The following is a 70,418-nucleotide window of genomic DNA, read 5'->3' on the forward strand; positions in this document are numbered from 1 at the left end:
GATCATAAAAAACTCCAACCCCTCCGAGATTCACCTTGAAGGGTTTGAGGGAGGGTGTTGGCAATTGAAACATAAAAATGAATATAATAATATCCCACATCGGTGTACACAAATAGCTTAATCCACTATATAAGTCTCATGGGCCTCTCCTCCTATCACCAATTGGTTTTAGGATGGAACCCATGAATTTCTATCACATATAAATAAAAATGCAATAACTAATTTGAAACATTGCATTATACAAACCTAATTCAATTGCAATTAAAAAAAAATATGATGATAAATAAGAATAGTAGAAAATAATCAAGAACGATATGGAATAATTCAGTAGACCACAATACGCCTCCATTCTTCATCTAGTTAGATTAATTCCATCTCATCAATGTAAAGGTGCATACTTAAATATGTCGTAATCTATCCACAACTATTGCATAGTAAGATATCAATAATATCATAAGGTTGCAGTTGTTTGATTTGATATCTAATATTCCCTCTTCCCATAAAAATATATGCAATTTCCATTTTCATTCATCCTACAAAAATATGTGCATTCTATTTTTAGAAAGTTATACTCCCTCCGTCCCACTTTAGGAGTCCCGGTTTACCATTTTTGGATGTTTCACTTTAGGAGTCTCGGTTAAAATATTCCATAAATGGTAATAGGTCCCTGTTAAACAAAGTGAGATGGAATTGCTTATAGATTGCAATACGAGGAGAGAGAGAATTCACTCAAAGTAGTGAAGAACTTAATTTCTATATTGTAAGCTTAATCTTTTCTCTCATACATACTAAGATATCTATAGGCAGTACATATTTATAGACTCACTATGTCGGTTCACTCACCTTGACCGACTTAAGTAGCAAAACAAAAGATGAGGTTTTGTTCCACTTTTCAAGAAACCGTACTGTGACTATTACAACACAAATTCAAAATAAAATTGTCTTCTTCCTTCATGCTTCTAGAAAATTGATAGATGGCACTTAGTTGGCTCTTGGCATGACAATGTTGACTTTTTATATATTTGAATTTAGCTCTCAAATTCCTCCCTTAAACTCAAATCTCTTCCATCTTTCATCCCGATCTTCGTCTTGTTGATAAGCAATTCCGCTGGTAAAGCCTTCGTAAATATATCTGCTGCTTGATCACGACTCGCCACATGACTCATTCGTATATCTTTATTCTTGACATGTTCTCGAAGAAAATGGAATCGAACGTCTATATGTTTACTTCACTCGTGATGCACTAGATTCTTTGCTAACTCAATTGCTGATTTATTATCGATTCGGATTTCTGTTGCATCATGTTGCTGGAGTTTGAGCTCATGTAACAAATTTCTCAACCAAATTGCATGTCCAAGACACCATGATGCTGCTACATACTCTGCTTCACATGTTGACAATGTCACAATTGGTTGCTTCTTGGAGGCCCAAGTAAAAGTTGTATCTCCAAGATAGAACACATAGCTTGAAGTGCTTTTCCGGTCATCTACATCTCCGCACCAATCACTATCAGAGTAGCCCATTAATTTGTACTCATTTGACTCTGAATAAAACAATCAGTGTGTCTATGTTCCTTTGATGTATCGCAGAATTCTCTTGATTGCCTTCCAATGTGAGTACTTTGGTTCTTCCATGAATCGACTCACTACACCGACACTATATAAAATGTCAGGTCTTGTACATGACAAATATCTCAAGCTTCTAACTAAGCTTCGGTATTTGTTGGCATCTACCTGATCTCCTCCCTCAAACTTGGAAAGTTTTGCACCGAGCTCAATTGGTGTTGATACAGGGTTGCAATCACCCATCTTATTTTTCTTCAGTATATTTTTCGCATATGCTTCTTGGGATAAAAATATTCCCGTTTTATCTTGTCTAACTTGCAGCCTAAGAAAGTATTTCATCAACCCCAAGTCTGTCATCTCGAATTCTCGAGCCATGACTTCTTTGAATTCTTTTACCATCGTCTCATTGTTCCCCATGAAAATAAGATCATCAACGTATAAAGCAACATATAACAAGTTACCCTATTTTTCTTTCACATAAAGTGCATGCTCATATGGACATTAGAAGAACCTGTTTTTCTTGAGATATGTGTCAATTCGGGTATTCCATGCTCGTGGTGCTTGTTTCAGTCCGTAGAGCGCCTTCATTAATTTTAGCACTTTTGTCTCATTTCCGACTTTCATATACCCGGGTGGTTGCTCCACATATACTTCCTTTCCAAGCACTCCATTTAGAAATGCTGATTTCACGTCCATTTGATATATTGACCACTTGTATTGAGCCGCAAGTGATATTAGAAGTCGTATTGTCTCCATTCTTGCAACTGGGGCAAAGACTTCATCATAATCGATCCCAGCCTTCTGTCGAGACCCTTTTGCAACGAGTCTCGCCTTGTATCTTTCAATCTTGCCTTCAACATTCATTTTTTTTGTATACCCATTTAACTCCTATCGGTTGATGATTCTCCGGCAATTCTACCAGTTCCCAAGTGTTTTTCTTTCAATAGCAGCAATTTCTTCATCCATTGCAGCTCGCCATCTTTTATTTCTCACAGCTTCTTCAAAAATAATATCCTCAGAATCTGCTAGCAGCCATATTAGATGTACTTCAGCTGTTGTATCATAGAGATCTTGCAAACTTCTCATTCTTGGTTGCCTTGGCTCTTCTTCATCTTCTATTGTTGAGTGATTCGTCCGCATGATCATTGGTGTAGAGGTTGATGGTTCTGTTTCTACCATATTTTTGTTGTTCCAATCCTACATACTTTCTTCATTTATATGCACATCTCTGCTTACAGTTACCTTCTTCTCATTTGGATCAAATAGTCTGAAGCCCTTCGTCTTTTCATCATACCCAATGAACACATAACTTTTGCTTTTATCATCTAACTTGCTTCTTCTTTGATTCGGTACATGTGCATAGGCTACACTACCGAATATCTTGAGATGTGACACTGTCGGTTTTATCCCGCTCCATGCTTCCTGAGGTGTCAGATCCATCAGCTTTGCATGAGGACATCGATTTTGCACATACACAACATATTGCACTGCTTCCGCCCAGAATTCTTTTGGCATGTTTTTGGTTTTCAACATTGACCGAACCATGTCGAGAATGGTTCGATTCTTCCTTTCTGCTACACCATTTTTTTGAGGCGAGTAGGGCGCTGTTAGATATCTTTTTATTCATTGTTCTTCATAAAATTTGGTGAAGGCGGTTTACATGTATTCACCACCTCTATCTGACCGCAACGCCTTAATATTGTTGCCCGTTCTCTTTTCAACCATCATCTTGTACTTCTTGAAAGTTTCGAATGCTTCAGATTTCTCTTTAAGAAAGTACACCCACGTCTTCCTTGTGCAGTCGTCGATAAAAGTGATGAAATACCTCTTTCCTCCAAATGACTCGGGTGTGATTGGACCACATATGTCTGTATGTATCATCTCGAGAATATTCTTCGCATAATATTCCGCCTTCTTAGGAAACGAGCTTCTTGCTTGTTTGCCGAGTACACATCCTTCACAGAATGATCTCTAGTAATTTATATCAGATAGCCCATGGACCATACCATTTTTTGCAAGTTTTCTGATGCCGTCTTGGTTCAAATGCCTGAGCCGTAAGTGCCATAGTGAGGCTTAGTTTGTCACGTCTATTTTCAAACATTTTTCTTGAACATTTCCCAAATTGAGTTTGTACATTCGATTCTTGGCCATTTCGACACGTGCAATTAAGTAGCCTCTTTTATCCTTCAAATGTATCACTTGATCTTTCATGAATACTGAGTAGCCCTTCTCCATTAATTGTCCTATGCTCAGAATATTGCTTTTCATAATCGGCACATAATACACATTTTTAATAGTACTTTCTTCACCATTATGCAAGAAATTGATTTTACCTCGGCCTTTTACTTCGATCTTTGAGGCATCACCAAATGATACATGCCCATCTTTAATTTCTTCCATCTCCGTGAACAGATGTTTGCGCCCACACATGTGATTGCGGGCACCGGTGTCAAGATACCACACCGTGTCTGCATCAATATTAGGAACGGTGTCATCATATGCCATCATAAGGACGCCATCTTCTTTTTCCTCCTCTTCAGCCACGAGATTCATGTTCTCTTCTTCTTATCTCGGAGATCTACAATCTCTTGCATAGTGTCCATGTTTGCCTCAAATGTAACAATCAACGTTGGGACGGTATGAACGGCCGCCTCTCCCACGACCTCGATCACCTCTTCCACCACGACCTCTTCTTCCACCACGCCAATTTTGAGCTTGATTTGGTTGCCGTCTTTCATCGTGGTTGTTCTCTTTCTCATAGCCTCTTCCATAACCAACATCGCAACCTCCAAAGTTTCCTCTTACTTGGTGATCTTGTTGCACATACATGGCTTCTTCATTGATTGTCGCCTTGGCTTGCAACGCCTCATCGAGTGATTCTTGTTTCTTATTTTTCTTTCTTTGTTCATGTGCCTCCAGGGATCCAGCTAAATCATCAACGGTCATCTCCTCTAGATTTTTTGATTCTTCAATTGCACACACCACGTTCTCAAAATCCTCGGTTAATGATCGTAGAATCTTTTCTACGACCCTGACATCGGTTAGATTTTCACCGTTGCGTTTGAGTTGATTTACCACCGTTTGGACACGAGTGATATAATCAGAAACTCCTTCTGTCTCTTTCATCTTCATGGCCTCCAATTCACCTCGCAAGGTTTGGAGTCGTACTTGTTTGACTCGGTCAGCGCCTTTGAAAACTTTCTGCAATGTCTCTCATGCCTCTTTGGATGTCGTGGCACCGACAATTTTTTCAAAGCCGGACTCATCCACGGCTTGAAACATGAGATACAGAGCGGTCTTGTCTTTCATACGCTTCTCCCTCCATGCCCTTGTCTAAGCCGCAGACATGGCTTCGATTTCAGCTTGACTCGGTTCTTCATAACCGGTCATGACTAACTCCCGCACATCTTGCGCGCCAAGAAGTGCTTGCATTTGAATGCTCCAATTGTCATAGTTCGTCTTGGTAAGACGAGGCAGTGGCATATGCCCCACTGACGCCATGCTAGTGCTTGCCATCGGCTCTGATGCCACTTTGTTAAAAAAAGTGAGATGGAATTGCTTATAGATTGCAATACGAGGAGAGAGAGAATTCAGTCAAAGTGGTGGAGAACTTAATTTCTATATTGTAAGCTTAATCTTTTCTCTCATACATACTAAGATATCTATAGGCAGTACATATTTATAGACTCACTATGTCGGTTTACTCACCTTGACCGACTTAAGTAACAAAACAAAAGATGGGGTTTTGTTCCACTTTTCAAGAAACCGTACTGTGACTATTACAACACAAATTCAAAATAAAATTGTCTTCTTCCTTCATGCTTCTAGAAAATTGATAGATGGAACTTAGTTGACTCTTGGCACTTTTTATATATTTGAGTTTAGCTCTCAGTTCCACATTCCACTAATTTTTTTCCACTCACATTTTATTATAAAACCAATATATAAAAGTAGGACCCAGATTCCACTATCTTTTTTCACCAATTTTCCTTTGCATTTCTTAAAACCTGTGCCGAACTCAAATGTGACTCCTAAAGTGGGACAAAGGGAGTATCAATTTAATAATGTAGGTCCTACTATCCACTAACACTACTTTAACTACCATTCTCATCCTCTCTCTTATTTTACTATACCATCCTCTTTCTCTCTCTTACTTTACCAAATTTTTCTTAATTTCCGTGCCGTCCCAAATGCACATATTTTTTGGGACGGAGGGAGTATTTTTTAATTAACAATTGCTTATATGTGTAGGATAGTGTACTATACTCCACCCATCAAATGTCTCATTTCACTTTTACCATATTTGGTAAGTGGGCTCTACATTCCACTAACTCATTCCACTCACATTATATTATAAAACCAATATATAAAAGTAGGTCCTACATTCCACCAACTTTTCTACCCACTTTATTTCATAAAGTTTTAAACAATTTCTTAAAACTCATGTCGGTCAAATATAGAGCATTTAATGGCGGACGGAGGGAGTAGTTAGTGGAGAAAAATATAGGTGTCCCATTTTCCATTTTAGTCCATCCGCGAATAGAAGTCTTGATTCACTTTTACCATAAATGATAATAGGATTTCATCTTCCACTAACTCATTCCACTCACACTTCGTTTAAAACTTATACTATACAAGTGACCCTTATTCCACTAACTTTTTTCCACTAATTTTTCTTAACATTTCTTATAATCAGTGCCACCAAAAAATGGAACTCCTAATGGCGGATGGAGGGAGTAGAATATTAAAGTTGAGAAAAATGTAGAGTACATTTTTTCTCTCTCTCTCTCTTAATTGATTTTTCTCCACTTTAACTGTTTATTGCGACCTCTGTTCTATAATAGGAATCACATTTGATGTGGACATAGATTTTAAGAAATGTAAATAATAATGGTGGAAAAGTTAGTGGAATATGAGGTCCATTTTTTATATTGATTTTATAATAAAATGAGAGTGAAGTGAGTTAGTGGAATGTAAGACTAAAGATGCCCAAGGTTTTCGGTTCCAGCGGTTAACCGTGGAACCGTAACCGCCGGTTCCGGTTCCGAACCGGAATCGTGACTTTTTTCTTGAACCGGAACCTCAATATTTTGAACCGCGGGCCGGTTCCGGTTCCAAATTTTACGAACCGAAACAGTGCCGAAACCGTCGGTTCCAAACCGGAACCGTGAAAAACCGTTGGAAAACTATGAAATCTAGCCGGAACCGTGAAAAACCGTAAAAAACCACCGGAACCGGAGCCAGAACCGCCGGTTTTCGAACCGAAACCGGAACCGTGAAATAGCCTCACGGTTCGGTTCCGGTTCCACATTTCTCGAAACCGGAACCGGCAGTTCCGGTAGTTTACAAACCGTGGGCATGTCTTTGTAAGACCTACTTACCATTTATGATACAAGTGAAATTTGACTCTTATTGTGATATGGGCTGAAATGACAAAATGTGACTCTTGTTGTGGGACGAAGGAAATACTATTTTATCAAAACAAGTGCACAAAATAAGCGTCTCTGTTAACATGGAATGTTAACATGGAATGGAGTTGACATGGACGGAGTACAAGAATTCAATGGTAAAAATAAGTTTGTAAAAAATTACGAGATGAAAATGCAAATAGTTATAGAATAAATAGCTTAATTAGCAAAAAGTTGGGCGTTGACTTTACAAACTCGAATAAGCTATGTATTCCTTAATATTATCACATTTTGTCCAAAGTAGATGCTGAAAAAGAGGTATATCCGACTCCCTTCATTATTAGTAATGATAAATTTAAAATCTACATTTATAGATGGGATAATAGCCAATTGAAATTCGCAATTTGGTCAAAATTTGATCAATTTATAAAAAATAAAAATGTACTACTATAATATTAAATCACAAAATATTAATTTTTTCTTAATTTTCTCATCAAATTATGTCTTTTCAAAATGTTATTATTCCATTAAAATAAATAATTTTTTCACTTCTTTTCATTCTCTTTTCTCAACTACGTTAATAAAAAATGCCGTTTTGAGCGTCACAGAAGACGTTTTATACACGGATGACACAATTGTGAATAATTGAAACTTCATAATTTATAATTCCGATTTCAAATCTTTTGGGATCGACCAGAATTTGATCAAACACCGTAATTTAAATGGCTATTATCAATTTATAAATAAATAAAAAAAGAATAGAAATTACAGCGTGAAGCATTGTTGGGTAGAGCCGGCTTTTGGACAGAGTATTTGTAGGCGGTTTTTACAATATATCACAGTTGACATCTCTTATATATATTCATGCTTTTATTGCAATACATGCAAGAAACACACAGCCATATCTAAACCTCAAAACTCTTCATTTTGACATGGCAAACACACCAATTTCTCCTCCATGGAAGGCTCTTTTATATATATGCATGGCTCTATTCTCTATGGTCATTAGCTGTAGAGGAAACTCCTCTAATCACAAGGTATATATAATATTATACTCCATCCGTCCCACAATAAGAATCATATTTTGCCATTTCAGTCCGTCTCCTAATAAGAGTGCTATTTCACTTTTACCGTAAATGCTAAGTAGACCCTATATCACCAACTTAATTCACTTATATTTTATTATAAAACTAATATATATATAAGAGTGATGCTCATATTACACTAACTTATTCAATCCACTTTTCTTTACATTTGTTAGAACCCGTGCCATAATTAAATAGGACGCCTATTGCGGGACGGAGGGAGTATGTTTCATTCAAACAAATTTGAGTTTGTTTCATCAATTTGTTTTACCAAGCTAGTATATGGATTTGTTAAAGGTGTACGTGGTATACATGGGAGATCTCCCTAAAGGTGGCATCTCTGCTTCGGCACATCACGTGAGCCTTCTACAGGCTACTCTGGGGAGGTTGATAGATTAATTTCATGCATAATTGGAAAATAAAAATAATTTAATTTGTTTCTATATAATTAATATATTTCTGAATTCAGCAAAAGGGCGTCGGAGTCTTTGCTCCACAGCTACAAGAGAAGCTTCAGTGGCTTTGTGGCGAAGCTAAGTGAGGATGAGAAGAACAAAATTGCTAGTAAGTTTTATTTTCTACACGAACTGGGAGGCTATTAATTAAGAGGTGCGGAGTTGTAATGACCTCAATTTCAGGCTTGGAGGAAGTGGTGTCTGTGTTTCCTAGCACCAAAAAGCAGGTGCTCACGACGCGATCGTGGGATTTCATGGGCTTTCCTGTGAACTCGGAAAGATCTCAGACAGAGAGTGATGTCATTGTCGGAATGCTGGACACTGGAATCTGGCCCGAGTCCCAGAGTTTCAACGACACCGGCTTTGGTCCCGCGCCCGCCAAGTGGAAGGGCACTTGCCAATCCTCATCTAACTTCACTTGCAACAAGTCAGTATTTCTCAGTTTACTTTTTCAATATGATGTGCTTGTTTCATTCGGCACATACACTACTAAAAACTTACAATATCTTTTAGGATACAAAATTTGAGATACAATTATTAGCTTTTGAATTTTTTTTTTAAAAATAACTTATTTAGAATATAAAAGAAAGCATTTCTAAGTTATGGAAAATTATCTTAATCTTTTACTTTCTTAAGACTCTTTTATTTGTGTCTGTTAATTTTAGTTTGCACATCAATACATTAAGGACACTTTATGAAGGGTTGATAGTATAAGTAGACACAAATTAATATTCTTAATAGCATTAAAAAAATCTCCTTAGCCGTTATTTTTTTTCTAACAATATTTGCATTGAAACCCCTTCTGGTCCCGCAGCAACAAAATAGTGATATTGGCTCTACTATAAATGAATGGATAAGGCACTTAAATTTTAAGTGAGTGGGTGACCATTTCTAACAATTTGTCATTCATATTTCAAAAATTGTAAACCCTAAAAATGAACCTAAGAATTGTGGCTACCATTCTATGCAGTAAAATCATAGGAGCAAAGTACTACCACAGCGATGGGAGCATCAGCCCACCGGATTTCCCATCGCCGAGGGATTCAGAAGGCCACGGAACGCACACGTCGTCCACGGCAGCCGGAGGGTTGGTCTCCGGGGCCAACATGTACGGCTTGGCAGCCGGAACAGCGCGCGGAGGAGTTCCATCCGCGCGCATTGCAGTCTACAAGATCTGCTGGTTCGACGGATGCTCCGATGCAGACATTCTCGCCGCATTCGACGACGCCATTGCCGACGGAGTCGATATTATATCCATCTCCGTCGGTGGCTTCTTCGCCGTCGACTACTTCGAAGATACCATTGCCATTGGCGCTTTCCACGCCATGAAACACGGTGTTCTGACCTCGAACTCTGCGGGGAACTCGGGGCCGGAACCTGAGAGCATCGTCAACTTCTCGCCGTGGTCGCTTTCGGTTGCAGCCAGCACCATTGATAGGAAGTTCCTCACCAAGGTCTTGTTGGGAAACAACGCTACTTATGAGGTAAATTACCAATTCAAAATTGATCGACTAATTTAAAGCACCATTTTGCCATTTTGAAATGTTCAAAATTTAAACATCCATTTACCTTATTCACTTTTGATACGCGGACTCCATATTATACTTCACCCACATTCCATTGTAAAATTGATACTAAAAATGAGACCTACATTCCACTAACTTTTTCTATTCAGGGCGTCGCGGTAAACACATTCACCCTACCAGAGGAGAGTTACAATTTAGTCTATGGAGGAAATGTGCCCAATACTAGTGCAGGTGTTGATGGATCCATATCAAGGTATCATATATATCATGGATATGATGATTAAATCCACTTCACTTAAACTACAATAAACCTGAAAATTCAGTGATTATTGAAGAGAAACAAAGATAGAGATATTTTTTAATGGAAAATCATAATGTCATGTGTGATTTGCTACATAATTGATGCAGATATTGCGAAGCAGGCACGTTGGACCAAACACTAGTAAAAGACGCCATTGTTCTTTGCGATGAGCTTAATGATGCAGATGGACCGGCAGCTGCAGGCGCCACCGGAGCTATAATGAACAGCGATATCTTCAACGACACCGCCTTCGCATTCCCTCTGCCGGCATCATACTTGTCATTACTAGATGGCGCTCAAGTTTACGGTTACATCAACAAAACTAGGTTTTCCTATTCTCATAATTTTTTCTTTTGCTTCCATTTTTTATTTAATTATATTACTCTTTGTTCTTGGCATATATAGTAATCCCACAGCAACCATCTTCAAGAGCACTGAATTCAATCAAACAGCTCCATTTGTTGTTTCCTTTTCTTCAAGAGGCCCAAATCCCATCACAAGGGACATTCTTAAGGTGGAGTAGTTAATTACCTATCTTCATATACACCTACTAATTAATTAATGATCTTAGAGTTTTCATCATTTTGTTTCTTCTGCAGCCTGATCTTACCGCACCAGGAGTCGATATTCTAGCGGCGTGGTCGGGGGCTACCACGGTCACTGGCATCCCCGGAGATGATAGAGTTGTAGCGTACAACATCATCTCCGGAACATCCATGTCTTGCCCCCATGCCTCCGCTGCCGCCGCCTACGTCAAATCCTTCAACCCTACATGGTCCCCTGCCGCCATCAAGTCCGCCCTAATGACCACCGGTAACTATCAATCCTTTCTGTTCCCATTATACTCCGAGTTTCTATTTTAGTCTGTCCCTTATTATTTGACTCAATATTTTTGGCAATTGACCCCACACTAAATTAAAGTGTTTCTCAATTTTCTATTTTAGTCTGTCCCTTATTATTTGTATCACTATTTTTGACAATTTACCCTGTACTGCACTAAATTAAAGTGTTTTAATTTAAATGAACTAACACAATACTTGGTATGGTGCTCAAGCCGCCGTGATGACGGTGAACGAAAATTCGGATGGGGAGTTCGCGTACGGGTCGGGCCACATCGACCCTCTGAAGGCGAAATCCCCGGGTCTGGTGTATGACCTCGGAGAGGCCGACTACGTGAAGTTGCTCTGCGGGCAAGGCTACAGCAACAAAAACTTGCAGCTCGTAACTGGTGACAACGTAACCTGCACGGCAGCCAACAACGGCACAGCCTACGACCTCAACTACCCGTCCTTCACACTGAGCGACCCCGTCACAGCCGTCTTCCACAGGACTGTTACGAACGTGGGGTCCGCGACGTCCACGTACAAGGCGGTGGTGGCTGCGCCGTCGGAGCTGAGCGTGAGTGTGCAGCCGAGCAGTCTGACGTTCGAGTCGGTGGGGGAGAAGCAGAGCTTTGTTGTGACAGTGAGCGCCGCCATTGCGAGTGAAATGGTGTCAGGGTCGTTGGTGTGGGATGATGGAACCTACCAAGTCAGGAGCCCTATTGTTGCTTACAGTACTGATGCTTTCTGATCCTTTTTTTATTTTAATAAATTGAGATTATGTTGTTATTATTATTCTGGTTTAATTTTGCTGGTGAGTTTCAATAAGCTTAAGGGCGAGTGTATTTCAATTGTTTGGTGAAGCATTTTTATTTAAGTCCATATAATTATGGCATTTGTATCCTGCATAACTAAACATTTATGTTTTATATGTTAACTCTTATTTTAATTTGTTCTGATAAATAGTACTCTCTCCGTTCCGCAATAATTTCTTTTTAAAATGGAGATTAAGAAAGAGATGCATACTATATTAAATAAATGGATAATAAAGTAGAAGACAGTGAAAAGTAGAGGATAACCGAGAGTGAAAATAAAGTTTTTTGAGATCTTTTGAATTAAGATATAAATAGAAAATCAATTACTTTAGAGCAAGTTTATATATATTATAGGAAACTTTGTAACTTTATTAGCTTATAAGTTGAGTAGATATGTAATATTCATAGAATCATATTACCAATTAAGTAAAATATATAGACAAGTTATTATCGAGTTCATAATCCGAAATTAGTTATATTGAGCTTGTGCATGAGTTAAACCAAATGAGTTGGGGTGATATTTTATCGAGTTAATCTAATTTAGAGTTCTAGTTTTGTTTTTAGGTTAATTAGGAGTATTCTTTTCTGAAGCATAAGTTTTTGGAAACATGACAAATTAAACTTAGTATATTAGCCAAGTAGCCGCCCATCTAATTTAGTTTAGAAAGAAGACATAAGAAAGCTTTTATCTATTGATGAAAAGACCATATATATCCCACTTTCATTACAAGGCCGGCTCTCATTTGTCAGCCGTTTCGTTAACATCAGTGTTTTGAGTTCTCGAAGTCACTCATTCAAGTAAATAATTGGCTTATAGCTGCATCTCTAATTCCAAAATCCTCTACATTTCCATGGCAACTTTAGCTTTATGCATGGCCGTTGTAACGGTTGCTCTGTTCTCGCTAGTTATGGCAAATTCTCAACATCTAAAGGCAAAACAAGTTGCTACTATTACATTTTGTATTGGTTTCTGATATTGATAAATATACATTTTAAAGGTTGTTTCGATTTATAGGTGTACATATGGGCGATCGACCAAAGGGAGGCGATTTCTCTGCTACAACGCAGCACAAGAGCTTGCTACATGCCACTTTGGGCAGGTTTTTCAATCTCACTTGTTACTCAAGAATCAGTTGTTTCTTGCTTAATTTCTAAGAGCTTCTCTTTTAATGTGCGATGTGATTTGTTAGTGCCGAGCCGTGGCTCTATAGTTACACGAGAAGCTTCAATGGGTTTGTCGCCAAGCTCACCGAGGAAGACAAAAACAAGATTGCTAGTAATTTCAAAGAGCTTCTCTCCTTGTTAGAGAAATAATTTCAAAATTAATCAATCTATCAAAGTAAAAATTAAGTTAGTAATCCTATTACTCAAAGTAAACACTAATTCTTGATGTTTACATACTTGGAAGGTGTGGTCTCTGTGTTACCCAACATGAAAAAGCAACTGCACACGACGCGGTCGTGGGACTTCATGGGATTTCCTCTAAATGCACAAAGAGCACAGTCTGAGAGTGACATCATTATCGGAATGCTGGACTCCGGCATATGGCCGGAGTCCCACAGTTTCGACGACCAAGGCTTCGGCCCGCCACCCACCAAATGGAAGGGTAGCTGCCAATCCTCATCCAACTTCACTTGCAACAAGTAAGATAGTTTCTGTCTGTATATACAATCAAAACTGTCCTAACAACTTCATTGATATTAATGAATTTTTTTTTAATTGAGAATTATATTTTGTTCAAAACTCATCCAACTTAAGTTTTGCAGCAAAGTTATAGGAGCAAAGTATTATCACAGTGAAGGGTCTATGGCTCCACCAAATACTCCATCTCCAAGAGATTATGGAGGGCATGGAACACACACAACATCTATAGCAGCCAGCTGCTCAGTTCCCTGGGCGAATCTGTATGTCTTAGCAGCTGGAACAGCTCGCGGAGGAGTGCCCTCTGCGCGCATTGCTGTGTACAAGATCTGCTGGCACGGTGGATGTTCGGATGTAGACATTCTTGCTGCATTTGATGATGCGATTGCTGATGGAGTCGACATTATCTCCATATCAGTACCATGTTGATTACTTGTGATTCAATAGCAATTGGTGCATTCCACGCCATGAGAAATGGGATACTTACATCGAATGCTGTTGGTAATTCCGGTCCCAACCGTAAATCCATCATCAATTTCTCGCCCTGGTCCCTTTCCGTCGCAGCTAGCACCATTGACCGGAAGTTCCTAACTAGAGTCAAGTTGGGTAACAACAAGACTTATGAGGTGATGTGTTGTTCTATGTTTTTCTTTGGTAAGTGTGACTTTAAAGACCTTAGATATTGACCACTCTACCACTACGCCGTAACATAACATATACAGAGTTGTTCCATGTTTGTACTACAAGTTACTTGTAGTATAATTTAATTATGAGGATTTTATAGCATGTTGTGTGATGTTATTTCTAGGGAGTATCGGTGAACACGTTCACCTTAGAGAAGGACTACCCGATAGTCTATGGAGGAAATGTGGCTAACACTAGCGGAGGATATAACATCACAGAATCAAGGTATGGTGTATGGTTTGAAACAGAACGTAAGTTTTGATACATTGTGACTGAGACACATGTGTCATGTGATGTGTTGATTTTAGGTACTGCCTACCAAATTCTTTGGACCCTGAATTAGCTAACGGTACAATTGTCCTTGCGATGGGCTGAGTGATGGTGAGCCTGTGGTGGCGGTTGGTGCAGCCGGAGCTATAATGCGCGAGGATCAGTTAAGAGAAGTGGCCCTCTCTTATCCTCTGCCTGCCTCTTACTTGGGATTATTTGATGGTGGTGAAGTATGTGATTATATCAACACAACTAGGTGTTTTTTTTGTACCCATTCTTGTTTAACTTTATTGAGATTGTAGGTTTTTCTCTCATTGTTTTGGGCATGCAGGAGTTCAACAGCAACCATTTTTAGGAGTGATCAAGTCAATGATACACTGGCTCTATATGTTGTCTCATTTTCCTCAAGGGGTCCCAATCCCTTCACCAAGGACATCCTCAAGGTGGCATACATATATAGTACTCCTACTAAGTTAAGTTATTCCATTTCTTGAATTGGGACCCAACTTATTCTTGAAATGTTTCCTAGCCTGATCTTACTGCACCCGGAGTCGACATTCTTGCAGCATGGTCCGAAGCTAGTACCGCCTTAGGATATCCTGAAGATACAAGGGTAGTAGCATACAACATCGTGTCTGGAACATCCATGTCGTGCCCCCATGCTTCTGGTGCGGTAGCTTACGTCAAATTATTCAATCCCACATGGTCCCCTGCTGCCATCAAATCCGCTCTAATGACCACAGGTGTTTGTTCTGCACTAGTCTGCTTTAGTTTTTGGAACACTTCTCAAAATGCTTAATACTAATCGAAATATGGGGTTGCACTTAATTACTCCCCCGTCCTTGAAAATTTGTCATATATTTTCATTTTCATTTCACCCACAAAGTCTGTCACATTTCACTTTTTACTATTTTTGGTAGTTGACCCCACATTCCATTAACTCATCTCCACTCACATTTTATTATAAAACTAATATTTAAAAGTAGAATTCACATTCCACTAACTTTATCAACTCACTTCCATTACATTTCTTAGAATCCTTGCCCGATCAAAATGTGACAAAATTTAAGGGACGAACGGAGTATATATTGCTGGTATATTTTCTAATTAAGCATGGTTTGAACCCCATCACTCAAAATTGACATTTTCTAACTAAATTTTGGATTTCATCCTGTCATTCAAAAGTATACATCTCTACGCAACAAAAAAACTTGCTAATATGTCACTAAAAAAATTAGCAAAATTTCTGCACTTAACAAGGGTTAGTGACAGATTAAGTATGGACAGATCTGTCACTAAAAAATTTAATTGATGGATTTGTCTACCACTAAAGTTACTAACCCACCTATTGACGGAAACATTGGTAAGTTCGTATTAGTGACGGACTAATCTGTCACTAATTAGTGATTGACGCTTTTTAGTCATTTATCCGACACTAGTTATTGAGCTATCTGTTGTCGTCACTAATTCCGTCACTAATTAGCGATAATGGCTTGACAGCTTTTCCGATGAGTGTGGAGAGAAACGGGGAAGCGGAGTTCGCGTATGGCTCCGGCCACATCAACCCTCTGAAGGCTAAATCACCCGGTCTAGTTTACGACATGGGGGAGGCGGACTACGTCATGTTCTTATGCGGCCAAAGCTATAGCAACAAAAAACCTGCAGCTTGTCACTGGCGACAACTCAACCTGCACTGCAGCAAGCAATGGCACAGTCTACGACCTCAACTATCCGTATTTCTCGGTGTCCAGTGTCTCGGAGAGTTCATGATACGAACGGGAGGTCCAAGGCCAGGGCTGACCCGACCACGACTCCCCTTAAGCTGCCCGGAAGGCCCGTCACGAGATCTATGAGACAAAAGCTTCGGGAGGGCGTTTCAAGCTTCATCGGGAGAGCAATGGAGGAGGCAGACGGAACGCCCGGTCGGGCGAATCCACCCTTCCAAAACTCCCGATCGGGCTTTTGTGCGCTGAGTGTCGTCCACATTCCAGAGAGTTCGCCCGGTCGGGCGAACTCACCCTCCCAAAACGCCCGACCGAGCATTTGACAAAGCCGCGGCGAGTCCAGAGAATTCGCCCGACCGGGTGATTTCACATGTCCAAAACGCCCGGCCGGGCGATTCAACTTTTGTAGCCGAATTTCTTATGTTTTAACCCTTTGTCTTGGGTCCAACCCTAGGTATAAATACCATTTTGTAAGACTTTGGTTGGCAGACTTTGATGAATGAAATTATGAAGACTCCTTTGAGAGCATCTCCCTTGTGAGATTTTTATCCAAATTCCTACATGTTAGTTAGGTTGCTTAGTTTATGTTTAATAGACTAGATCAAGTATATGTATGCATTTATGGTTGTGTAGTCATGAATGTGGAGCCAATGGAGTATTTGCTTTGGGTGAAAGTAGCCTAGGATTGCCTTCATCTTTTTGAGGGAGGTCATAGGTTCCCAAAGAGGATTCCCCCCTCTTTACACTTTCTTCTCACCTCTTTTCTCTCCATCAAAATCCACTTTGAGCCTAGTTTTTGTGGCTAGCTCAACTTATCTTTGTTTATCTTAACTAAAAATTGGAATCAAACACTAGTTTGGGTATTCTTGGGAACATGGAAGGATTCCCTCACAAGGAACCTTATCATTTGGTATCTAGAGCCTAGGTGCCTACCAAGTGTTTGATTTTAAACCTCTATGAAATTTCATTTCCTTTTTTTTTTCCTTATTTCTTTTATTTTAGCCTTTGCTTGTTTATTAGTCAATTATTGTAGGATTGAGCTGATTTTTGGTGTGCGTGAACCTTGATATATGAACTATTTTTCTGAAAAATCTCAGCCAAAAATTCCATCATTTGATAGGTCAAATTAATGTGTGAAGTTGCTGCCTTGTTTTGTGCCCTAGTTTGACAGATTTGGGGAAAACGTAAAATCGAGGGTCTTCTAAAAATCCTGCTATATTGGGGATATTTTTCCCTCATTCTAAACCCTTTAATATTGTTATCTACTAAGTTTCATCAATTTTGGGGTTGGGTAGCCATATCAAAAAAATTCCTAAAGATCAGCCAAGAGTTACATAAATTTTCAGCTCTACTAAGTTTGTTTGTTAGCTTCCTTAGGCATTGAACCTTACTTTCACATGCTTGATTGACTTTACTTGTTTGGTTATATTGCCTATGTGTATACCTTGATTGATTTGTCTTAGCACTTGCATTTAGGAAGTTGGATATTGAGAGTGAGTGAACCTAGCCCTCACTATATTCTAAGCCTTGTTCCGAGTGACATTGGTGAGTGAATTGGGGGTGGGATTATCATTTGGGAAGTGAGCTCTTACTAAAATCTCCTCTTGTTGTGTGGGTGAGTTGTGTTTTTGCTAACCATACTTGGACTAGCTCCTAGTGTATTGTTTGTTATTTGTGTAGGTACACCTTTATGGATGTTTACACTAAGGTCCGTGATTGGCAACTTAACTCATTGAGGAGTGAAAGGAGGATAGCTTGTGATAATTGGGGTCGAGGAGAGCAAGAGTTGGAATATGAAGAAAGACCTCATCAAGATTATAAGTGCTATGGAGGATATAGTCGAGAGAGGCATGGTAGAGGTGATTATGTGTCAAGGGGGCATGATAATGTAATTAATAGAGGGATTAGAAGGGAACGAGTCTCAAGGCGTTATGAAGAGCCTCCTCGTAGAAGCAAAAAGGGAGAGTTTTGTAGAATTCCGAGGCTTGAGAGGGAAATTGAAAGAGAAGTTCCATGTAGTGTACGGATTGGTCCTTTTGATCGACATGGTGGTGGGGACATAAACCAAACATTCACCTCATTAAGTTGTAAGGGCACATCCTCTTCTTTCCATACCCCGAAGGTGCCTCATGGTTTGTGTCCAGATGCCTCATCTTCATCGATTTTAATCCAGAGTGATAGAAGAGAGAACCGAGAGAGGGAAAAAAGGCTTGAGAGTGAAAGTGAGTCTAAAAAGCCAAGAGAGCGTGATAAAAGACAAGAGTGTAAGGTGCAAAAGTCAAGAGAGAGTGGTTGGGGTGAGAGAAAAGAAAAATATCAAATGAGAGAAAAACCACAAGCACAAGTGAGTAAAGGGTGTTTGATAGATTCTAAGGCCAACCTTGGGTGGGCACCAAATGAACCTTTGCCTCTTGCCCTTGGTGAGGAAAATAAGTTTTTACCCACTAACACTACTTGTATGTCTTCTTGTGTTAATGACTTTGTAGTGAGTAAAGTTGAAGACATGGAAGTGAAGTATCAAGTTGCACATGGCTTGGAAACTATGCCCCCGGAAAAGAATCAAGAGGAACGAGGGCAAGTGGATGAACTCCTTACCCAAGGTTCAAGTGCACTATCATTATCTACTTGTGATGATTCATAGAGTGTGATTACATTAGAAAAGTCCCTTTGTGTTGATAGATTTGTTAATGATGATTTATGTAAAAAGTGGGCTCATGAGCTTGAATCTTTGGATGTTAAATCTATTTTTGCCTTACATGTTGATTCTTTTGGGTTAAATACTAGCATTGATAGACATGACTACTCTCTTGTGAAATCTACCTTGAATGTTGGAGTGACTTCCTTTCGTGCCAAGATGCCTAAGCTTTCATTTGTTGGTAACTTTGAGCTTCATGAGTATATAGATGAGAATAGTAGGACGAAGGGAAGTGACATGGATAGTGACTTTAGAACTCGGTGTTGGCTATGTTTTCAATGCAATGTGGTTAAACCCTTCAATGGGATTGGAGTGTTCTATGGCCGTTTTGTGAAGGATTTTTCCACTCATATGTCTCTTGTAGATTGTGTTGTGTTTAATGGCGTAAGGATACATTTTTTCTATAGTTGGGGCCTAAAGTTGTTGGAGCATTTGTGTAGAGCCTATTTTAATAAGTTTCAAATGCATGGTGTTGTGTCTTGTCTCCATGTTGTGCATAGTGGTTTATGGACACGTTACTCCCTTATTTTTGATAATCTCTTGAAATTGTTGGGACAATGGAATGAAATCCATTTTGATGAACTTGGTTTGTTGGTTGATACACCTTTTTGCAAACTTGATGTGAGTTGTGATGAACCTACTCTATGTGTTGGATATGAGCTTGTCAATTTGTGAAGTAGCTCTCATTTGAGCAAGAATGAGGTATCAATGACTCCTTATGATCTTTTGTTGCTTAATCTTGAGAATAGGAATCTAGTGAATAGACCTTGTTTGGTTACTTTTGAATATACACACTATGAGGACCCTTTCTTGTGTATGCCTAGTCTTGTTAAAAATGCCAAATCTTTTGGGAAGATGTTGAAGAACATGGGAATAGGTAGTGTGACAATGCTTGAGACAAAAATAGTCAAATTATGTGATGCTTGTGTAATGTGGAATAATACTTGTTTTCCATGCACGACAATTAAGCCGTTCAATGGGGTTGGTATCTTTTATTGTCATTTTGTCAAAGACTATGCATCACATGGTTTTGTTTGGGACTTCAATGTGAAAGATTGTCTAGGTATTTGTTTCCACATAGCTTATGTATTAGTTTTGAGATCGTTAGAGCGTGTCCACCGTCGTGGTATGGTGACTTCTATTAGAGTCGTTAGTGGTCTTAATCTCTATCATCCTACTCGGATATTTGACTTGCTCTCGTTCTATTTTATAGGTGTGCGGAACCCGGATTTGAGGGCAAATCCTTCCCAAGGAGGGGAGGATGATATGACCACGAGTGCTAGACGTCAAGGGTCCTCACTTCGGCGTGAGCCATGGACTGATTGGGGACCACGAGTGCTAGACGTCAAGGGTCCTCACTTCGGCATGAGCCATGGATTGATTGGGGACCAAGGATCCAACAAAGCTAGAGAACCTCCCGAGGATGTGAGGGATAGAGAAGACCAGGATTTGAGGACAAATCCTTCTCAAGAGGGAGAGGATGATACGAACGGGAGGTCCAAGGCCAGGGCTGACCCGACCACGACTCCCCTTAAGCTGCCCGGAAGGCCCGTCACGAGATCTATGAGACAAAAGCTTCGGGAGGGCGTTTCAAGCTTCATCCAGAGAGCAATGGAGGAGGCAGACGGAACGCCCGGTCGGGCAAATTCACCCCTCCAAAACGCCCGATCGGGCATTTGTGCGCTGAGTGTCGTCCACATTCCAGAGAGTTCGCCCGGTCGGGCGAACTCACCCTCCCAAAACGCCCGACCGGGCGTTTGACAAAGCCGCGGCGAGTCCAGAGAATTCGCCCGACCGGGCGATTTCACATGTCCAAAACGCCCGGCCGGGCGATTCAACTTTTGTAGCCGAATTTCTTATGTTTTAACCCTTTGTCTTGGGATTCCAACCCTAGGTATAAATACCATTTTGTAAGACTTTAGTTGGCAGACTTTGATGAATGAAATTATGAAGACTCCTCTGAGAGCATCTCCCTTGTGAGATTTTTATCCAAATTCCTACATGTTAGGTTGCTTGGTTTATGTTTAATAGACTAGATCAAGTATAGGTATGCATTTATGGTTGTGTAGTCATGAATGTGGAGCCAATGGAGTATTTGCTTTGGGTGAAAGTAGCCTAGGATTGCCTTCATCTTTTTGAGGGAGGTCATAGGTTCCCAAAGAGGATTCCTCCCTCTTTACACTTTCTTCTCACCTTTTTTCTCTCCATCAAAATCCATTTTGAGCCTAGTTTTTGTGGCTAGCTCAACTTATCTTTGTCTATCTTAACTAAAAAGTGAGATCAAACACTACTTTTGGTATTTCTTGGGCACATGGAAGGATTCCCTCGTAAGGAACCTTATCAGTTCAGTCACTGCAGTGTTCCACCGGAGGGTAACGAATGTGGGGACTCCGTTGTCTACTTACAAGGCCGTTGTGGCAGCACCACCGGGCCTGAGTGTCCATGTCCAACCTAGTGAGCTCTCCTTCACATATGTGGATGAGACGCAAGAATTTGTTGTAACAGTTAATGTAACAATTGGAGTGGAGTGGTGTCGGGGTGTTTGGTGTGGGATGATGGTACATACCAAGTAAGGAGCCCCATTGTAGCTCATGCTATTTAGTTATAACTCAAATCCTTTGTTGCATTGTTGTGGGTTCAAATTTCCATGCACTTTAATTAAGGGTTGGTTCATTAAATTACTCTCCCTCCCCTCCGTCCATGAATAAATGTCGTATTTATGACCGAATCGAGTTTTAAGAAATTGTTTGATTTTGTTAATATATTACTACTGTGCAATTAAATTATTATCTATCTTATACTCCCTTCATTTATAGAAATAGGTATGATTTCCTTTTTCGTCCATCCCATAGAAATAGTCCATATCCATTTATGAAAACTTTTTTCTACTTTTTTTTACTTTATCATTTATGAGCCCCACCATCCACTATATAATTTCAATCCATTTTTCTCTTCTCTCTAACTTTAAATGCATTAAAACTCATGTTATCTTCAATTAATCTATTTATATGGGACGGAAGGAATATAATTAATCACATAATTTTAAAAAAATTTGTGCGAGATACATGTGTAACACTATTAATATTAATACTCATAAAAGTAGAACCATTTCCTAAAAACCCCTTTTTCGTAATTCACGTAAAATATTTGCATATACTTATTGTTCTCCTCCTAGTAGTTTTTAAAATGTATAGAAATTCGCATCCGCCATTTTTTTTTTCCGTTTTGAAGCCATGAAACCACCCTTAAGAATCATTTTTCTCCTATTTAGTACTCTCTCTATTCCACATCAGTGGAGTTATTTTTCCATTTAGTAAAAAATAACACTTTTTCCCTCACTTTTTTTATTCCTATCTTATTTTATTTTCTCTATTTTTCTACTCACTTGATATACTCCTGAAAAGAAGTGACTCTACTAATATGGAAGGATAGATTATGAACTAAAATAGTACGGAAAAAAGAAGGGTAGAATATCAATAATTTATTTATTATAATTAACTTGCAGTAGAGCAGAGATCAGACGCAGCGATGATGATAACACAATTACAGAGTAAAATCAACAACAGTCTCCGCCATTAAACTTCATATCCAATCCACGTTCACGGAAACGTATAAGCTGCACAGCACAGAAACAATGATATGTTATCAATTTAGAACAATGATAAGTATAAAAGGAAGAGATTAATTAATTTGAGGAAATCAAACCTCCACACTTGTAACCAACTGGCCTATCGGCAAGGTTACAACGTTTGGGAATGCCGATGGCGATTTGAGGATTAATCCCGGCCATTTTGGCCATATTCGAGAGCATCACCGCGCAGAGGCATTTGGGGTTCTTTCCCAGCTTCTTCACCTGAGAGCAGCAGCTGCTCGGGACGGCCGCGTTAGCGTCCTGCGCTGCTGACGCGCACGGAGCCAGCTTCAGGTCTTCGTTGTCCGGGGTTGATTTCGGACACTCGCCGGCGCCGTCTGTGGAAATGGCAACGGAAAGGAGAAGGGCCAGAAAGCAGAGTGCCATGGTTGATGCTTCCATGATGATGAATTAATTATGCATTAGTTTGAGGAAGGTGGGAGAATTTATAGAGATTAGTTTATGCTTATGGAGGCAGGGCGGCAACCCATAATAGTTCGATGAGATTACCAAAATATCCTTGCAAATCTTGGAATGGTCCAATTTCAAAATATCGTGTGTAAAGTTAATTATAATAAGATGTACATGAGTTGTGATCAATGTCGAACCATTCTTAAAGACCGAACTAGAGACCAAATCTCATCCACCCATTAATCACATTTAATGGTTATTAATAATTACACATTAGCTGATTTTTTTATTTAGTTAAATTGACACAAGGGTAGTTTTGGAATAACCAAATGATGCAGTTACGTGTATACATCATTTCCCTTCCCAAATCCAATCCACTTCTCTCGATCTCTACGTTTCTCTCTCACCTATTCTCGGCGCAACTACCTCCATCGTGCGGTCTCCCCCGCCCCACCGCATCGGAGTTGAGGAAGAAACACCACTCTGCGAAGTGGATCTTCGATTTGGTGGAGATGGAGAAGCTCTCCGACTACACATGGAAAGAGGCATATAACGTCGTGGAACAAGCTGATGGCAGAGCAGAACAGATTAATGGAATGGATTCACGGCAGTTTCTCGCTGCATCGCGCATCTATGGGGCGTGAACGAGGATGTGGTGCATGCAGCGTACGATCTGAATATGATGATGTCGGCGTAATGGGTGGTGGTGATGGGGAGGATGGTAGATAACATAAGAAGATAATTGATGAGGTTATGAGAATGGGCTGGGGGGGATGCTGGACGAGTTGCCGTCAGTGGCTGAGAAGAGGAAGAAGCTGCAGAGCAGCGTCACCTTCTTCAGTCGTTGCGATTGATTGGAGGCATTTCTGAGTGGAGAAGAAAGTCTGGAAATCGTCATTATTTAGATTTATATATTAATTCAAACACCTTGGCTATAACTTCATTCAGTTAGACTATTACTTCATTCACCTGGGTTATTACTTCATTTGACTAGGTTATTACTTCGTTTTCTGTTCTATTACTTCATTCAAATAGCGCCAAGGGTTGAAGTAGTCAGAAAGTTTCACGACTTGAGAAAGAAATAAAGAATATGTCCAAGCCTGACTGTAAATGTGTCAAATGTGGCGAGGTTGGTCGGCTTGATTCAAGGAATTGCGACAAGAAGAAGAAGAAGAAGAAGAAGAAGAAGAAGAAGAAGAAGAAGAAGAAGAAGAAGAAGAAGAAGAAGAAGAACTGATGAGCTTATTTCCTTATAGTAAATTATTCATTCCAGTAGGTTTCGCACTTCATTCATGTAGTTATTTACTTCATTCCAGTTGTTTATTACTTCACTACACTTTGAATTTGAATTTATTTAAATTTTTGGCACACATTAAATCAGACTATATGAAGTGTTTTATTAATGAATTATTTATTCTTTATTATGATGTATTCGTATGCTAAGACTGAACCTGCCTCTTAATCATTCTTGTATGTTCAATACTTCATTGTCGTAGTTTATTACTTCATTCCAGTAATTTATCGTCATCCGGTTTGATTTAGAAGGATTTCTGGTGGAAATCGTCGTTGTAGATTGAAGGAATTTTGGGGAGTGAAGAAGAACAGTTGGAGAACTGTGTTGTATGTATAGTTTGCGAAGAATTAATATTGTAATGAACTAAATAACGAACTTGATGAAGTTATAACCTCAAATAATAGTGATATGAACATAATTGTATTATATGCATAGTTTGTGAAGAATTATAATTTTAATGAAATAAATAACGCACTTGATGGAGTAATAACATCAAGTAATGAAGTAATATGAATTGAACCGAGTTGTATGCATAGTTTGCGAAAAATTATATTTGTAATGAACTAAATAACGTACTTGATGAAGTTATAACCACATGTAATGAAGTAATTAACCACTGAAATGAAGTATCAAAACTATTGGAATGAAGTAACAAATTACAAACAAATAAATGTATCATTATATTGTCAGAAAACAAATAAATGAAGTAATAAATTACAAACTAATAGATGAAGTGATGGAACTATCTGAATTAAGTAATAACTTGGCTAAATGAAGTAATATATAATGAATGAATAATATTAGAAATGAAAAGAATCAAATGACTATTATAACATATTGTACTAATAAATAAAAAAATACCAGTGCAGAACTTATTTCCAGTTGGTATTACTTCATTTTAGTAGGTGTTTACTTCATTCCAATAGGTTTATTACTTCAATCCAGTACGTAATAAATTGAAAATGAATATATTTTTACTTCATTCTAGTACGTTTGTACTTCATTCAAGTAAGTGTATTACTTCATTCATCCATTACGTAATAAATTGGAAATGAACATGTTTTTACTTTATTTCAGTAGGTTTATTACTTCATTCAAATGTGTCATTACTTAATTTAAATAGGATTTTAGTTCATTCCAATAGGTTTTCACATGATTCAACACATGTTTCTTTCAAATTCATTGAACAAGGTTTTTTACTTTATTTACGGTAAATAATAGTACAATTTATTCCAGTAGGTTTATTAATTCATTCCAAAAAGTTAATACTTCATTTTACTAGGTTTTTACTTCATCAAGTAGGACTCCAAATTCTTCTACAAATACTTCGTTTCAAATGCTGTGAGAGCCGTGAGAGTGACGGCAGCACATCCCTCTACCCTTGCACTTTCCATGACAGCACCTCCTCCGCCTCCGACGATTACACCGCCTTTGTTAAATCCTACGCTAGGCTACTCGACGAAGCACTAGACGCACACGCATTCATTTCTACCAATGGAGACGATGCGGATAAATTGACGTGCACGATTGAAGTTATGCCTCAGGTTCAGAGTCTGATCGATCGCGCCATAGGCTGCTGGCCGGTTGGTGCGGCTTCGAGAAGCTTCCTGGTGCGGTCGGCGATGAAGCACGTGATCCGCGATAGTATCAGCTGGTACGCGGCGTAGATGGATAAGGTTTTGGAGAATCTGATCTGGATGCCCTACCGGAGCTGCGTGGAAGGCGGCCATGCAGGCGGAGGAGCTCTCGAGATTTCATGATTGGTGCAAGGGGATGGGATACTGTGGATCGTATGAGTATCCTTACATTGATCGGATTCTAGCTATCCAGATCCGTCGTCAGGCGGCGGTGAAGATGAAGAGATGGAGCCATTGATAAAGTGGGAGGATGATAAGGAGATTGGCGAAAGATTATACAAATTCACATGACGGTGCTAAAGAGCGTGACAGCCGTGAGAGTGACGGCAGCACATGCCGTCTCACACCGGCGACGGCAGCGGTACCGCGAAGGAGGGCCAAATGCGTTGAGGACGACGAGTTCTAGGGATAACAATTTTGTTTAGAGAGAGATGGATGGAGGAGAGATTTAGAGGGAGGAAATAATAGAAGATGAGATGGGGTAGGAGATGAGCTCATATATGTTTTAACCGAAATACCCCTGCATTGAAGTAAATTGTTTACCTAATGAAGGAGCGAAATTAATATAGCATGGTTTAATCTCATCCATTAAACCCTAGATCTAAGGGCCCTAATTTGGTCTCTAGTTCGATCTTTAAGAGTGGATTTGTAAATAATGTGACTCTATATATATATATATCTTACACGTGTATAATTTTTGTTGAGTACACATAAATAAATAAATGAATTGTCAACAGGGATGATCCATAAGGATTGAAAATGAAATATCGGAGTTTGATGGTAGTGCTTTTATTGAATCCACTGGTGTAATTTCGAAAATGGCAAAATCTTGGATTTTGGTAGTTATGGGAGTGATACTACTCAATTATCATCTAAATCTCTCCAATTTGGAGTGGAAATGAATGACCACATTTCACTATTTTTTTCATTTTTTGAAAAAGAAAAAAAAAAGTATTTTCGAGTTTCGATGTAGCTCGGATCTAATTCCTGGGTCAAAAAAGCATAATTTTGCAGAAAAATGGATCATGCACCAAAACCAATTTACACAATCATCCCTTGGTAGATCCAACGCCGAAGAGCGGTTGATCAATCACGGAGCTCCAAATGCAATCCACCGGCTCCATATCATCCACCAGCGACAGAAAACTAAAATCATCATCACCGCCGACAGAAACAGAGAGATTTTGCGACTGATCGCCGTCCGCTGCAAAAGTCTCGTCCAGATTCGAAAACTTGTCCTCGTGAATGTGATCTTCGAAGACCACGCCTTCCTTGAGCCACGGGAAATCGAAAACTCCGATTCCGTCGTGGAACTCGTAACGCTTCCGATCGTCCGTCGCTGGATTCGAGCGCTCTTTTTTGTTCGGTTGGAGGATTTCTGCTGCTTCCTCGCCCCTCGCTCTCTTCCTGCTAGCATCCATAGCTCTCGCCTGCAACTATTAATTACGAATTAGAGATTAGGACTATTTTGATTTGGATGATCGATGATGATGAGGGAGAGAAGAAGGATGGATCATAATAAATACCTTTTCTTCGATTCCTGGTTTTGGGCAAAGCTTGCCGAGTGACTGATAAGCTAAATACAAACCGTTTTCAAGGCATGCACGCTGCCTCTGCTGTACAAATCGTATGAGAACACCCCATATTCCGTTACATCATCTCTTTTTTTACTTACTATTTTTATAATATGACTACATCTATTTTTTTGTTATTCACATTTTATAACTTTATGTCGCTTCACCCTCTTAACCAGTCACAAAACTGTACAAAACAAATCATTGCTGTTGTATCAAATAAATATTATAGATTTAAATTTCAATAACTTTTCTTATGTTAAATTTGTTAGCTAACGAGAAATGTTGCACAATGATACCATTTATTTTATGGTGCGTTTGGTAGAATAGATTAGGCCACTAATACAAAATAAGTGTTTGGTAGCCCAAGCCTCCTGCTGCTTATTATCTATTGGTTTTTGGGATATTAATTAGTGTGGTTGAACATTGCATTCATATGTGGATGTAGTGTTTGAGTAGAGAAGTGAGCAATCTTTTACTCATAAAATGGTTCAACAAAATAAGACAAGACTAAATAAAAGAACTGGTTCTACAAATGCACAAAACATATAGGTAGAACAAACCCCCACAACTAGAACAGAAAACATGTATGCTTTTTTGCTCGCACTCCCATCTGTATTGTCAGATATACAGTCACAATGGCGCGCAGAAAAACATAACTGCAAGCATGATAACAACAAATTTACTGGCAATGCCAAGTTGTGGAGTATACACAACGCCCATGAAGAGCAGCAAATTATGTCTATGGCTCAACTGCAGCAACCTCCAACTTGAGAAGAGGAACCATCCCTGCCTCCAGATGGCCCGGGGATTCCACCATAACCTACTTTTATTCCATATGACTGAGAAAAGGAAGAAGCAAATACAACATGACATCAATTAGGCGATCAAATTTGAGTTTATCAAAATGTAATAATAGGCCAAGTTGTTTCATTATGCTCTTACAGGTATATTTGTATTTTAGTAAGGTAAGCAATAAGGTGATGGAGATGTCACTCATAAATTGGCAACATTATCTACAAATTTCCCCACATGAGAAAATAGAGTCGAGATATCTCAGAAACAATCACCACAAAAACCATGAGATCTTGCTAACTTGAAGCAAGAGCATTCATGGATATGAACAAAGCAAGCAATCTTCTGTTTGGTAATAAGGGAAGCAACTAGCTAAAGGAGAGTTGAAGATCCTAACCTCATTTGAAACATCAAATACTCCATCTTGGATCTTCTTATATATCGTTCCAGCTGTTTTAATAAAAGCCTGCAAATAAATGTATAGTCAAAATATGAGGGGAGGGGGGGGGGATAGGCAATATTTTTTTTTATCAGAATTAGGAAATTCTTGGTCACCTCCTCTACATTCTGAGCAGTTTTCGCAGATGCTTCCATGAATATCAACCCATGTTCTCTTGCAAATTGTTCTCCTTCTTCTGTGCTAACTGCCCTTCTATGGGCAAGATCACATTTGTTGCCTATTAGCATAATTGTCATGTTTGGATTTGCATGCTGCTTTGCATCTTCTAGCCAGATTGCCAAGTGATTAAAGGTTTCTCTCCTGAGACACAGGAAAGACGATGAACAAACAAGACAGTAGATTCATACAGAAGAGGACTTGCACGGGCTAGTAACAAGGATACCCATAACATTTATCATTCCAAGCAAGAGCTAATATGAGGCACATGAAATTTTTTTATATACAACTGCTTATCCTAGTTAAATGCTATGAGTAAAAAAATCATTTTCGGGCGTTAGTCATCAGCAGGATGGTGTTTCTAAAGAGCACAACATATAAAACATGGCGAGTACGCAAAAAAGCTACCTAGTGATATCATAGACCAAAAGTGCACCAGCAGCTCCTCTGTAATATGACCTTGTGATGGATCTGAAGGATTCTTGACCGGCCTGTAACACCAATTAAACACACAGTATATTAATAACTTCAAAATAATAGCACGAGGGCCTTAAAAGATGAAAAGTACCAATGATTATCGTATCCCTACTCGGAACTATCACACGATGTACGGATGCATGCACAAACCGAACCGAACCCGAACCGGCGGCGGTTCGGGTGGTTCGGTTCAGGTTCACGATTTTTAGAAATCGGAACCGCCGGTTCAACGGTTCGAACCGCCGGTTCAAATAAAAATAAAAAAAAAATTATTTATTATTTATAAAAATTAATTTTCACAAAAAAATAAATACAAAATTTCATAATATCCCATATTTATTTGTTGGGCCTTTGAATTCTAAGAAACCATTCTTGGTTGGATCTCCTGTATAAAGACATCCTTGAATATTTTATGTTTCACTTTCGATGTAGGACAAAATATGTTGAAGTATTTTCTTTTATAACTATATGTTTAGATCATTCATTAATCTTTTTCCAATGTAGAAGACAAAACTTTCTTTATTTTTTACATTTTATTATTTACTATTTTTATATTTATTTTTGTCATAATTCCTTTTCTAAGACAAATTTATAGTTAATAATAGCATTAACTAGAATAGTTTAGTTAGAATAGTTTAATTAAATTTGAATGTGACATGTTGCTCATAATTTGTATATTTATAGAATGTGGACATGTTCAAATAATTGGATTTAAATGTAGGTATGTTACTCATTTTTCTCAATGTATTGATTAAAATGTGAAAAAACGCAACAATTAATATAATTTGTATAATAATGATAAAAATAGACGATTAAAGAAGCAACAAATATTTAAATTTATTGTTTAAGACTTCAAGTCTTTTGATTTGTAATTGTTGTAACTTGTAGCCTCGTTTAAATTTATATCAATAAAGTAATTTTCTTCGTGATTTTTTTAATTTTATTTACGCATATTCCATAGATAAATAAAGAAGAAAATGCAAAAAAAAAACATGAACCGCCGCCCGAACCAGTGGTTTTTTGAACCGGAACCGCCTAAACCCTCGGCGGGCCGGTTCAGGTTCATGATTTTTTTGAACCATGAACCGCCGGTTCCGGCGGAAACGGCGGTTTTTGAACCGTGTGCATGTCTAGATGTACCAATGACGAAAAGCATAACAGTATCTCCTCAAATTTTGATTTATACACTACAAAATAGTTTTAAAGCTGAAGAACAGAGGACATACGTTAGATCTAATATGTGCAAAGGAAATGCATTATTCTCAAATCAGGTCCTTTTTAGCCTACATATAGTTAACACAGATTTTGTTTGCCACGCCTTGAATAGTGTGATTGGAAGCAGGAAACAATGGAATACAAATATACAATAATAATTACTTGAAACCAAGCATCCTTAGCAATTGAACTAATAGCCCAATTATGGTAGTAGCATAGATAGTATAGACAAGATATTGAATATAAATTCCTTAATATATCAAAACAAACTAACCGTATCCCATATTTGAAGTTTAATTGGTTTGTTGTCTATTGTAATCATCCGAGCCCCAAATTCGACTCCAATGGTCAAGTCATGCACGGGCTGGAAACGCTTGTCCGTGAATTGTAGAAGAAGACATGACTTCCCCACCCCTGCAAAAGAAAGTTGGATACCAAGTAAGTGCAACAGCTGGATAAAATAACCAAGATCAAACCCCAACATAATTAGCTAGAGCCAAGTGGAAATCCAAAATCTCTAAATTACATGTATGCTTATCCATCAAATTCCCCAACTTTTCTCTTGTATAGGGAGCAGATTCATATTGGAGACGATAACAGTTCCAAATGTATGACATTCATTTAATGAAATCCAATGATGATCTACTCATCTAGTATTTCACAACAAGTGCCAATAAATCTCAGTCAGTAAACGCAGCCAACGACGAACAACTCGTACATCGGAGTGACAGTCAAAACCTAATTGAAACGTTAAATTCGGGCTCAACCAAAAACCCTATCAAAATATTAAACAAATCATACATGAAAGAGAGCATAATTAGCATCATATGACCAGGAAAAGCAGTGGAATTAGGGAGAAAGAAGAAATTACCGGTATCGCCGATGATGATATACTTGAAAAGATATGCATAAGACATATCGGGGGCAGATCAATGAAGATGGATCTCGGAAATTGGGAGTTTGAAATTGGAGAAAGCAGGCAAACGAAGACCGGTGGTACCGGTACGGTTGGCAATATGATCTGATTAATTAATTTTGATATTGTTTGAGGGAAGTGACACTTGATCCAGATTTTTCCACCGCACAAAATATTCTTATTGCACATCCAGAAAACACAGGAGTTTTCTCATTCTTTCATTTTTACACTGTACAATTTTTTAAAGTACTACTACAATATTTTAAAATTTATTTATAATCAAAATAAAGTACTTTATTATTTTTACAGGGGTAGATTTTGATAAATTACTTACAAGTGCTTTTAAGATTTTTTTACTTTTATACTGCTTTTTTTCCTTCAATTTTCAACATTTTCTAGTCGAATAGTCTTAATCGTCAAATTGCAGCAAGTTGGATACCCTTACTTTATAGTAATTCATTCCATAATAGTGGAGTCATTTTATTATTTCATTACGTTCCATAGTAGTTGAGTCATTTCTCTTTTCAGAAAGTCAACTCATTTCTTTTCACTTACTCTATTCTCTCTATTTTTTCTTCTCTCCTACTTTATTATCCTTTTATTTATTACAGTACACATCTTTTTCTTAATCTCTCTGCCGAAAAGAAATGTCTCCACTATAGTAGAATGGAATGAGTATTTGATTTGAATATTATTCGTCAAATCGAATATGTTGAGTACTACTATTAAAATTTGAATATTGAATCGAATGTTAATTACTCTCTCCGTCCCCACAAATATGAAATGTTTGTTTTTCGACATGTGATTTTATGTAGTGATATTTTATGAGTTAATGAAGATAGAGTAAATTAAGATAGATGAAAAAATAGAAATTGTGTTATTTCTATTTTTAAAAACGTTTCATTTTTAATGGGATGACCCCAAAAGGAATATATTTTATTTCGAGAACTAGCCTCATTTCAAAAACAGAAATTTTTTTCTCATACTTTAATTACTTTTTCTTCTTTTCTCTCTTACTTTTTTTCTCTTTTTCTTTCCTACTTTATCTATTTTTTCTCCCATCTCTTTACTAATTTTTCATTAAAACTAGTATTGTTCACAATTGAAACTATTTTTTCGTGAACAAGGAAGTACTAATAGTTACTATAATTTACTGCTTTCATATCTTGCCATATATCAACAAAATTTTCAAGTACTCCCTTCGTTCCGTGGTAGTTGAGTCATGCATCTTACTTCTTTTTACATATAGGGCTTCGTTTTAATAAACACGCAAATCCAGAATGTGTATTAGTGTAAAAACGCGTCAGGTTAAGGCGTTTTAAAGGAGACATGCATTTCATGAATGCGTGTTAAGGTAGACACGCGTTAGGTTAATGCGTCTTATCTCTGTTCACATATAGGGTGTCTAGACGATTCATGTTTATTTCATTCTTCTGATATCTTAGAAGAACTTAGAATTAAGATTTAGTACGAAATTCTCTCATCCCACTAACGGAAGGGAGATGAGAATATGGTTTGAACGCGATTCATGTATTCGTTTTGAAAAGCATGCGTCAGATTAACGCGGTTTAAAGGAGACACGCATATCATGAATGCGTGTTAAGGCAACACGCATATCTTGAACGCATGTCAAGGGGGACACGCGTTAGGTTAACGCGTCTTACCTCTTTTCACATATAGGTCTAGACCATCCATGTTTTTTCATTCTTCCGATATCTTAGAGATTTAAGATTTATTACGAAATTCTCTCATCACAATAACGAAAGGGAGATGGGAATAAGGTTTGCAGGCGATTCATGATTTCGTTTTAACATAATACGCAATTAGAATAACGCGTCTTACTTCTTTTTACATATAGGGTTTCGTTTTAATAAACACGCAATTCCGGAATGTGTATTAGTGTAAAAATGCGTCAGGTTAAGGCGTTTTAAAGGAGACACGCATTTCATGAATGCGTGTTAAGGTAGACGCACGTTAGGTTAATGCGTCTTACCTCTGTTCACATATAGGGTGTCTAGACCATCCATGTTTTTTACATTCTTCCGATATCTTAGAAAAACTTAGAATTAAGATTTAGTACGGAATTTTCTCATCCCACTAACGGAAAGGAGATGGGAATATGGTTTGAACGTGATTCATGTATTCGTTTTAACACAATACGCAATTAGAATAACGCGTCTTATTTCTTTTTACATATAGGGTTCCCAGACCATCCATATTTTTTTCATTCTTCCGATATCTTAGTTTCAAACGAAGGACGATGTTTGATGGTTGGGCGAATTTTTGATGGTGACAAATGCGGGTAAAAGAAAATATAGATCACGACACAAGGAATTACGTGGTTCGATTTACTGAGGTAAATCTACGTCCACGGGAAGAAAGGAGGGCAAGATTGTATTGCTTGATCTGGTTTACAGCTTACAAATACAGACTTGCTATATGATCTTTGATGTCTAGAGAGCTTTCTTTTTTTAGTCTATCTGATCTAAGTTCTATTTATACATTGAACTAAGATCGTGGCTTGCATCACCACTAACTAGGTCGTGGCTTACATCATCACTAATTAGGTCGTGGCTTACATCATCACTAATTAGGTCGTGGATGTCGTGATGTCGTGGAGGTCATGAGATCCTGCATGGGTCCACTATCTCTTTGTTTGGTCCGCTATTCTGCATGAGATCCTGCATGAGTTGACACCACTAAATAGATCGTGTAGTGGAGGTCGTGGAGGTTCTGCATGAGTCCACTATCTCCCAGTTCGGTCGAATACTGAGACCGAACTACTGAACTATTGCCGAGCAGCTTTTGCCGATCTGAGAGTAGAGCTTGATTGGTCGGCTTTTACCGAGCTGTAGGCTGGGGCCGAACTCTTTGGTAATGCCGAACTGATACTCTTCCTTGGGCTTTGGGCTGATGGGCCGTCACTGCTATTGGGCTTGTTTAGTACGTACCCCATCACTACCCCCCCCGAAAAGCGAAGTGAATCACTTCGGCGAAGCGAGTCACTTCGGCATTCTGGATAAAGGTACGGGGGGGCTGACGTCAGGGGACGTGCCTTGCGCGTGACTGCATTAAATGCGACAGTAAAATCCGGCCGTTGAATCCTGAAAAGGTGGGATTCGAAACGGTGCGATGATTTTGAAATCTTCTCCGAATCTGATAAATACGTCCTTTCTTCATCATTTGAACACTTTTGCTATTGCTTCTTCTGCATTCTCTCTCTTTTGCGTAAAAATTTCCTTCCGCTTTCAAGAATTTCTTCAGAATTTCTTCAGACTTTCAAAGAGTAAGAACTATGTCTTCTTCTTCTTCTTCTGAGTCAGGTAGCGGTGGGAAAGGGGATAAGGGGTCTTCTAGCCGGAAAGAATCCGGGGAGAAGACCGTAGAGTATTTTCACAGCATCTTGAGTAAGGATACCGTGATATCCCTACACGAAAAATATTTTTTTCCTGGGGGGAAGGTTGCGATTCCCGACGACCTTCATAGGGCTGACTCGCCGCCGGAGGGTTACGCCACCGTTTATGAAGCCGGCTTGGAATGCGGGCTTCGTTTCCCTCTTCCCCCTGCCTTTGTAGAGCTGCTAGATTTTTTTCAACTCCCTTTAGGTCAGGTGACTCCGAACTCTTGGAGGCACTTATCGGCCTTTGCTGCCGAACTGCGTAGGCTAGATAAGGATCTGTCTCTGTGGGCAATCCTTAATTTCTTCCAGTTTAAGAGGAAGGGATCTTGGTTTTACTTGATCCCTTTACAGCCCTTTAGAGCCTTTTGTAAAACCAAATGGCCGAAATGGCAAAATCGCTTCTTTTTTTATAATAGGACTTCGGCTTCGGACTTTTCCTGGAGAGGGCCGAAGTCCGTTATTCCTCATCCTCGGGTAGAACCGTTGGACGAGCTCGAGGCCGAGCTCAATAAGATTCCCATGATTAGGAAGCAGTACTCGGAGTCTGAGCTCGTCAAGGGCGACTTCGTGTTCGACTCCTCGTCTTCGGACGAAGAGACTGAGGGTGAGGATTTCTTTTTTATGCATTACTGCCTTGACGACGAAAACTAACCTTGTTTTCTTGCTTTTTGGCAGTGAACTTGCTAAACAAGCTCGGTCGCAAATCCTCCGAATCTAAGGAACCGGAGAGGCCGAAAACCACCAGCTCGGCGTCTGATGCCGAGAAGAATCCGAAGAGGCAAAAGACCTCTTCGGATCCAAAGAAGCCGGAGTCGACTTCGGCAAGGGGGAAGGGGGGGATTCAGAAACCCCCAAGAGCGCCAGAGAAAGACGTGGTCTTGGCGCCTCCTTCGGAACATATCTGTGAGCCCTTTTTATGGCCCACGGACTTCGCCGAGGTGAATTCTCTTCTTGATTTTCTGGCCTTGCTTTTTTCCTGTATTTTTTGTGGCCCCTCGGTTGACTTTTTCCTTTTTCCATTTTCAGAGGAACGATATGCTCTCCAAGCTCGTCGCCGTTGAACTCTCAAAAGCGTCCAACGATTATGCTGAGATGCAGAGGAAGTTGGCGGCTGCTCGTCACCAGGCCGAACAGGCTAAGGCAGACTTTGAGAAGACCAGAGCTGCTAGGATCTCGGCCCAGGATGAAGCCCAGTTTGCCAAAAACCAGCTCGTCATCCAGCGAGAGCAGACGAAACGGAGGGATGCTGCCGCCGTGGTTGCCCAAGGGGAGGTTCTCCGTGCTTTCGCGGAGAAACTCTTTCTGAGCAATCAATTTTCGGCCTTTGTCGGTGATCTGCTGAAACTGATGACCGATAATGCCGAGCAGGGGCCCGAAGTCGTCCTGCCGCTGTACGGCCGAGAGATAGCAGCTCGTCTCCAGAGTCTGCCGCTCCTTGAGGAGCTTGCTTCGTCCTCAGTCCTGCTTTCTGCTGACCGAGTTCGTAGTTGCCGAGCTGACCGGGACGAGAATATGGAGGCTATCTTTGCCTCCTTAGGGCCAGTTTCACCCGCTCCAATTTTCCACGGAGAGGGTGAGACCGAGCAGCTTGATCAGCAGACCGGAGACAGGCAGGCCGAGCAAGAGGTGCTGCTGATCGGTGATGGGGGCACCGAGCAAGCTGGGGGGAGCAGGGAGGCCGAGGCTGAAGCTGAGGCAGACAAGGAGAAGGAAGCTGAACCTCACCGAGGAGCCGGAGACGAAGCTGGCAGAGTATGATTTCGTCTCCCTTCTCTTAGTTTAGTTTCTTCCTTCTTGTAAAATGCCCTTGAAGCCCTCCTTGTGTAAAAAATTTTTTTCTTATGAATGAAAAAATTCTTCTTTCTACACTTGTGTCTTCGTATAGCTTTTCGTACTCTCTTTTACTCCTGTTGTGGTTTACTACCTGCTCAGTAAAATGAAATGCCGAACTGACATAGCTGCTTTGTATTCTTAACTCTTAAGGAGCTGGAGGTACTTCACTGGAAGCGGCTGTACTCTTCCGCTTTAGACGAAGCTGAGAAAAAAGCCATAGCTGACCAGATGAAGAATGACGAACTCTTGGCTTGTTTAGTGAAGCTGGAGGCCGACAATAAGGACTTAGAGTCCGAAAAGAAAGATCTGGAGGCCGAGCTGAACACTGCCGTCGCTGAGAGGACTGCGTATGAGGATTTCATCTGCAGGCGCGGGGGAATGACCATCTCTGAAGTTCGGGAACGAGTTGACGAACTGTGGGAGGAATATCATGTACTCCGGAGGAACAATGCGCTGGAGAGCTCGGCTTGCCAACAAGTCGTGAAACCATTGCGGCGCTGGGCTTCTCGGTACGACATCATTCTTTCCCGGCGTCCCTCAATCGAGAGATTCCTTAGGCATTTCCCGCCAACAGATGGTCGCACTCCAGCTCAAACCCCTGATTCACTTGCTCAAAACCCTACTCCAAGTCAGCAACGAACTCAGGAACAGCCGGAGACGTCAAGACGAGGACGGACTGAAGTTCGCAGAGGAGCGGTGACTATGAGTGAGCAAGATCGGCAAATGATTCGTGAAGAGACTCTTCGCCGCCGAGGTGCTAGAGCTTCCCGGGCTCAGGGAATAGGCGGTAGGTCGATTAGAGCATCTCGTCGACCTGCTTATTCTTCAGCTGCCCGGAATGGCCGAACTCGGCTTCACGAGGATTTTGTGAATAGATGGCTCAACTTTAGCAACCATGGACAGTAGAATAGTCATTTGTAATGGCGTAACGCCTTCTCGTAGGGCAGCAGAATTATATGCCGAACAAGATTTAATAAATGAAATTTTCATTTCGCTTCTATCACTGCGTATTTACAGCTCAGCGAAAAAATTTCATCGTGCTCGTCCTCGGTCTTATGAAGTAAACTTCTTTGACCGGACTCGTCCTCGGTCTTATGAAGTAAGCTTCTTTGACCGGACTCGTCTTTGGTCTTATGAAGTAAACTTCTTTGACCGGACTTGGTCCTCGGTCTTATGAAATAAACTTCTTTGACCGGACTCGTCTTTGGTCTTATGAAGTAAACTTCTTTGACCGGACTTGGTCCTCGGTCTTATGAAATAAACTTCTTTGACCGGACTCGTCTTTGGTCTTATGAAGTAAACTTCTTTGACCGGACTCGTCTTTGGTCTTATGAAGTAAATTTCTTTGACCGGACTAAGCTTGTGTCCTAATTTGGCGAGTTTTATCGCTCGGATCGGACTTTCCCTTGTCCTAATTTGGGGATCGGACTTTCCCTTGTCCTAATTCGGCGAGTTTTATCGCGTGGATCGGACTTTCCCTTGTCCTAATTCGGCGAGTTTTATCGCGTGGATCGGACTTTCCCTTTGTTGCAGTTCGTTTCAGACGAACTGCTTGTTTCTTAAGCTGAATTGTGGTCTTGTATCCTCCTTAGAAGCTTGGACTCACAATCGTTGGCTTATATATGTTCTAAAAAGGGGATCAGCCTTCGAAGAACAAGATACCTCAGTAACATTTGTAAGAGACGACACGCACATAGACAGACAAAACGCACATAGACAAATAAAAAGGACGAACAAGATTTTAAACTTTTATAAAACAAGCACAAAGAACAAGTAAAAAACAAAGAAAGCACATACCTCTAGGACCGAACTAGACACAAGACTGACTGACCGGACTGTCTCTTACAAATGGAACTTCTTAAGGTTGGAAATGTGCCATGTTCGGGGTACTTGTTCTCCTGACACGTGAGTCAATTTGTAAGACCCTTTGCCGAGGACTTCTGACACCCGATATGGACCTTCCCATGTGGGTTCGAGTTTGCCCAGCTTTTCTGCTCGGCTTACTTCGTTGTTTCTCAAGACGAGATCTCCCACTTGAAATTGCAGCTTTTTCACCCTTTGGTTATAATACCGGGCTACTTGCTCCTTGTACTTGGCTGCTTTTATGCAGGCCAATTCTCTTCTTTCTTCGGCCAGATCTAGTTCGGCTCTCAGTCCGTCATCATTCATTTCTGAGGAGAAATTTAGAGTTCGGGGACTGGGTACGCCGATCTCAACCGGAATCACGGCTTCAGTGCCGTACACCAGACTGTACGGAGTTTCACCGTTGGAGGTTTTGGGTGTAGTTCGGTAGGACCATAGGACTTGAGGGAGATTTTCTACCCATTGTCCTTTGGCTTGTTCTAACCGAGCTTTTAACCCTTTCACCAAGATACGGTTTGTTACCTCCGTTTGTCCGTTTGCTTGTGGGTGGGAGACCGAAGTGAACCGCTGTTGAATATTCAGCTCTTGGCACCAATTCTTGAATGTCTTGTCGGTGAACTGAGTCCCATTATCCGAAATGAGGATGTGGGGTATGCCAAATCGGCACACTATGTTCTTCCAGACGAAATCCAATGCCTTCGAGCTCGTTATCGTAGCTAATGGTTCAGCCTCCACCCACTTCGTGAAGTAATCCACGGCAACGATAAGGAATTTCATTTGCCGAGGAGCTTGTGGTAGTGGTCCTACTATGTCTATGCCCCATTGCATAAAAGGCCAAGGGCTTTGCATAGCACATAGATCGGTCTGCGGCATCCTTGTGATATTTGCATGGATTTGGCACTTCGTACATGTCTTGACGAGCTGCACTGCTTCTTGTACCAAAGTTGGCCAATAATATCCCCATCTCAGAACTTTTTTAGCTAAAGCTCTAGCTCCGATGTGGCTACCGCAAGATCCTTCATGAACTTCTCTAAGGATGTAGTCCGTCTCTTCTGGTCCTACACATCGCAATAACGGTTGAAGGTAGGACTTTCTGTATAGGACTCCTTCATGAAGTTCATACCGAAGTGCTCGGCATGTGATTTTCCGAGCTTCTCTCTTATCCTCGGGCAGTTGTCCTTGATCTAGATACTGTAAGATCGGCGTCATCCAGTTCGGCGAGCTGGTTACTGAATGTACCTCAGCTTCATCAATGCTTCGGTGTAGTAATTCCTCCACCTTTGAGCTCGGATATGAGGCCAACTTACTTAAAGTATCTGCTCGGCTATTTTCCGCTCTGGGAATGCGGATTATCCGAAAATAAGAGAAACTTCGGCTAATGCTTTGCGCTTTGTCCAAGTATTTTTTCATCCTCTCATCTCGGGCTTCACTTGTACCCAGCATGTGATTCACTATGACTTGTGAATCACAATGGATTTTGAGAGATTTGACAAATAGACTTTGCGCTAATTGAAGTCCGGCAAGGAGGGCTTCGTATTCGGCTTCGTTATTAGTAGTTGGGAATAAGAACCGAAGTGAATAAGTTACCTCGTGTCCGTCGGGAGCGATAAGTAGAATACCAGCTCCACTTCCCGTCTTATTCGAAGCTCCATCTACGAATCCACTCCAGCAGTCCGGCGGTTCTACTTCGGATTCCTGGGGCTGTGTTAGTTCGTCATTGGCAGGATTTTTCTGTTCGGCAATAACATGGATTGCTTGATCGAACTTTGCCTCTGCAAGAAAATCTGCCAAGGCTTGTCCCTTGATGGCTTTCCGAGGTAGATATTCTATTGAGTGTTCTCCCAACTCTATGGCCCATTTGGCGATTCTGCCTGATGCTTCTGGCTTGGTCAAAACTTGCCGAAGTGGCAGATCGGTTAAGACGCATACCTTGTGAGCATAGAAGTATGGCCGCAGTCTCCTTGCTGCATTTACTAACGCCAGAGCAATTTTTTCCAGAGGTTGATACCTTGTTTCTGGACCTCTTAATGCTCGGCTTGTAAAGTAGATGGGAAGCTGCTTTAGGCCTTCTTCTCGTACAAGCACCGCGCTAATGGTTTGATCTGATGCCGCTAAGTATAAGAATATCACTTCGGCATCTGTTGGAGCAGAGAGAATTGGAAGCTTGGCTAAATAACTTTTGAGCTCGTCAAAAGCCTTTTTCTGCTCGGCTCCCCACTCAAACTTTGGTGCCTTTTTCAACACTTTGAAGAACGGCAGTTGCTTTTCGGCTGCTTGGGAAAGGAATCTATTCAGTGCGGCTAGACATCCAGTTAGTCTTTGCACATCATGTATGGACTTCGGCATCGCCATGTTCTGAACAACTTGAACTTTTGAGGGATTTGCCTTGAGTCCGTCCTTTGAAACCCAACAACCCAGAAACTTTCCCGAATCTACCAAAAAGGTACATTTTTGGGGATTGAGTTTGAGGTTGGCTTTTTTGAGCACGTCGAGGGTGGATTTGAGGTTGTCTTCGTACTCCGAAGTGCTTCTGCTTTTGACGACTATGTCGTCAACATACACTTCAACCTCTTTTCCGATCAAATGCCGAAAAAGCTTATCTACCATCCTTTGATATGTGGCTCCGGCATTCTTTAAACCGAATGGCATCTTTTTATAAGCAAAGATGCCGAAGTCAGTAATGAAAGCCGTTTTTGAAGCATCATTCTCATCCATTAAAACTTGGTGGTAGCCTTTGTATAAATCAAGAAAACAGAAAATTTCGAAGCCGATCAAAGCTTCTACTTTTTTATCTATGTTCGGAAGGGGATAGCAATCTTTAGGACAGTGCTTGTTTAGATCGGTAAAATCTATGCACATCCGCCATCCTCCTTCTTTTTTCTTGATCATCACAGGATTGGCCACCCAAGAAGGATATTTCACCTCGAATAATACATCCGCTTTCAGTAATTGGCGGACTTCGTCATGGATGACTTGATTTCTTTCTGCCGCAAAGAGTCTTTGCTTCTGTTTTATAGGCCGGACTGAAGGATCAATATTTAACCGATGAGTGATTACCTCAGGGGGCACTCCGGTCATGTCCAACGGAGACCATGCAAAGACATCTTTGTACTCCTTGAGGAGCTGGATGGTCTTTTCCCGGAGTAGAGGCGTTCCCGCGAAACCGATCTAGACCGTTCTGGATGGATCATCTTCGTATAACTGAACGGTCATTGAGTTCGACTCTGGTGTGACTTCGGTCATTTCGCTTGCCTCTGACTCTGGCTGCTGTGATTGCTATGCTTGATGATGCCGATCTGATTGCTCGGCACTTTTAAGCGCAATCTGCAGACACTCTTTTGCTCTCTTTTGATCACCTCGGATGACCGCTATCCCACCTTTAGTGGGAATCTTGATGGTGAGGTGATAAGTAGAGCAAACGGCCCGAACTGCGTTGAGCCAGTCTCTTCCCAAGATGATGTTGTACGGGGACCGAGCTTTTACCACAAAGAACTCGATCATCGTACTGGAGCTTGTAGGCGCTTTTCCCACCGTGATCGGAAGGCTGATAATACCTTCAGGGCGGGTGTCCTCCTGGGCGAAACTTTTCAGAGGAAGTGGAGTCGGACTGAGCCGAGCTGGATCCACTTCTAGTTTATCGAAACATTCTTTAAAAAGAATGCTGACTGACGCTCCGGTATCCACAAACACTCTGTGGATCAGTTTGTTTGCCACTCCGGCTTGGATGACAATAGCGTCTTGATGAGGAGAGATGGCCGGGACGGGATCTGCATCTGAAAATGTAATCACTTCGTCCTGTTTCAGCCTTTTATGCGTTGGCTCCTCTCGATTGAAGCCTCTGCGCTCTGACTTCAGGGACGATTTAGTCTTCCCGGCAGGGAGAGCATCAATAGTCAGGATTACTCCATCATATTGCAGCTCGTCATCGTCTTCGGGGTCCTGTTGCTTTTTCGGATCCTGAGGAGCGCAGTTCGCACCTCTCTGCTTTTTGTTCTTTTTCGGCTGCTTGCTTTGGTATTTTTTTAACGTCCCTGCTTTCACAAGAGCATCAATACCTGCAGCCAAATGTCGGCACTCCTCGGTATCGTGACCGTGGTCTTGATGGAAGGAGCAATATTGATCCTGAGGTCGACGCGCGGCCGATTTCGTCATCCGCTTTGGTTTTTCGAACATATCGGAATGCAGTTCGAAAATTTCCGCTCTCGACTTGTTCAATGGTAGGAACTGAGCGGGCGGCTTCTCAGGATTGAGACGTGGCCCCAATCGGTCTTGCACCGGAGCCCTTTGAATCCTTTCAAAAGGAGTTCGGCGAGGATGTCCCTGATCGCCAAAAGGAGTTCGGCGAGGATGTCCCTGATCGCTATGATCGGGCTTCCTCCTGTCTCCTCGGGATGAGCTGTCTAAAGACCGTTTGCGACGGTCTGCCTCATCGGCACGGGAGAACTGGTCCGCAATGTCCCACATCTCTTGAGCTGTTTGCGAACTGCATTCCACGAGCTTTCTGTAGAGAGCTCCGGGCAGGATTCCATTTTGGAATGCCGAAATGACAAGTAGATCATTGAGATCATCTACTTGTAGGCATTCCTTGTGGAATCTCGTCATAAAGTCGCTGATCTTTTCGTCGCGACCTTGACGTATAGAAAGCAGCTGAGCCGAAGTGATTCGGGCTTCCGCTTTCTGAAAGAACCTCCTGTGGAAAGCATCCATTAGATCTCGGTAAGATCTAATGCTGCCTTGGGGGAGGCTATCGAACCACCTTCTTGCGTTCCCGATAAGCAGCTCGGGAAACAGCTTGCACATATGGACCTCATTGAGACCCTGGTTCGCCATGTTATACTGATAGCGTCCCAGGAAGTCATGAGGATTCACTAACCCGTCATAAGTCATCGACGGAGTTCGGTAGTTCTGTGGCAAGGGAGTTCGGGTGATATCGTCCGAGAACGGAGTCTTCAATGCTCCGTACATGGCGAACCCGACATCTCTTCGGTATGGAGGAGATGGAGTTCTCCTGTGATTCCGGTACCGAGGAGGAACAGGAACATGTCGGGGTTGAGGATTCTTCTTCCTGGAAGACACGGCACTACTGCGGTAGTGACTTTCATGTCTGGATGAGGAGGGAGAATCCACCGTTTTCGTCTCCGGCTTTTGGCCCTTTTGCAGGAAAATTAAGAACTCTTCCTGCTTCTTGGCCAAAAACAACTTGACAGCCTCGTTCAAATCGGGCTGCTGGGAAGACTCGGTGCGATGAGTCTTTGAGCGGCTTGTTCCTTCTCCGTGAGAACTGGAAGTAGATTTCTCCCGAGGCTGTTTTCCAGACCTGTGGGCTGGACTAGCTTCCTCATGGTTATCACGAACGGTATTATGGGTGTTACGTGATCTGGTATGCATTTTTTTTTTTTTGGGTGGAAAAAGGGTCAAAAATTCGCTTTATCACAAATTTGGTTCTCTGTTTCCCACAGACGGCGCCAGTGATGGTTGGGCGAATTTTTGATGGTGACAAATGCGGGTAAAAGAAAATATAGATCACGACACAAGGAATTACGTGGTTCGATTTACTGAGGTAAATCTACGTCCACGGGAAGAAAGGAGGGCAAGATTGTATTGCTTGATCTGGTTTACAGCTTACAAATACAGACTTGCTATATGATCTTTGATGTCTAGAGAGCTTTCTTTTTTTAGTCTATCTGATCTAAGTTCTATTTATACATTGAACTAAGATCGTGGCTTGCATCACCACTAACTAGGTCGTGGCTTACATCATCACTAATTAGGTCGTGGCTTACATCATCACTAATTAGGTCGTGGCTTACATCATCACTAATTAGGTCGTGGATGTCGTGATGTCGTGGAGGTCATGAGATCCTGCATGGGTCCACTATTCTGCATGAGATCCTGCATGAGTTGACACCACTAAATAGATCGTGTAGTGGAGGTCGTGGAGGTTCTGCATGAGTCCACTATCTCCCAGTTCGGTCGAATACTGAGACCGAACTGCTGAACTATTGCCGAGCAGCTTTTGCCGATCTGAGAGTAGAGCTTGATTGGTCGGCTTTTACCGAGCTGTAGGCTGGGGCCGAACTCTTTGGTAATGCCGAACTGATACTCTTCCTTGGGCTTTGGGCTGATGGGCCGTCACTGCTATTGGGCTTGTTTAGTACGTACCCCATCAATGTTCATCGACTGGAGCTCCTAAACCACATGCAAATCCATGGTAATTATAAGTGTTCGACTCGATTCAAGATTATTAATAGTGAAAATTTAAACAAACACAATCATTATTACCTAGAATAGAAGTTTCTATCCATGTGGTAATTATAAGTGTTCGACTCAATTCAAGATTATTAATAGTGAAAATTTAAACAAACACAATCATTATTACCTAGAATAGAAGTTTCTATGATTCTATCCCTCACAAAGTTTTACCGAGGTTTGTTTCTGTGTGTTATATAATACAATTGACTATCTCTGGTGTTGATTGTGCCGATTATCTTGTTGGCAGGTCATAACAGATTTGATAAAATTTCACTTATTGATTTGACCAGTCATAGGCGTGTCACAAGAACCTTGTTTGTGAATTTTGTTCCAATCATTTTCCTTCGCCCTATCCTTGATCACATTAATTTATCAATTGGTTCATGTATGTGTTGCATTATTAGTGTAATTGTTATGTATTGGTCTGTTGTTCAACATATGATATTATACTCCATAACTTGCTCCACATAGTTTGATGCACCCCTATAAAAAGTGTAATTGCCTAATATGCATCAACTTGTCTAAAAAAAAGAAAAGGGAACATTCCGTCCCACTCATGTTGATTGTGACGAAAAATGAAAAGGTGACAATCTTTAATGGACGTAAGGAGTACATCAACTATCCTAAATGAGCGAACTATGGGAGCCCTTCCCACCGTCTTCCCACAGCCTTCCGCGAAGGCGGTCGGGGTCGGGAAGGCTCCCATTGCAACGACCGAGCTCTCCCATTGAGATTATACCAAACGATCACGGCAATCACATCACTCCTTCTTATGTAGCTTTTGTTAGGTTTAGTATACTGTAAAGCATGTTTCGAGCGAGTTCGCACGAATAAAATCTTGCTTGTGTACGGAAAAACTCTACAATCCACTTTTGACCCGATTCAGTATCATTCGAGCAGTTTGCACGAATAGAATCAATATATTATTACATTGTGTTTGCTTGTGCATTTATAAGATGTTTTATAAACATTTAAATGCATAAGAAGTAAACAAAACCTAAGTCTTTTGCTTAGTAGACTGGTCGTGGGCTGCTCTCACTTTAAGGTACTACAGTTGGTTCTAAGCAATGCTTTGCAAAAGAAAAGAAGAATTTCACAACCTAGATAGGCTTTGGCTACCTATCGTGAAAGGTTGCAATGTCAGTCCGATTATTTCTAAGCCTTATTGAAATAAGATGACATTGGTGTGGTATAGCACTGAATGGATCTAAAAGCAAGACGTGTCTTTATGCTATCTACTGAAAGACTAGATCTTGATAAATATCTATTTCTTAATCAATGTACGTTAGCATTGAGCATACGATATTGAGTATCTACTACTTTGACTTACCAAAGGTGCGGGTTTTTCGTCACCCAACGATCCAGGTATATTGGGTAGTGGTGATCATTATCTAGTGGTGCTAGGATTGCTATTATGTTGAAACGTGCGCGAGGTGAGTCTCGTTTGATAATGTCCTCAAGAGGAGCTTGAACATGGTTTTATTATTCGGAAACTGGCCAGTTGGAATTTAATTATTTCATGAATAATAAATAAGTGTTTCTTGCTAAGTCCACTCTTGGAATTAATAAGATGTTAATTAATTAAGTCCATGGCAGACTTTAATTAATTAATAGATATTTATATCTTAAGCGCGAGAAATTAATAATAAACAAAATGGAAACCCGGATTACTTGTAATTTCGGGTTTGGATGGGGAGTTCAATATTACTTCTTTAGTGACTGCTCGTAATATTCCAATATAAGCTTGTATTAAATTGTGGGTTCAATTTAATTAGTAAAAAGCTAATTGGGGGAGCCCATATCCAAAACCTTCCATAGATCCCTGACTGGGCCCAATATGTAACTATTATAAATAGGAGAATAAAGGAGACATAATTTAATTGATTTCATAATGAAATTCTCGTCCCTCTCTAATTAGTAGAGGAGATCGAAATTTTCAGCTCCTCCTCCGTGAGGAATTTCCGTCTTCTTTATACGAGTCCTGGTGTTTCGATAAGATCAGCCCACCCTGATGTCGAGATATAGTTCGGGACACCAGTCAGAAGATCCGTGGTCTAGTATTGAAGATCATCGTGGAGAAGACCCGAGCAATCGACGATTCTTTAGAGAATCAAATCGGTAACTCTAAACCGTAGTATTCATGTTTAAGATGTCACGACCACATCTCCCTAGTCAAAGAAAGTGTAGCTTTACCGCGACTAAAACATACTGAAACTGTCTTAACTCGTCATAAGATGCTTAAATCAAAAGAAACATTGTCTGAAGTGTGTTGAGGGTACAAATCATGCTGAATCAGAGTAGTTATGGGAAATTGTCTTTGTTAAATGAATGTTCTGAATTTGCGCAACGGAAGAGTACCAAGACAGATGTAATATGTATGAAGACATACTACACCCGCTACCTTACTACTTATTTGGTCTTCTGTCCCAACACCTCCTCGGCTTCGACAACAATCAACCTGCACATTAAGGAAAACAAAATGCAGGGCTGAGTACTTGATGCACTCAGTGGGCTCATGCCGAAAACTGTTTTTCTTTTAGTTGTCAGCCAAGCTGAGTGAACGCGGGGTTTTACTGAAAATCTATCCCGGTCACTAAAATCTGTTATTTCTTTCTGAAAATAGACTGCAGTCATTTAAACTTCTGATGATATGCCATATCAGCTGCGTGAATCGGGAATGTGGCCACATTCCACGACCACTGGGCCGGCCAACCTGGCGCTAGCTCACGACCCACGGACCGGCCAACCTAGCGCTAGCTCATGGTCCCTATGTGTACACTAGTCCGAGTAGGATTTACTGACCTACTGGGACCCGAATTCGATTTAACTGGGTTGGCATAGCCAACAGATAGGCAATCATAAAACAAAACATGGCATGACAACTCATTCAAATAATCATATTTTCACATAAAGCATGCTTTAAAAGAAGGAAGAGAAACCCCACCTCAATTGCTTAAACTCTTGCAAAGCGGGTGCTTTTCCTTTCCTGAGATTACGCGTCGAGCAACGACGTCCTTTACAAAATTTAATACGCTTAAATTAGGCTTTAAAAATATAATTGTTTATCTTGCATGTATGCATGCCTAAACGTGCTCTTTTATTTTATCTCTTTCTTTCTAAAACTTAGAGATCTATATTCTTTAATTAAAACTGTGACTATTAAAGTCTGCTTTAATTCCTTATCGAAAAGCTATCCCACACGGTTTAATATTTCTTTCTTCCGTGGCTTAGGAATTAATTCCAGAGATAAATTCTTATGCCCAGCCCCTTTAATTTTCTGCCCAGCTCTTTTCTCCTTACTCTTTTTTGATTTTTCTGTCTGAGGCCCAGATTGTAAAATAATTTGCAAAGGCCCAATTTTCTACTTCTTTTTCTTTAATTAAACTGAAGCCCAAGATTTTAAATCAGGCCCAAGAGAAAAAGAAGGCCCAACTTGATTAAATTCTAGCCCAGAAGATGAAATAATGGGAATTGGCCCAGTGGAGGATATACTCCCTCTCCACCGTCGGCTATCTCTCTCTCATTTCTGAAATTTGCCAAATTCCCAAATTGAGAGCAAATCCCTAATATTTCCTCTCTTCCGCCTCGTCGTAGCTTCCTTGCAGCAGCCAACACCGGCGCTTCCTCGACGGCGAGGAATTCGACGGGGTCAGCCCGTGTTCCCTCCATCGACGCATCTTGTCGCGCCGTCCGTTCAACTCTGGCCCGCGACGGGTCGCTGTGTACTCGCGACGACATCGGTGCTCGAGCACGACATCACCGCCACCGCCAGCCGTCGAGGACTGGCAGCCGCCTTGTTGCTGCCGTCGTCGTCCCCTCGGCGCGTCTGCAGAGCCACCCCTTTCCCGAGGCGGCCTCGACATTCATCGGTGATTCAGCGACGACGTCTCGCATCTCCGTCGTTTGCACAGCAGCTGCCGGTCCGTGACTCACGCCGCCGCCACCGATCTTCCTCAGTAGCGACTCATCGAGTGTCTCGGCTGCCTTGCGGTCAGCTTCCGGCTCCGTTGCCAAACGACCTCGCGACTGCCACCCCCCGCCAAGCTAAGTCCCCCATTAGTCTATTTCATGCCCCCCCCTTTTCTTATTTCTTGTTGAGGGATTATACATGCATTGATAGTTCTTGCTCAATTCAGCTGATTTTTAGTCGACAAATATGTTTACATCCCTGGTTCTGTGCTCTTAAGTTCCGTGGTAGATTGCCTACTTATTCTCATGAAAACGTTCTATCATGCTTCTATTATGTGGGGAAAAAGGGGGAGTGTTACCTCTCCACTGGCTGTGGCTTCTTGTGATCTCTGTCTAGCTAGCTTCTCGGCTCCAACTCCCTCTCACTTGGCTCACTGTATGCGATTGTCTTTGTGTTGGTGAGGGAGGGAGGGCTGAGGCCTATTTATGCTTGTGGTCTAACTGAAAGCCTGAAAAAAGGGCCTGTTATCTCTGATTGGGGAACAGTCTTTGATGGACTGGTTTTGCTATTAACTCTGCAGCATTTTAACTGTTTTTGGCTTCATGTGGGTGCCTAGTACTTGGTGTATTTATGGAGTGTTGTCTCATTTGGCAGGAGTATAAGGGATGGCAGGAGTTTGCCACTGATTCCCCTGCTGTGGTCGTTGAACAACCAAGCTGGAAGGGCAAGCCATTTCTGGTGGTAGCAGCCTTCATTCTTACCTATTTTGGTGAGTTTTCGGTTCCCACATCAGATAGTATTGTCTCTCATTCTCATTTGGTTTTGCTTATCCAATTGCCTTGTTTGCTAATGCATTTCCTTGTTAGTTCGGTTGGTGCTCGGCAGAGAAATATGGATGCTAAGTGTGGTTCTCACCTTGGTGTCCCAGTTCGTCTGGCCGCTTGAGCTGGGCTGAGACCGGGCCTGACACGTGTCCTATGACTCGAATTGTAATAGCGTAGCCCCACGTGTAAACTTTCTTTAACATGTAAAATAGTTAGTTGAGTTGTGTATTTCGTTATTTTCATCGCCAAAATTTGTAATACACGTTTTAAATTGGAAATTCTAAATATCGTGTTTTTGTTTACTCAAGATTATAAACGAATGCTCTTTCATTCTCTTTCTTTAAATTCTAGTCTTTATTTCATAGTTTCCGAGAAATTAGATCGCGGCTATTACATTCTACCTCCCTTAACAAAAATTTCGTCCCGAAATTTTGTCTCGGTCAGGCAAAAAGCTATGAGTATTTCTCTTTCATCTTGTCCTAAAGCTCTCACGTCGTCTCCTCGCGGCTGTGGTGCTTCCATAGGACTTTTACTATTACGATAGCTTTATTTTTCAATTCTTTTATTTTTCTGTCCAGAATTGCTTCTGGCTTTTCTTCATAGCTGAAATCTGGTTCTAACACCATTTCTTCTTGGTGTACTAGGTGTTTGGGGTCAAACACGTATTTCCTCAATTGTGATATGTGAGACACATTGTGTACATTCCCGAAGCTTGGCGGGAGTGCTAATCTGTATGCCACAGGGCCAACTGTTTCTAGGATCTCGTAAGGTCCGATAAAACGTGGCTTTAGTTTGCCCTTGACGCTGAATCTAGTTATCCCTTTCGACGGGGATACTTTCAGTAAAACTTTGTCTTCCCGCTTTGAACTGTAAATCGGTTCTGCGAGCATCTACATAAGATTTGTGTCTATCTTGAGCTTCTTTGATTCTCTCTTGGATCTGTCGGACGATTTCTATCATTTCCTCTCCGAAGTCTGGTCCGAGAATTCTTCTCTCACCCACTTCATCCCAGTAAAGTGGTGATCTACATTTCTTCCCATAGAGTGCTACATATGGGGCCATTTTGATGGTTGCCTGGTAACTGTTGTTGTAGGCGAACTCTATAAGTGGAAGTACTGGCTCTCAGCTTACTCCACGATCGAGCACTACGGCTCTCAACATCTCCTCTAATGTCTGAATCGTCCTTTCGGACTGTCCGTCCGTCTGTGGATGGAATGTTGTGCTGAAATTCAGTCGAGTGCTTAACTCTCGCTGTAGGCTTATCCAAAATCTAGAAGTAAATTTTGAGTCTCGATCCGAAGTGATCGTCACTGGTACACCATGCAGGTGCACGATTTCTTGCACATAAATCTGTGCCAATTTATCTGATCCGTAGGTGATACGAATTGGTATGAAGTGAGCACTTTTGGTGAGGCGATCTATAATCACCCAGATGTCAGTATTTCCTTGCTTAGATTTTGGCAATCCTGTCACAAAATCCAGTGCTATATGCTCTCATTTCCATCCTGGAATCTCGAGAGGCTGCAACTTCCCCTAGGGGCGTTGATGTAAAGCCTTCACTTGCTGGCAAGCCCGACATCTTTCTACAAAAGATGTTATACTTCTCTTCATGCCATCCCACCAAAATTGCTTCTTCCAGTCCTGATACATCTTTGTACTTCCAGGATGGGCAGTGTAGGGCGTCTCATGAGCTTCACTCATGGTCTCGTTCCAAATTGCCTCATCGTTAGGTATGCATAGTCTTCATTCGAATGTGAGAGCGTTATCCGACTCTTCACGGTAACTATCTCCTTTGCCGGTCCTCACTTTGAGACAGACCTTTTCTAGGGCCTCATCACGTCTCTAGGCATCGATGATTCCGGCTCTTAAATCTGGTTTTATGACCAAGGTGGAAATTCTGCTATCCACTGTTTCCGGGGCTCTTACTATCTCCAGTCGCATCTTGGCGAATTCCCGGATAAGCTCCTCCTCTTGTGTGAGGAAAGTAGCCACTTGAGGTGTACTCTTTCTGCTCAAGGCATCTGCTACCACATTGGCCTTGCCTGGGTGGTAATTTATACCGCAGTTGTAGCCTTGACTAATTCTAGCCATCTGCGCTGCCTCATGTTCAAATCCTTCTGCTCAAAGAAGTATTTGAGACTCTTATGATCTGTGAATATCTCACATCGAACTCCATAGAGATGATGTCTCCAAATCGTCAAAGCGTGTACCACTGCCGCTAGTTCCAAGTCGTGCGTCAGGTAGTTCAACTCGTGCGGCCCTAATTGACGTGACGCATATACAATCACCTTGCCCTTCTGCATCAGCACGTACCCGGGTCCGACCTTTGATGCATCTGTATACACCACATAGTTGACTCCCGCTTCTGGCACAGCTAGAACTGGCGCTGTGGTCAACTTTTCCTTTAGCAACTGGAAGCTTGCTTCACATTCTGGGGTCCCATTGACTTTAACTCCTTTCTTGAGCTGTTGAGTCATCGGCCTCGCTATTTTAGAAAACCCCTCAATGAACCTTCGGTAGCATCATGCCAGTCCTAGGAAACTCTGAATTTCATTAGGCGTCGCTGGTGACTGCCAACGTTGCACGGCTTCAACTTTAGCAGGGTCTACTCGGATCCCTTCTGCTGTCACTAAGTGTCCAAGAAAGTTCACTTTGTTAAACCAGAACTCACACTTGCTAAACTTAGCATAGAACTTCTCGGCTCTTAACGTCTCTAACGTAGTTCTCAAGCGCTCCTCGGGTTTCTTCTTGTTCTTTGAGTACATGAGCACGTCGTCTTTAAAAGCTAGGACGACCTTGTCCAAATATGGGCGGAACACGCGGTTCATTAGGTTCATGAACACGGCTGGGGCGTTTGTAAGCCCAAAAAGGCATTACAGTAAACTCGTAATGGTCATATCTGGTGCGAAGTGCAGTCTTAGGTATACCGTCTTGTCGAACTCCCAGCTAGTGATAACCCGATCTCAAGCCCATCTTCGAGAATACGCTGGCTCCTCGCAGCTGGTCGAAGAGGTCGTTGATTCTCAGTAGAGGTACTTGTTCTTGAGGGTTAACTTATTTAGCTCTCGATAGTCGATACACATTCGCAAAGTGCCATCCTTCTTCTTCATGAAGAGTACTGATGCGCCCAAAAACGATACACTGGGTCTGATGAAACCCAGGTCTACTTATTCTTGTAACTGGATCTTAAGTTCTTCTTATTTCTTGAGCGCCATTCTATATGGTGACTGAGATAATATGACTGATTCAAGTCATTCCTTTAGTAATTCATTTCGTCTGGGTGATGAGGCTATTTCTAATCTTAGATTTCATCGCCTGATATTGAGTTCTCTAACGCTTGCATCGATCGTAAAGGTAGTCATTGAGCTGCCATAATGATCTCGTAACCTCTCGCTCAGTTGAGGTAGTCTACTTTTACCGCTTTCAAGGTGCTTTTGTGCTTACTGCGACTCTTTCGTCATGATTTAGTACAGACTTGTTCTACTCGCGTCAATCCTTGAATATGGGTTTAGTGCATGTGGAGGTGTTGGCTTCTTTCTCCCAACGCTACTGTCTCCATGCCCTTTTGGTTCGACTGAGCGATTCATGGTGAAATAATCTAGCATGACTTTCTAAAGTGATCTAGATCTCGTGTCTAGATTAACACAAAACTCTATCGACAGCTCCTTTCTGAGCCGTTTAATTGAGACGTGGCATATCGTAGAATAATTCGTCGCATGTTATTGCCAACGTTTGCCCTTGCTCTATATTATAGGGCTCTAAATCCTGTTCTCTAGTGATAACTTCTTTTAAAAGGGAAAATTCGATTTCTCCCTTCATAGTAGGGACGGTGAGGGTAGCGGTGCTATCACGCGTTCCTCTTCCCGAATGTCTCTCCAGCTTTAGCCTTTTTCCTGGCCACCTCTTAGACGAATCCCTTTTGCTGATGGGATTTGTTCCGTCAAACATAAACTACGAATACACTCGTACTTTCTCCATGGCTTTCATTACATGCCCATGATTGAGTCTTTGTTCTTGTGGCTTACTTATCTTACTCGGAGTAAGCATTTTGATCGTTCAAACTACCATATAGGTCTTTTACGTCTTCGGACATCATTTAATCCACAAATATTCCTTGATATTTCTCTACTCAAGGCTAGTTGCTTCTCTATACAACAAAATATTCGATCTTCCACCTGCTGGTCACAAGCGGTACGTAGATTCGAAGTATTTAACGCTTTGCTGTCGGTTATGCGACGCTTCTGGTTGGTGCATCATTTCCTGCACGTGTCTCCATGGGGACGTATTTATTATGCGTATCTGAAAGAAACTGAGACCATGCCTTTTTCTGCTAGCCTCGTATCAATAACTCGATGATTAATCTAATAGTCTTAACTTGGATTATTATTCACACAAGAGAGTATGACTGAAAGTTTGAAGGGCTACTGAATACCCAACTGGACTAGAATAACATCTCTTGTTCAACTTATATGAATTTTTGTCGATAATCGACCTTGAAGGTAAGTATTGAGTTCATTCAAAGAACTACGTAGTTCAACTGGTTCCAGGCAAACTCATAGAAGCTGAGGCTCACCCCTGGTGGGAGCTAGAAATAATCATGAGATAGGTCATGAAAACCGGATGGAAATGAATTAACTGTAAATTCTCATAGTAAGCTGCAAAATAGGACAATACAGTTGTCCAATTAAACTGAAAGGATCTGGGCATCAAGGACAGTGGTTCAAACATGTCATCGCCTAAGATGATCAACCACGAAAATTTATAAACGTAGGCGATTTCAATGAAGGAACATTGATCATGTTTCAAAGGCATCTCGATATGGAATAACAAAATCACATCAATGATTTCATAGGTTCATTAAGGCAACGCATTGAAATGAACTATTCAGAAAAAATCAGCTAGGGCAAGCTTGTTAGGGGAAAGGTGCAATATGCTTGCCTTAACTTCGAGCTGCAGAAAAAATTCCGAGACTAGGAATAATACATGTACTGGAATCGAGGTCGAAAAATTTCACCTTTGTAGGATTTCAAAATAGGGAGGTAAAAAGTTCCAGCACCACATGAAATTCCCTGAGGAAAATGTTTAACTGTCTTGATCACTCTGGGGATCACAACGTAAGCATCGTAAGAATGAAATTTCATTGCATAGGTCCAAGAAATCGAGATATAAATCTCCAATATTGTGGCTCAAAGGAGGCAACAACAAATAACGATGCTTGGAACATAAGAGTATCCCAAATTTGGGAACTGAAACTGAGTCACCGCTTTCCTGAAGAGAATGAAAGTGGCGTACTACTTGCAGAACGTGAGTCAATCAAAGGTCTTAATAGCCGACAGGACATCGTTGTCCCGGAGGTTCAAAGAATGTCTGAGGAATACGCTCATTCCGAAGATCATAGATATGAACAACTGTAGAATTTAGGGTGTTTACGACTGGAGCTTAAACAGTCAAAACTTTACTCTTTATGTACGATGAGTCAAAAGGACTGCAGTCCATAAGCTGGAAATGAGTCAAACCTCGCACAAAAAAAGGAACACTGACATGGTACTTGCGAGTCAAAACTAGAGTCTGAATAGACGAGGGTATCGTCCTTGGAAGGACTCTTAGAAGGGATTTCATTGGGAATCCAAGTAAGTACTATTGATTATAATCATCGGTTCTAGTTATGTGACACTCCCTTGTTTTTCTTGTGGAGCTCGCACATGATAAACGCGTTCTGGGAAACCATACATTCCAAGATGGGGTTCCTCGTGCTGTTAAACTGATAACCGCAGCTGGAGGTCATACTTTCATATCGTTCTCGATAACTTAGAACGCTGATTCTGGTAAAACATTACATTCTCCATCGTGCTTCGTAGCACGCTATAAGTATCGCTTCTGGATCACGTAGCCACTTGGGCTTGTTACGCCACATTAGATCACTTTACTAGGTCGCGGGTACGATCTCTTTCCGTGTAGGGATGTATCTCCCGAACAGGCTTGAAAGTAAACTATTTTTGTTAAAACTTGGTCTTTGTAAAGACATTAGGAACTTCTTGGTTCATCGTCTAGTATACATATGTATACTATCTGTGTGCTTAAAAGAATGGACTTCCTTTAATTGCTGTCTATAAGTAGTACAATAGTACTTTTTGGCTCGTCTTTCCTTTCTCATAATTCCTTGGAATTTGAAGCTTGCCCAAACTGATGGGTTTTAGTTGGTCTCGTCGCCCTGGAGGGCGGTAACAAATTCTCGTTCTGCTAGTACTTGATTCTGCATGTCTCACCTAAGGTACTTTTCTAAAGCACTCTAGGTTCACATACATAGTCCCCATGACATCTATACATTCATGTCAAGCTCTTTAAACATAAATCACAGATACATTAAGCATATCTCATGCAAAGTATCAGCTAGCACGTTGCGTCTTGCAAACTTTTCAAATAAACATTTTCGTTCCCATTTAGGGCTATGAAATTTTTTTTTTTTTTCTTTTTCTGAAAACTTAGAAAATTTCATTTTCCTTCTCAAAATGGAAAAATATTTTCTTTCTTTAAAATTCTCTTTTCTGGACGAGCGGGCGTCGACCCCTGTTTCTGGTGCAGTTGATCGTGTCGAGCTGAGGTGTTGGGATCTTGTACTGATCATTCTGTTCACTTCCTAGCCTAGTGCTACTGTTCTGGACTGAGGCTTAGAAGGAAGGTTCTTGGGTCAGAGCGAAAGAAAAGTGCTCTGATACCACTCTGTCACGACCACATCTCCCTAGTCAAAGAAAGTGTAGCTTTACCGCGACTAAAACATACTGAAACTGTCTTAACTCGTCATAAGATGCTTAAATCAAAAGAAACATTGTCTGAAGTGTGTTGAGGGTACAAATCATGCTGAATCAGAGTAGTTATGGGAAATTGTCTTTGTTAAATGAATGTTCTGAATTTGCGCAACGGAAGAGTACCAAGACAGATGTAATATGTATGAAGACATACTACACCCGCTACCTTCCTACTTATTTGGTCTTCTGTCCCAACACCTCCTCGGCTTCGACAACAATCAACCTGCACATTAAGGAAAACAAAATGCAGGGCTGAGTACTTGATGCACTCAGTGGGCTCATGCCGAAAACTGTTTTTCTTTTAGTTGTCAGCCAAGCTGAGTGAACGCGGGGTTTTACTGAAAATCTATCCCGGTCACTAAAATCTGTTATTTCTTTCTGAAAATAGACTGCAGTCATTTAAACTTCTGATGATATGCCATATCAGCTGCGTGAATCGGGAATGTGGCCACATTCCACGACCACTGGGCCGGCCAACCTGGCGCTAGCTCACGACCCACGGACCGGCCAACCTAGCGCTAGCTCACGGTCCCTATGTGTACACTAGTCCGAGTAGGATTTACTGACCTACTGGGACCCGAATTCGATTTAACTGGGTTGGCATAGCCAACAGATAGGCAATCATAAAACAAAACATGGCATGACAACTCATTCAAATAATCATATTTTCACATAAAGCATGCTTTAAAAGAAGGAAGAGAAACCCCACCTCAATTGCTTAAACTCTTGCAAAGCGGGTGCTTTTCCTTTCCTGAGATTACGCGTCGAGCAACGACGTCCTTTACAAAATTTAATACGCTTAAATTAGGCTTTAAAAATATAATTGTTTATCTTGCATGTATGCATGCCTAAACGTGCTCTTTTATTTTATCTCTTTCTTTCTAAAACTTAGAGATCTATATTCTTTAATTAAAACTGTGACTATTAAAGTCTGCTTTAATTCCTTATCGAAAAGCTATCCCACACGGTTTAATATTTCTTTCTTCCGTGGCTTAGGAATTAATTCCAGAGATAAATTCTTATGCCCAGCCCCTTTAATTTTCTGCCCAGCTCTTTTCTCCTTACTCTTTTTTGATTTTTCTGTCTGAGGCCCAGATTGTAAAATAATTTGCAAAGGCCCAATTTTCTACTTCTTTTTCTTTAATTAAACTGAAGCCCAAGATTTTAAATCAGGCCCAAGAGAAAAAGAAGGCCCAACTTGATTAAATTCTAGCCCAGAAGATGAAATAATGGGAATTGGCCCAGTGGAGGATATACTCCCTCTCCACCGTCGGCTATCTCTCTCTCATTTCTGAAATTTGCCAAATTCCCAAATTGAGAGCAAATCCCTAATATTTCCTCTCTTCCGCCTCGTCGTAGCTTCCTTGCAGCAGCCAACACCGGCGCTTCCTCGACGGCGAGGAATTCGACGGGGTCAGCCCGTGTTCCCTCCATCGACGCATCTTGTCGCGCCGTCCGTTCAACTCTGGCCCGCGACGGGTCGCTGTGTACTCGCGACGACATCGGTGCTCGAGCACGACATCACCGCCACCGCCAGCCGTCGAGGACTGGCAGCCGCCTTGTTGCTGCCGTCGTCGTCCCCTCGGCGCGTCTGCAGAGCCACCCCTTTCCCGAGGCGGCCTCGACATTCATCGGTGATTCAGCGACGACGTCTCGCATCTCCGTCGTTTGCACAGCAGCTGCCGGTCCGTGACTCACGCCGCCGCCACCGATCTTCCTCAGTAGCGACTCATCGAGTGTCTCGGCTGCCTTGCGGTCAGCTTCCGGCTCCGTTGCCAAACGACCTCGCGACTGCCACCCCCCGCCAAGCTAAGTCCCCCATTAGTCTATTTCATGCCCCCCCCTTTTCTTATTTCTTGTTGAGGGATTATACATGCATTGATAGTTCTTGCTCAATTCAGCTGATTTTTAGTCGACAAATATGTTTACATCCCTGGTTCTGTGCTCTTAAGTTCCGTGGTAGATTGCCTACTTATTCTCATGAAAACGTTCTATCATGCTTCTATTATGTGGGGAAAAAGGGGGAGTGTTACCTCTCCACTGGCTGTGGCTTCTTGTGATCTCTGTCTAGCTAGCTTCTCGGCTCCAACTCCCTCTCACTTGGCTCACTGTATGCGATTGTCTTTGTGTTGGTGAGGGAGGGAGGGCTGAGGCCTATTTATGCTTGTGGTCTAACTGAAAGCCTGAAAAAAGGGCCTGTTATCTCTGATTGGGGAGCAGTCTTTGATGGACTGGTTTTGCTATTAACTCTGCAGCATTTTAACTGTTTTTGGCTTCATGTGGGTGCCTAGTACTTGGTGTATTTATGGAGTGTTGTCTCATTTGGCAGGAGTATAAGGGATGGCAGGAGTTTGCCACTGATTCCCCTGCTGTGGTCGTTGAACAACCAAGCTGGAAGGGCAAGCCATTTCTGGTGGTAGCAGCCTTCATTCTTACCTATTTTGGTGAGTTTTCGGTTCCCACATCAGATAGTATTGTCTCTCATTCTCATTTGGTTTTGCTTATCCAATTGCCTTGTTTGCTAATGCATTTCCTTGTTAGTTCGGTTGGTGCTCGGCAGAGAAATATGGATGCTAAGTGTGGTTCTCACCTTGGTGTCCCAGTTCGTCTGGCCGCTTGAGCTGGGCTGAGACCGGGCCTGACACGTGTCCTATGACTCGAATTGTAATAGCGTAGCCCCACGTGTAAACTTTCTTTAACATGTAAAATAGTTAGTTGAGTTGTGTATTTCGTTATTTTCATCGCCAAAATTTGTAATACACGTTTTAAATTGGAAATTCTAAATATCGTGTTTTTGTTTACTCAAGATTATAAACGAATGCTCTTTCATTCTCTTTCTTTAAATTCTAGTCTTTATTTCATAGTTTCCGAGAAATTAGATCGCGGCTATTACATAAGATTTACATTCTATGGGCATGAATTATTTGAGTTTTAGCATGCAATTCTATGTTAACATGTGAATAGATTAATCTCATAATCGGTCAAATAGATCCTACGTCTGATTTATTTGTTTTATACAAGTCTTCCGCTGTGCAAGGGCTCGAAACCCCAACAGCTTTCACCACCGATGAACGTCTCATCGGCGACGCTGCAAAGAATCAAGTTGGCAGTAATCCCAACAACACTGTTTTAGGCTATATATATATACATCGATGAATATTTGCGGTATGTATATTTTCAAAATAGTCCGTTTCAGGTGCTTGTTCATTTTTTGATCAAAATTTCGGACAAGTTTCCAAAAGAATAAAGGTAAAGTTGTGCCTATTGTCAATAAGTGAATAATTGTAGTTGTTTTGATCTTTCATGTGAAAAATAGCATTTACTCAACTAAAGCTGCTAACCTATACTGCATTGAATAATAATAAATGATGTTATTTTTTTTTTCAAAACGCTGTCGTTTTACTTACAATGTCGTGTTTTCCTACTCTGCTAGCCTCGGTAATCTGTATATTCATACTCTGCAACCTAGAGAGATAATATCAACTCGGGAGATACTCAATTGTTGAAAGTCTATTGCCCATTGTTTGATTTTAGTAAGTGACTATAACATATGACTTCATCTCTTTCAGCCACATGCATTCATAGTCTACAAAATAGAAAGAGAAGCAGAGAAGGAGATGAGGAAAACAGAGGTGAGCACATATCTCTCTCTATGGGTTTGTTGAAGCAGAGTTTGCTAATGTTTTGTTTGTTGCGATTATTACTGGAATTACAAGAGATAAACAAAAACCGGGCGTAATACAATCCAAGAAGGAAGAACTGAAATTGAAAATACAATGAAAACGAAACTGGAAATCAAACTTAGCCAAGTCGAGGAAAGTCCTCTTTCCGCAAGACGAGATACGCCCCGCTAGTTCTCTCGGTTATGGCGTGTTGTTCCAATGCATGTTGGAAAGGTATCCAAGTAATTGGAGTTGAGTACTGAGGTATGTTTTAAGGTTGTCCCAAATGATATAAGGTTATAAGTTCTGTAATCTTCAAAGATAGAAATCTTGTATGAAGATCAAGAAAGGAACTAAAAGCCTAACAGCGTGATAACTCTCAGGACAGAGAGAGATATCAAATTTTCCACATTACCAAGGAATCATGCCATTAGAAACTTTTGCACTAATAAAATCAACTTCAACACCTAAGATTGTAAGAACCATGTCGTAGTGGGAACGTTCCTAGGAACATAACAAGTTCATGGGTCTAAGAGTGTCGTAAGACTCAGTCTTAGATTAACTCGAACATAATCCCTTTAAACTACAATATAGAATTGGTTCATTTGGATATTCATCCTTGAAAGGTGATAGATTCCAAACTACAATCTTAGATAGACAACATGTTTTACAAGACTTGCAATACTACCTACAGGCTGTGTCAGTCAGTGGGAGCTAGTATAATTGCAAGTGTAAATGTGGATCTCAAATGGCTAGACAATGACAATGGGCTATGCCCAAAGAGAAATATCATCTTCTCGTTGTCGTTGTGCCAAGATTTGTTCGATCCTACTGTTTATCGGAACTTACATAAATTAGAATGTATGTATTATGATTGTCAAGACAGCTTTCTATTAATAGAAGTCTTGAGGAAATCATCAACATGAAACATCCTAATGGGTATGTAAAAAAGGGCAAGAAACACATGATTGGAAGCTTATGAAGACCTTTGTGGTCTTAGGCATGCATCTAAATTAGAGTATGTGTTTTAGCGAGATTGTCAAATGTTTGGAATTTGACATGTGCCCTTAAGCGTGTCGTAAGCACAAGGAAGTTGAAAGTGCATTGAATATGGTATAATTGCTACTCTACGATGATGAAATCTATAAAAGTTGCAAACAACTGAGGTTGGCATCTAGCGTAGGAAACTGGTTGTCTACCCAGTTTAAGATAAAGGATTTAAGAGAAACTAATTACATTCTAAGCATCTAAGTCTTTAAGATTGCTAGATAGAATGTTGAGATTCTCTTAGGAATCCTATATCTATACATTGCTTGGAACATTTTAGCATTAGAATTTCCATGAAAATGTTTTTACCATTCAAGATGGAATTGTTTTGTCTCTAGTCAAGTGTCGTTTGGCACTTAGTTAGAACAAGAATTATGAGACTAGTTCTGCAGATAGATGTCTCATGTATGATATGATGTGTACTAAGTTTGATATTAGTTGTGTTTTTGCATAACAAGTATATATCATATTAACCATGGCGAAGGACTTTGATTGAGGTAATGGATATACCATAGTACTTGAGAAAGACTAATCGATATATTCTAGTTTACCAGTCATTCATGAAATGTCCTTGGGGTTACACTGACTAAGTCTTATGACTAATCAGTGATCGAGTAAGCCATCCTCATTATATGTGTTTACATTAGGAGTATACTCTTAGTAGCTTTGATCGTAAGTTTCAGTATGCCTATGAGTAATTTTACTCTAGCAAAGGCTAACTCAAGGGACAAACAAGATCATATGCTAAGAATTCACATAGAGAGATGAAATTAATTAAAGATCTAGTACGTAGCAAAGACATAGTAGTGGAAAAGATATTATCAGAGAACAATCAAGCAGATTTTCACAGAAAATGCCTTTGTGGCAACATATTTCAAACATGATGTGAAATGAATGGTAGTTCGATATATAGGTTTAGTATACTGAAAAGCATGTTTCGAGCGAGTTCCCACGAATAGAATCTTGCTTGTGTATGGAAAAACTCTACAATCCACTTTTGACCCGATTCAGTATCATTCGAGCAGTTTGCACGAATAGAATCAATATATTATTACATTGTGTTTACTTGTGCATTTATAAGATGTTTTATAAACATTTAAATGCATAAGAAGTAAACAAAGCCTAAGTCTTTTGCTTAGTAGACTGGTCGTGGGCTGCGCTCACTTTAAGGTACTACAGTCGGTTCTAAGCAATGCTTTGCAAAAGAAAAGAAGAATTTCACAACCTAGATAGGCTTTGGCTACCTATCGTGAAAGGTTGCAATGTCAGTCCGATTATTTCTAAGCCTTATTGAAATAAGATGACATTGGTGTGGTATAGCACTGAATGGATCTAACAGCAAGACGTGTCTTTATGCTATCTACTGAAAGACTAGATCTTGATAAATATTTATTTCTTAATCAATGTACGTTAGCATTGAGCATACGATATTGAGTATCTACTACTTTGACTTACCAAAGGTGCGAGTTTTTCGTCACCCAACGATCCAGGTATATTGGGTAGTGGTGATTATTATCTAGCGGTGCTAGGATTGCTATTATGTTGAATCGTGCGCGAGGTGAGTCTCGTTTGATAATGTCCTCAAGAGGAGCTTGAACAGGGTTTTATTATTCGGAAACTGGCAGTTGGAATTTAATTATTTCATGAATAATAAATAAGTGTTTCTTGCTAAGTCCACTCTTGGAATTAATAAGATGTTAATTAACTAAGTCTATGGCAGACTTTAATTAATTAATCGATATTTATATCTTAAGCGCGAGAAATTAATAATAAACAAAATGGAAACCCGGATTACTTGTAATTTCAGGTTTGGATGGGGAGTTCAATATTACTTCTGTAGTGGCTGTTCGTAATATTCCAATATAAGCTTGTATTAAATTGTGGGTTCAATTTAATTAGTAAAAAGCTAATTGGGGGAGCCCATATCCAAAATCTTCCATAGATCCCTGACTGGACCCAATATGTAACTATTATAAATAGGAGAATAAAGGAGACATATTTTAATTGATTTCATAGTGAAATTTTCGTCCCTCTCTAATTAGTAGAGGAGATCGAAATTTTCAGCTCCTCCTCCGTGAGGAATTTCCGTCTTCTTTATTCGAGTCCTAGTGTTTCGATAAGATCAGCCCACCCTGATGTCGAGATACAGTTCGGGACACCAGTCAGAAGATCCGTGGTCTAGTATTGAAGATCATCGTGCAGAAGACCCGAGCAATCGACGATTCTTTGGAGAATCAAATCGGTAACTCTAAACCGTAGTATTCAAGTTTAGGATTTACATTCTATGGGCATGAATTATTTGCGTTCTAGCATGCAATTCTATGTTAACATGTGAATAGATTAATCTCATAATCGGTCAAATAGATCCTACGTCTGATTTATTTGTTTTGTACAAATCTTCCGCTGTGCAAGGGGCTCGAAACCCTAACAGCTTTCACCGCCGATGAACGTCTCATCGGCGACGCTGCGAAGAATCAAGTTGGCAGTAATCCCATCAACACTGTTTTAGGCTATGTATATACATCGATGAATATTTGCGGTATGTATATTTTCAAAATAGTCATTTTTTAATCAAAATTTCAGACAAGTTTCCAAAAGAATAAAGGTAAAGTTGTGCCTATTGTCAATAAGTGAATAATTGTAGTTGTTTTGATCTTTCATGTGAAAAATAACATTTACTCAAATAAAGCTGCTAACCTATACTGCATTGAATTATAATACTGCATTGAATAATAATAAATGATGCTATTTTTTAAATTTCAAAACGTTGTCGTTTTACTTACAATGTCGTGTTTTCCTACTCTGCTAGCCTCGGTAATCTGTATATTCATACTCTGCACTCTAGAGAGATAATATCAACTCGGGAAATACTCAATTGTTGAAAATCTATTGCCCATTGTTTGATTTTAGTGAGTGACTATAACATATGACTTATCTCTTTCAGCCACAGACATTCATAGTTTACAAAATAGAATGAGAAGCAGAGAAGGAGATGAGGAAAACAGAGGTGAGCACATATCTCTCTCTATGGGTTTGTTGAAGCAGAGTTTGCTAATGTTTTGTTTGTTGCGATTATTACTGGAATTACAAGAGATAAACAAAAACCGGGCGTAATACAACCCAAGAAGGAAGAACTGAAACTGAAAATACAGTGAAAACGAAACTGGAAAGCAAACTTAGCCGAGTCGAAGAAAGTCCTCCTTCCGCAAAACGAGATACACCCCGATAGTGCTCTCGGTTATGGCGCGTCGTCCCCAAAGACAAAACGACAACGTCTCTGGTGAAGCAGCACCGCTGTCAGCAGAGCTCCGGCGAACTGGAAGAGGAGAGGGTAGAGCTCCGGGAAGAAAGACTATGCAGAGAGAGTATGATGCTTGTGTCTATGTTCTGTTGATGCAAGAAATGACTAGCCTATTTATAGGCCTAGTCCACTGCAGGGGTCATCCCAGCCTTTAGGGTTGTCATCATGGGTGGCTGTAATGGCTGGCCGTTACGAATTTGAAAGGTGGAGTGGTCGATGATGAATCTAGACGTTGTACACGCCTAGTTCATCCATCGCATGTGGACATTGTTACGTGGAAGCCTCGTAGACTTTGACTGCGTTATAGTTGACGATGTGTCATGCCACTGGTCTCGCTGACTAAGCGTTGGTCCAAAACATTAAGTTTAGGTCCTGGGACAAGCCCAAGAACCAAGTCCAAAAACCACCCAAAGACCAATTGCCAAGATCTAAGTCCAAGCCCAAGAATCACCCAAAGACCAATTGCTAAGTCCAAGTCCAAGTCCAAGGGCACGGGCTCGGGCTCGAAAGCGGGCAGGGGCGCGGGCACGGCTCGGCTCGGCGCGTGTGTGGGCTTTTCAACCCATCTTAGTCCACTATAATTATTAAGTGTAGTAAAGTCACTTAATAAATACACATTAAAAGATGTGTCTCAACTCCGATGTGGGATAATTAACACTAGTTAATTACTCCCTAAGCTTTAATCTCATAGCTTTATTAAAAGCTACAATGTGACCAACTTTAATCCAATTTTTCTCACTCACCGGGAATCGGATTTAAAAAAGTGAATATACTACGGTCATCTACGCGGATCGTAGATCGAAGCTATATCATTTAATTTTCCAAAATTTAAATATCTCGTCACATTTATTATTGGTCAAATTTCGTTGACCGGACATCTTAAATTCAAGATTCCAATAATCCCCCACATGAGTGGAAAAAGCCAAATGCATATGCATGCAGACACATTCTCAACCCTCACGAGGTATATACGTATAAGAATATGTAGTTTTTGGCTTTGAACCGTCCATGGATAGCACCATCGGGTACACAGGCAGACTAGTAGCGCGATGCTTTGAACTATTCCTCCACGGCGTGTACCGAGACAATGATGTTAACACTTAAACACCTCAACCTCTTCCGTTCTCACAGTTTGTGTCCATTGCGGTCTTGGACACCACTTTGGACTCATAAGTGCGTTTTGTGAAGCGACCACACTTCGCATTTACATAGGTGATTTTTAGTCAAGTACCTTGCCCTACTTGGTCTCTTTGAGAACTCCATCTCCTTGAGATCCATAAGAACCATTAAAAGTCATAGACTTAGCCTTACCACTTAGGCAGGTTTTTCTACACTCTATTGCTCTTTAGGGAATAGATGTAGATGAGTGTTTCTCGTGAACTCTCATAGCTTAGTTTTCCCATTGAACCAAGTTCTTGGGATCTCCAGTCATCATGGTTTGGTTACCACCATGATTATTCTTTTAGTTTGTGGATTTTAGATCCATTCCCTCTAGTAGTTTATTCATTTGATCACGGTTTAACCCTTTGGTTCGCGGATCCACTAGATTATCTATTGACTTCACATAGTCGATTGTAATCACGCCAGTTGTGATCAAATGCTTCAGGTTGTTGTGTCGTCGACGAATGTGTCAAGACTTACCATTATAGAAGTCATTATTTGCTCTTCCGATAGCTGCTTGGCTATCACAGTGAATTAACACTGGAGGCGCAGGCTTGGACCAACAAGGAATGTCCTCTAGGAAATTCTTAAGCCACTCGGCTTCTTCACCAGCTTTATCTAAAGCTATGAATTCAGATTTCATTGTTGATCGGTCTATACAAGTCTGTTTTGTGGATTTCCACGAGACAACACCATCCCCAATAGTAAATACGTATCCACTTGTAGAGAGTGAGTCTTTGTTATCGGATATCCAGTTTGCATCACAGTACCCTTCAAGTACCAGGGGGTATCTCGTGAAGTGTAGCCCATGATTTTGAGTATATCTTAAATATCTCAAAACCCTTACAAGAGCAGTCCAATGCTCTTTATTTGGATTGCTCGTTTAGCGTGCTAATTTGTTCACAGCGCAAGCGATATCGGGCCGGGTGCAATTAGTCAGATACATAATGCACCCAATGACCTTCGCATAGTCTTCTTGTGCGACAGGTTCGCCTTTTTTCTTGATTAAATGAACATTTAGCTCTATAGGTGTCTTAGCCGACGTGCTATCATAAGCGTTGAATCTTTTTAGTACTTTCTCAACATAATGAGATTGTGTTAAGGTGATTCCTTTGGATGTTCTTAGAATTTTCATTCCAAGAATTACATCGGCTAGACCCATGTCCTTCATGTCAAAGTTTCTCTTTAACATGGCTTTCGTGTTGTTAATCACTTGGGTGTTACTACCCATGATTAACATATCATCAATATAGAGACACACTATAACGTATCCATTATCAGTGTTCTTAATGTAGACACATATGCCACATTCGTTGATTTTAAATCCATTTGATAACATCACGTTATCAAATTTCAAGTGCCACTGCAACGACGCTTGTTTCAATCCATAGAGGGATTTAACCAGTTTGCATACATTTTTCTCTTGTCCAGGTACTACAAAACCTTCAGGTTGTACCATATAGATTTCATCTTCAAGGTCACCATTTAGAAACGCAGTCTTAACATCCATTTGATAAATCTCAAGATTGTGTACAGCAGCAATCGCGAGAAGCACTCGAATTGATGTAATCCTCGTTACAGGTGAGTAGGTATCGAAGAAATCGTACCCTTCCTTTTGTTTAAAGCCTTTGACTACCAGTCTAGCTTTATACTTGTCCACTGTTCCATCGGCCTTAAACTTTCTTTTAAGTACCCATTTGCATCCTAAAGGTTTAGCACCTTCAAGTAGATCAACCAACACACACGTGTGGTTTAGCAAAATTGAATCAATTTAACTTTGAACAGCTTTTTTCCAATGCAACCCGTCTGGGCCTGCAAAGGCTACTTTTATCGATGTTGGTTCTTCATCCAACATGAATGCAATATAGTCAGGACCAAATGTCTTTGGTGTGCTGACCCTATTCCCACGTCTCAGTGCTGCCTCATTCGGATCAGGCCTTGCACGTTTGAGTGAATCGAGCTCTATCTCCAATGGTTTAGAACTGGTGGTTTCATCCCCAATTCTTGTCTCGGAATTGGATGCTACGTTTTCCTTACTTTTACAAGGAAATGTATTTTCAAGAAATACATCGTTTCTTGATTCAATTGTTGTTCCTACCGTCACAGTTGGAATTTCGGACTTGTGGACCACAAATCTGTATGCACTACTATTAAGTGCATATCCAATGAAGATGCAATCAACCGTTTTAGGTCCGATTGTAATGTGTTTGAGCGGGGGGACCATCACCTTAGCCAAACACCCCCACACTTTGAGGTATTTGTAGGATGGTTTCCTTCCTTTCCATGGCTCATAAGGGGTAACATCTTTGCACTTGAGATGGATTTTATTCAAGATATAGTCGGCTGTCAAAACCGCTTCCCCCCCACATGTTATGTGGTAATCCTGAAGTCGAAGCAGTGCATTCATCATCTCTTTTATAGTTCGATTTTTACGTTCTACAACCCCATTAGATTGGGGTGAATAGGGAGTAGTTGTTTGATGAATTATGCCACTTGCATTGCATAGTTCTTCAAAAGGGGCGACATATTCGCCTCCTCTATCACTTCAAATCATTTTGATTTTACAACCAAGTTGATTCTCAACTTCGTTCTTATAATTCTGGAACGCTTCTATTGCTTCATCTTTGCTTTTCAAAAGATAGATGTAGCAATATCTTGTGCAATCATCTATAAAGGTGATAAAATACTTTTTACCACCTCTTGTTTGCACAAATTTTAAGTCACATACATCGGTGTGAATTAATTCAAGGGGTTTGGTGCTTCTTTCAACTGAATGAAACGGTAATTTAGCCATTTTGGCTTCAAGACAAATCTCACATTTATCTTTACTATAAACTTCACTTGCCTTTAGTAAATCAAGATTTACTAATCTTTTAATGGGGTTTATATTTACATGTCTCAATCTACAATGCCACAAGTTTGAATGTTCAGTCAAGTAAGAGGAAGTAGATGCATTGTTATTGATAGCCAAAGGCTTTGGAACAAGGCGCGTAGCCCTACTAAGCTTAAAAAGTCCACCGGTTACATAACCTTTTCCGAGGGACTTTCTAAACTTATACAATACAAACCTATAGGACTCAAATACAAGTTTGAAACCCTTATTAACTAGTATAGATCCAGAGACTAGGTTCTTTCGGATGTCGGGCACATGCAGCACTTCCTTTAAGGTGATAGAAACGTCAGATGTCATTTTGAGGACCACTTCTCCAGTTCCTTGCACTTCAGATGATGCTTGATTCCCCATGATGATCTTCCTCCCATTAACAGGATTGTAAGTTGAAAACTTACTCCCATCGGCACAAACATGAGCAGTTTCTCCAGTGTCGATGTACCAGCTTCCCTTGTTTTCAATCAAGTTGGCCTCTTCAGTGACCACGACAATGAGGTCATTCTCGTCCCAGTCTTTGAACTCCTTCTCGACGACGTGGGCAGCAGGCTTCTTGTTCTTGCTTCGGCAATCCTTGGCGTAGTGACTAGGTTTGCCACATTTGTAACAGTCGCCTTTCACAAGTTGTTTTGCCTTGCCCTTGTCCTTTGACGTTGGACGATTTGGGCGAGGACGTTTGTTGGAGGGACCGTCTCGCTCCAACAAGTTGGCCTTGGCTTCAACGGGGCCATGGCCTTTAGCCTTTTGGTCGTTTTTGCGCACGTCAGATTCAATGCGCAACTTCACGATCAATTCTTCAAGGGTCATCTCCTTTCACTTGTGCTTAAGGTGGCTCTTGAAGTCCTTCCAACTAGGTGGAAGCTTCTCAATTATCGTGCCAGAAGTAAAATTTTCTGGCAAGATCATCCCCTCGGCGGCGAGTTCGTGGATGATTATTTGGAACTCTTGTACTTGGTCTATCACTGGTCTTGCATCGACCATTTTATAGTCCAAGTACTTAGCTATTACAAATTTCTTAGTACCGACATCATTACTACGGTACTTCTTCTCTAGGTTTTCCCACATTTGTTTAGATGTGGTTACATTAGAGTATACATTGTAGAGGCTATCATCTAATGCACTTAAAATTAAATTTTTACATAGATAATCCCATTTGTGCCATGCGTCGTAGTCAGAGAAGACCTTCAATCTTGTCTCTTGATCGCTTGGCGTGGGTGGCTCATCTTCCTTGAGATAGTGCACGACCCCCAATGTTGTCAAGTAGAACAGCATTTTCTGTTGCCAACTCTTGAAGTCGGATCCTCCAAACTTGGAGAGCTTCTCGGCGGCAGGCATCATCCTCGGCATCAAAGGCACCGAGCTTGGTCCTTGATATGAACCATTCATGTTGGCTCCAGTTGAGCCTCCCAAGTTTGTGTTGAGCGTATTGTCCCCCACATATATGTTGCCCATAGATGGCCCCACATTCGTGCTGATCCCAAGAGATCAAACACTAGTATTGAGCCCGGAGACACCAACACTCAATCCATTAAAGGATCCAAAGGAACCACTAAAATTGGAACCCATCAACCCACCAAAGGTGGATCTAGTGAACGCCCCAAAGGGGTTGTCCTATACCGAAGAGGTAGTTGAGGCAGAAAAAGGAGTTCCTTGACCCATCAAGGTTGATGAGAGAGCGGCAGCAGTGGAGGCGGCGGTGGCCGGAACAGTGGCAGCGGAGGTGTTGGCTTTGGTCGACATCTCCAAGAAAGGATTAGGTTTCGATAGTTTTAAGTTCAGTTAAGGTTCGATCCTTCAATGACAAGTACATCTCGCCTTGCGATTGTTGCGATTATTACTGGAATTACAAGAGATAAACAAAAACCGGGCGTAATACAACCCAAGAAGGAATAACTGAAACTGAAAATACAATGAAA

General features: G+C 40.8%; 3 protein-coding genes, 2 long non-coding RNA genes and 1 pseudogene across 5 annotated transcripts; 4 read left to right on the forward strand and 2 right to left on the reverse strand.

Moving 5' to 3' along the window:
• Positions 1-8,355: 8,355 nt before the first annotated feature.
• Positions 8,356-12,028, forward strand: LOC121743890 (cucumisin-like). Its single transcript, XM_042137279.1, has 9 exons — positions 8,356-8,444; positions 8,528-8,622; positions 8,697-8,940; positions 9,484-9,997; positions 10,189-10,292; positions 10,448-10,666; positions 10,746-10,854; positions 10,940-11,153; positions 11,395-12,028. The coding sequence occupies exons 1-9, from the start codon at positions 8,371-8,373 to the stop codon at positions 11,910-11,912; spliced, it is 2,091 nt and encodes a 696-aa protein (XP_041993213.1). The 5' UTR covers positions 8,356-8,370; the 3' UTR covers positions 11,913-12,028.
• An 820-nt stretch (positions 12,029-12,848) lies between these two features.
• LOC121746019 lies at positions 12,849-21,592 on the forward strand (annotated as a pseudogene).
• A 997-nt stretch (positions 21,593-22,589) lies between these two features.
• LOC121746020 (non-specific lipid transfer protein GPI-anchored 5-like) lies at positions 22,590-23,008 on the reverse strand. The gene is made up of 2 exons (XM_042139957.1): positions 22,696-23,008; positions 22,590-22,606 (listed from the first exon to the last, which is right to left on the reverse strand). The coding sequence occupies exons 1-2, from the start codon at positions 23,006-23,008 to the stop codon at positions 22,590-22,592; spliced, it is 330 nt and encodes a 109-aa protein (XP_041995891.1).
• A 5,016-nt stretch (positions 23,009-28,024) lies between these two features.
• LOC121745385 (ras-related protein RABB1c-like) lies at positions 28,025-31,769 on the reverse strand. Its single transcript, XM_042139262.1, has 6 exons — positions 31,512-31,769; positions 30,915-31,054; positions 29,357-29,439; positions 28,888-29,092; positions 28,730-28,798; positions 28,025-28,379 (listed from the first exon to the last, which is right to left on the reverse strand). The coding sequence occupies exons 1-6, from the start codon at positions 31,555-31,557 to the stop codon at positions 28,287-28,289; spliced, it is 636 nt and encodes a 211-aa protein (XP_041995196.1). The 5' UTR covers positions 31,558-31,769; the 3' UTR covers positions 28,025-28,286.
• A 17,264-nt stretch (positions 31,770-49,033) lies between these two features.
• Positions 49,034-49,866, forward strand: LOC121744312. The gene is made up of 2 exons (XR_006038547.1): positions 49,034-49,583; positions 49,681-49,866. It is a non-coding gene; the product is annotated as an uncharacterized LOC121744312 (long non-coding RNA).
• An 8,472-nt stretch (positions 49,867-58,338) lies between these two features.
• LOC121744292 lies at positions 58,339-59,171 on the forward strand. The gene is made up of 2 exons (XR_006038540.1): positions 58,339-58,888; positions 58,986-59,171. It is a non-coding gene; the product is annotated as an uncharacterized LOC121744292 (long non-coding RNA).
• The last annotated feature ends 11,247 nt before the right edge of the window (positions 59,172-70,418 follow it).

The sequence above is a fragment of the Salvia splendens genome, chromosome 8, assembly GCF_004379255.2.
Source record: "Salvia splendens isolate huo1 chromosome 8, SspV2, whole genome shotgun sequence".
Lineage (NCBI taxonomy): Eukaryota > Viridiplantae > Streptophyta > Magnoliopsida > Lamiales > Lamiaceae > Salvia > Salvia splendens.

Coding starts and splice junctions, on each gene's coding strand:
- LOC121743890 (XM_042137279.1), top strand. CDS start 8,371: ATGGGAGATCTCCCTAAAGGTGGCATCTCTGCTTCGGCACATCACGTG. Junction 9,998..10,188: donor GAAACAACGCTACTTATGAG/GTAAATTACCAA, acceptor TTTTCTATTCAG/GGCGTCGCGGTAAACACATT. Junction 10,667..10,745: donor GGTTACATCAACAAAACTAG/GTTTTCCTATTC, acceptor TGGCATATATAG/TAATCCCACAGCAACCATCT.
- LOC121746020 (XM_042139957.1), bottom strand. CDS start 23,008: ATGGCACTCTGCTTTCTGGCCCTTCTCCTTTCCGTTGCCATTTCCACA.
- LOC121745385 (XM_042139262.1), bottom strand. CDS start 31,557: ATGTCTTATGCATATCTTTTCAAGTATATCATCATCGGCGATACCG. Junction 31,055..31,511: donor TATCATCATCGGCGATACCG/GTAATTTCTTCT, acceptor TTTCTTTTGCAG/GGGTGGGGAAGTCATGTCTT. Junction 28,799..28,887: donor CTGCTCAGAATGTAGAGGAG/GTGACCAAGAAT, acceptor ATTTATTTGCAG/GCTTTTATTAAAACAGCTGG.